Source organism: Phaenicophaeus curvirostris, chromosome 6 (genome assembly GCF_032191515.1).
Source record: "Phaenicophaeus curvirostris isolate KB17595 chromosome 6, BPBGC_Pcur_1.0, whole genome shotgun sequence".
Taxonomy (NCBI): Eukaryota; Metazoa; Chordata; class Aves; order Cuculiformes; family Cuculidae; genus Phaenicophaeus; species Phaenicophaeus curvirostris.
Genome location: NC_091397.1, coordinates 56,960,307 through 57,032,395, shown reverse-complemented (window position 1 = coordinate 57,032,395; position 72,089 = coordinate 56,960,307). Strand labels below are relative to the sequence as shown.

The 72,089-nt window shown below is 39.6% G+C and overlaps 1 protein-coding gene across 1 annotated transcript; it reads left to right on the top strand.

Moving 5' to 3' along the window:
• Positions 1-27,595: 27,595 nt before the first annotated feature.
• Positions 27,596-48,050, top strand: SP4 (Sp4 transcription factor). Its single transcript, XM_069860311.1, has 6 exons — positions 27,596-27,867; positions 28,538-28,638; positions 29,106-30,663; positions 42,621-42,849; positions 43,086-43,285; positions 44,354-48,050. The coding sequence occupies exons 1-6, from the start codon at positions 27,861-27,863 to the stop codon at positions 44,599-44,601; spliced, it is 2,343 nt and encodes a 780-aa protein (XP_069716412.1). The 5' UTR covers positions 27,596-27,860; the 3' UTR covers positions 44,602-48,050.
• The last annotated feature ends 24,039 nt before the right edge of the window (positions 48,051-72,089 follow it).

Below are 72,089 nucleotides of genomic sequence, written 5' to 3'. Positions count from 1 at the left end.
TGTTATATACACAACTACACTTTCCTTTTAGTAAAGATTTTCCAGTATCACAGATTATGTTATCTTTAAGACACTTCAGCAAGACTCCCTGGAACTGTCTCCCAGTCAGGTCTTCCACTAAATCTGAGATGGATCCCAAAGATCAGTTTCAGGCTGGGTATACACTAAATACAAAAGATTCCAGGTGATACAAATGAGATTTTACCATTTTAAAACCTCCCATAGTTGTATTTCTAGAGTTAAAGATTTGAGTTGTGATCTGTACAACACATAAAATACTTAATACATGCTCTGGGGTTTTTTTAAGGCAGCTCATAAATTTATTGCAGTCTTATGGCATACCATTCAGATTGATTTATGGGGTACAGCTCAGACTTCTTATAGCTGAATTACCAAGCACAAACCAGGTACACCATCCCATTAAAAATGAATTTACTAAGGGAACGGCACACTGGAAGTTAAATAATGGCTTGATTTTCAAGCTGAAACTGAAATATTTGCTTTTCTGCCAACTAATCCAAAACAGTCTATGAATAATTGTGTTACCTTTGCATTCAAAATGTTATTTGTTTTCTCTGAAGGTTATAGCCTTTGCAGAAAAATTACAGAATAATGACCATTACTTTATATACTCTGACCTGTAGTGTCACCACTGTCACACCTTAGCACTGAAGAGCATGCCTATCTTGGCAAAAGAACTGTGTTATTCTGTTGGGATTTTTCAAGATTTTTTTTTTTTATTTTAAAGAAAATTTTACATATGTATACATATACTTGAACAGTTGCAATTCACGTGAACTGCAAATTCATGAATGAGTTCCAGATCAACGAAATCTAGAACAGAAAAGTTCTTAATCCCAGAGCACATCACTACAAGTTATGTTCAGCTCACACCTCATAGAAAGTAAAATGTTAGTAAGTATCCTAAAGAATAAGGAAAAACCAAAAATGTGAGCTTCACTTCTTCATAAACTTTCTCCCACTAGTCTGACTTATTATCAAAAATTCAGCTTTACAGATCTTTAAAGGAAAGATTAATCATAACAGAATGTAAAATGTTATAAGAATGGCCCACTGTAGGTATTTATCAATATTTTTATCCTGAAATCTACAAGGTTAAAAGCAAATTCCTTATAATGATGAAAATAAGGCTCCCAGCCTGTCCAGAAGATACAGTTCTCATTTTTATTTCTAAAATTTTCTGAATGTTAACTTCATGATGTGCTTAGTATTGAATAGAACTGTTACTTTGAAAAGAAATCCTATACAGAATTCTTCTTCACATCATATGGAAATGTTGCTTAACATCCCAGAAGTGATAAAATAAGAAATCATCACGTTTATAGGCATAGTATCCCCTAAAATAAAATAAAATCTAAAAAAAACCCCGAAACTCAACCAACCCAATATCCTAAACAAAAAACCACGACCAATCCCTAAAATTTTTTTTTTAAAAAAAAGGAAGGGGAGAGTAGGGAGAGTAAAGGCAAATAACTTCCCCTTCTTGTCATTTTCAGTTATTAGCAGTTCTCTATCTTGAGACTAATTGAACTTGAAACAAGTTATGAGAGTAGCAGACCATTTGAACTGCTGTCCATGCTGCTAGATTAGGTGACCAGTGATCTTGGGTCAACTGAGTTAAATCTTGCCCCATATACTTATTCATCACAGATTCCCTTGTGAACTGAAAAGGAGTCTCTGGTCTTCATCTAGAACTTAATTTTGTTCACGGTTCTGAAGCCTTGGAAGACCAGAGGAATTTGTTATGTGGCTATACTTAAACACACAGGTAGTAAATATTACGTTTTGTAGGCTGTCTCCTCTATTCCATTTCTTCAGCATGGGGGATCAGTTTTCTGCATGTGACCTGAAGTCCTCTACCCTAAACTCCTCGTACTCCATTTTATCACACACAGCACCTGTCGACAGGTTGGACTCGATGATCCTGTGGGTCTTTTCCAATCTAGTGATTCTGTGACAGAATGTGCTGACTGAATGCTAAAAAACAAGTTGCCTTCACAGCATGATTATACTGAATTAAACTGCACCATGCCCATAATCTGGTGAGTGACATCCTTACATACTCTTGTTGTGCAGGGCTGAGCTTTGGAGGAATTACTTGTTCGATTCCACTTTTCCTCTATTTGGCATATATCCTTGCAAGATCTAAGGCCAGGGTGGATGGGAACTTGAGCAGCCTGGTCTGGTGGGAGGTGGTCCTGTCCATGGCAGGTGGGTTTGAAATGAGTGATCTTATAAAGGTCCCTTCCAATCCAAACCATTCTATGATTCTATGATTCTACGGTGTAAATTTATACGTCATGTGTAGAGCATAATGTGTAGAACATGTTATATGCAGAAAGAACCACTAGTTTCTGTGGGGTTTGTCTCATTTGAGAGAATCATAGTGAAAATATGAAGAATCAGCATTGCCTGATTAAGCCATGATTCTCCATCATCCAAGTTTTCCACACTTTGGTCTAGAGTGGTTCCGTTCAGCTGTGCATTCAGAAAGCATCCTGGATTACCCTGTGTTCACGGCAAATGCTCTGCAGTCCTGCTGCCAAGCAATGTTTTGCCAGAAAGGAACTTGGTCAGATCTTCCTAATGCAGAGCATGGAATATAATTCGTACTGGGCAATCTGCACATTACGTTGCAAGGCGACCATGAAAACAAGGACCAAAAGATGAAAGATTTTTGTGATGAAAGACTAGGAGAGAGGGAGCCACCAAACAATAAACTCCATAAAGCGGCACATCTGTATTTATCTACAAGTCATACAGTGTATAGAAGAACATTTTTAAAAGTGCAAGTGTGATGTGCATGCAGAGCACTGAGTATTTCTAGCCTGTTGATTTATTATACCGTTTGACAGTAGTTTTCCAGAAATGGATCACAGCTGCTAATGATGATTTTAAAGTGCAATTGGAATGAAAATAGGACTTCTTCTGTTTAATCTGCTATGTGTGACACACTGTAGTAGATGTGATTTACTACTTGTGCTGTGAAACATCATGATTGGCCAGTGGTATGGAATCTGCTGTAAAAAGATGGCATGGACCTAAGTTATTTCTTACCCTGATTTCTAGCCTTCCAGCTGTGTTGGCAAACCTTATTTTTATGTGTACATTTTCCTTTTAGAGATACTAATTGTTTGATTTTTATTTCTTGAGAAATTAACGACATTAAATAAATGTAAAAAACTTTACACAACAGAGTATGTCAGCAATTATAATTTAAGGCAGTACAGACTTTAAAAATGTTGCCTCACATTCTCCTCTAGTTATAAAACAACTCACACAGACAGAAATTTTAAATTACTCTTTCACAATGTTTAACAATAGGCATCTATATTACCTACTTGGTGAACCTGATGCAGTTCTCGGGGAACTGAGGGTCCGCAGAACCAAGTGTACTGAAAAGGCTGCCTGTTAGTGGGCTCAGGCAAGTAATGTTGGGTAATTGGTGACAAAGGTCAGGGACCACACCAACCTTACTGGAAACTAAGGGCTAATTTATGCTCTATTTTCTCAACTTCCCTCTGCAAGACTTGCACGAAGTTCAAAGTTCCTTGATGTAGCATGAGTTTGTATGTCTAGAGCTACAAAGGGATTTCAGGTATTTCATTTTGTCCTTCTACCATTGTTCTCACAAACACTACCCTGGAAGAAGCTGGAAAACTCACCTGGTATGCTCAAAAATGAGGAGCATAAGTCCTATGAAGAGCTGCTGAGGAAACTGGGTCTGTTTAGTCTGGTGAAAATGAGGATGAGAGCAGACCTTATAGTTCTTTGTAAAGAACTGCTTTGTAAAGAACTACTTGAAAGGAGGTTATACTGAGGCAGGTGTTGGTCTCTTCTCTGAAGTAACATGTGATAGGATAAGAGGAAATGGCCTCAGGCTGCACCAGAGGCGATTTAGATTGGATATTAGGAAATATTACTTCACTGAAAGGGTTGTCAAGCACTGGAACAAGCTGCCTAGAAGGCTGAGTCCCCATCCCCAAAGGCATTTAAAAGATGTGTAAATGTGGTGCTCAGGGACATGGTTTATTGGTGACCTTGGCACTGTTAGGGTCACAGTTAGACTTGATGATTTTAAAGGTCTTTTCCAACTTAAACAGTTTTGTGATTCTGTGAAAAAAGGTAGCAAGCTCATTTCAAAATTATATATATAAATATTAATCACAAATCCCAGTATCATCTTGTACCTATACTAGTCTTCCTTTACAAATTTTTCTTGCCCTGAGAACAAAGGTCAGTGTAAGCAAAGTTGATGATAGAGGAGATCAGTAAAAGAGGAGGCTGGAGAAAGTATTCTGGACACAGAACTTATATTCAGAAAATGAAAAAGAGACTGTCTTTAGAGAATTTAAATATCACAATACCAAGTTGCATAAAAAGGAGCATTTCATCCACTCACTTTCTTTCCTAGTATCATTTTGGTAGCTATTCTCCTAAATGGGTCCATGTTTTTTGTAGGTTTCAGCTCATTTTCAGAGCAGCAGCCAATGATTTCTCCACAACTCAATTTTATATCCACAGCCACCAGTCATGTGAAAGAGCTCACCTACCTTGGGGTATGCCAAGTATCAGTTCTTCTAGGTATACATATATTTTTTTTTTTGTTGGATAGAGTAAATACAGTGACAGTCTCCAATACGGGGTGTTGAGGAGAAAATTAGTACATTACTGCCCAATCTTCTGCTTACTTCTTCAATTAGAGGGAAAGGGTGACCTTGTGTTCTCTGTTAAGTTGTCCAATGTTAGTTTGAACTCCCATTTCACACACTTGCAGAGCAGATCAAATGCTTTGCCTTTCTCATTTGTTACAGCCTCTTTGGCTAGTTTTCATTATGTGCAATTCATATTGATGGAGCATTTCTTTTTATTTGGTTTTGTGGGGAGAGAATCTATTTACAACAGAGCCAATGTACAACTGATAAGAACCGAGCCATATGCTACCCTAAATTACTAAGTCTGCTTACTAACTAGACAAGCTGAAATAGGTTGAAGACTATTTGCATGAAAGCCTCTTACTTTCTAGTATAATTTACTTAAAAGTCAGAGCAACGTTTTTTTCCAGTAATGCTGACCCAGCCATGAGTGTGGCAGTGCTTTCTCTCCAGGACCATGGAGAGTGCCTCGATTGACTCCCAGGGACATCCCTCTGCTCCCAGCAGTTAGTGGAACACATTTCAGCTAAATAAGTATTTCCAGAGCGAAGGGAGGGAATTGTGTGTGGGTTGGGGGGGTCCTATCAAGCTGGGGACAAGGCATATATATGTGCTGACGTGCTAGTGATTTATGGGTGAAATTCTTCTCAGGCAATGTTTTATATTTCTCAGTTCATTATATACCCCATGGTTCATGCACGTTATTTTTTGTCTGCAATAGGAAAGTAGTTTGCTTAAAGATATTTTGAAAGACAGTCCAGTTTCTACAGATTTTTGAAGTCATATCCTGAAATAGGACTTTTAAATCTTTTTCTAGCACAGAAAGGTCTTTGAGTCCTCCTTTCCTCCCACTGAGAATTGCGTAGAGACACTTTACCTGTCATTTACCTTTGCTTGAATTGTTTACATCTCTCAGTCATGGTCACGTAACATTCTTGTGGCAACAACAGCAACTGCACACATGAGCAGTGTTTTACAGAAAGGCTAATGCCTTTTTACCAGGAAGATACACCAGACAAGCCTCCTCTCTGAGGACTGTAAGCAACACCCTGTGGATGCCAGAGTGAAAACTTTTGTTTTAAATATTAATGAATGTAATATTCATTAAATATTAATGAATGTAATTGACTCTGAAAATGGGCTCTGGAATCTCTTCCATTTTTGGAGATTCTTTCCCCAAACAATTTTCCCGTTAGCGGTTTTACCAAAAATCTCTATACTGGAATTATTTGAAAAAGTCCTAAAAACTGGGCAGTGGGTGTGTGCTAGCATACGTATCAGCTATCTGTAGTCAGTGTTAAATTGAAAAGTAGAATTCAGATCCCTTTGCATCTCGCAGTTTCATTGGAATGATCAGCTAGGGGAGATAAAGCGTCCACTGCTTTTGAATGACTTAGAAGAATAAACTATGGAGAGCCAAGAATGCACAATGGGAATCCTCTTAATACTTAATTAGAAAACAAACCTTATTAGAAAACTATACCTTATGGAAGGTGTTATTCTTCAGCAACACATAGCACTGAAATTGATTTTGGCTTTCTCATAAAAGTGATTGTTGTTATAAAGAGAAACGCGAGGTAAGGAAAAAATGTTCAAGAGCTGATGTTTTCTCTTCTTTAATGGACAGATCTCCTGAATACTTAGCTGGCTTTTTATCTCATACCTGCCAGACAACTTACATTCCAGCAGATAAAATTCCTGAAGAAAAAGAACTCTGAGCAGAATATAATCAGTTTACTAATTGTGTGTCAAATGGCTAACTATTTACAAAATACTGACTCTGAAAAAAGACCCCTACAAAAAAGTGAGCAGAAAAATGGCAAATATGGGGGGATAAAACCCCAAGTTCTTGTCCGTGGCTAACACACACAAATAGAGTGTACATGAAAACACACAAACTATGCAGATCAATCAGCATGTGGATGGAGGACGGACCAGATGATCACTTTACATCTGTTCCATCATTCCTCCTCCATGATTCTCCGTGTGAGAGAGTGCACACATCCATGCATAAAACATTCTTGTCAAGTAAGGCTAGGACATGACAGGCATTTAGTTACAGGTTATTAGTGATTCTAAACAGAAGATGTTATACTGGACTACAGATTTTTTTTTATTATTTTTCTAGAGAAAAAAGACAACACTTCACAGGACTAAAAAACAACAGATTTGAAAAAGTTCCAACAGAATACCTGAAATTCCAGATCTTTTTCTAAAGTCTTGAGCAAAAACCTCTTTGTAGTTGCTGGCATTAAAGAAATGCTATACAGCTTGAGCAAACCTAATGCTTCTATTCAAGACTGTCTCAAAGGAATGAAACCAACTAAAAGATTAGATGGAATCTGAGTTTTAGACCCGAAATTCATTTGTAACAGGATTCCCTTTAATAACAAAAGCTATTTAATATTATTGATGTGGGCGTTACGGTATCCCAAAGCATGTCACCTCTTCGAAGAGCTCTGTAATTCCTTTACTAAGATGACTGTAAAGAAGTCCCCTTCCTCTTTGATAACTGACCCAGAGGGCATTTACTGAGTTCAAAGAGAAGTTACAGATATAATTTTTTCCCCGCGTTAAGGCAATCTACATAGAAGACAGAGCACAAAGAATCTCACTTTATTCCCTCATATAGACACTGGATTTAATATGTATATGCATGAATAATATTTCTTTTTCTAAGCTGTTAACTCAGCCTTATTTAAGTGTATATTATCACACATAATTCTGAGAAATTCTAAAGGAATAACCTTGTAATTCATATAGTCTTATCCCAAAATACACTCTTTTAGTCTGCTGACCCAGAAAACAAAAATAATTACGTATTAAAAGCTACAGAAGATGTTGACAGTGACCTGAAGGGGTAAACATAACTGTACAAGTTAATAAGACAATGAATTTTACGCAGCGTAGCCATTTAGCTCACAGACAACCACAAGTCTAAGACCTTCAAAAATCAAAATTAATCAGTGAATCTTTTTTTTTCTTTTTCTGGATTTCTGCATATTGGTTAGGTCTGGGATACGTTCAGACTATCAGGAAAATGATTGTTCTGGGATGCATGAAACATAATAGGAAAATGTGTCCCTCGTGTTCTTGGTGATATTGTGATATTTTGTGTATGGTGAACAGGTGCATACTTCTATTTATTTTTGTAGTTATTCTGCTGTTATTACACCTTCTATGCTTCTGGAACCAGTGGCTTCCTAATGAGTAATATATTTAACTCCTTTTTTCCCACCACTTTTTAAGAAATACAAAATCTCCTGTCAAATCTTGTTGGACTTTACTCTGAAATATCTACAAAATCAATCTGATTCTTCTTTGACATACTAAGACCTATATTTAGAATATAACTGTTCTTCTTCCTAGCAGTTGTAAGTTTTCTCTCAAAGTACTACTTTGTACTTCCTTTTTATACTGAGCAAACAGTATTTGCAAGCTGTCTGTGCTGCCTACAGTACCTCCCACATTTTTTTTTTCTCAAATATTTCGATATGATAGTTATGCATCTGAGAAAAACAACACCTGTTGCCAAAGCACAGTACAGGCCAGGTTTACGGCTTCCACCATACGCACGTGTACACAGGTACACGTACATATGGACAGGTACAGTTTGTATCTGTGCTTTGCAAACAAAACCACAGAAAGGACTTCCCATTCTGAGCATCTGGTTACCCACAAATACTGGCTCTCCTGCCTGTGAAATGCAGACAGAGCAAAAGGCTTCGGAGAATCCTTTCAATTGCTTCAAAATACCACTTTCTCCTGGAACTGTAAGAGGTGAAATGTCTTAGAAACAAAATGTATCTTTACCTTTGAACCAGGTACAACACAGTGTGAAGACTAGTCTTTGGTAGAAAACTTTCTGAAAATGTTTGGCTCTGTAACCTGGCTGGGGTTTGGACCAGACCTCGTGCACTTTAAGATAGACAACGTCTCAATTACCTTTACAAAAGCAGTTTCTAAGCCAGCAAGCAAGGCAGAAGCCCAGTCTCACTTGCTAAAAGGAGTCTGATGCCCTATTTCTGATCTCCACTTAAGCATCTCCTGAAATGGATCAAGATGCTCCTATCTGTGTAGAATTTCAAGGGGTGTGATAACCTCCCTCTAGAGCTGTTTAGTTAGTCTGTACAAGTCTATAGCGGTATTTTCCCTAGTGATGCAGAGTAACCGAGTGTTAAGGCCAGACAGCTATAGAATTACCGTAAGTACTTATTGCTGGTCTATCCATAGGTGGAGACATAGATCTTCCAGCGACCTGTAAGACTTTCATGCTACAACTTGTATTTCGAAAAGGAGAGGTAACACAGACTTTCAGTAAACCTCATCTTCTCCACCCACTGCTCATCGCCCTGTAGGAATGACAGATCAGGTAAAATGGGTAGCGTTGACCAACTCCCTGTTTCTTCACAGAATTCACCCCATGGGCTGCTAAGGAAAGGGTCAGTACTCAAACACATCTATCACTGTCCTGGTCCTGTTTCCCATTCACCTTCATAATTTTCTGGAAAAAAAGCAGTGATAGATTTTTACCACATCCATCACATACCTTCTCTTTGCAAGGCCTTTTTATGTTTTTTCCAGCCTTAATTCATTCTCCTACACCTTTTCTACTGCCCTGCACAGTCAGGTGTCACAGGTCACCTTGACATTAGCTGAATGATTTTCAGCAAGATGATGATATTTACAATTATATTGGAGGCAAATGCTTTAATAACATTAAATTATGCAATTACAGTAAAGTTAAAGTCTAAGACACGTGCTGAAGACTCAGAATAATTCAGATGTCTCAACAGAAGCTAATGCATGTGGGCTGTTAACCAGTAACATGACCTCTAAGTCTATAAGGAATCGTTGCTATAAAGAGCTGCCATTCTCTCCTGCTAGAGCCTGAAGGAAGCCATCTCCTCTATTTGTCTTCAGAGCTTGATAATGACTGGTATGTTGCAGAAAAAGGAAGGAGTATGAGATTCAGTGAAGAAACCAATAGCTTTTCTTTGCTTCCTACAATAGGGATTGCTGAATTTAACATCCATTTACTAACAACCCACTATTACCAGTCCTTCTGCGTGTGTAGTTGAACTGCTTCATAATCTACCTACGTTAATTCTGACCCAGAACTGGTTGGTTTGCTCAATGCAGTTTCTGAAAAGGTCAGTCACCCAAATTTAAGAAAATAAATGTTTAAATGTATTCATGTCTTCACCACAGAGGCAGCACAATAACTGCACGTATTTGCAGTTCCCTCACTTGAATAGCAATTCAAACATAGAGAAGCACTCAATGGAGAAATGTAAATGCATTTAAGACAATTGTCCAGTTTTGCCCAAGACAGGTATCACATCCCCTTCTCAGTATTTGTGCTGGAATAGTGCTCTGCTATGCCAGTCTTCAGTAGGTGAAATTGCTGCTGGCGTGTATGACTTAGAGCAAGTACAAACTATTTCTAGAGCCAAGGTTAGGAGGAAAATTCAGAAGCCATAAGTGATAGTTACTGCTCATTGTCTTCTACTGAGTCACTGTCACAGATGCACTAGAAAATGATTTCTAGATACTATAATGTCATCTTTCTCCAGAACAGCCTTCCTTTTGCCTTAAATTTCCTTCTCCAGACTGACTCACTCTCTGTACTTAGTGTCTGTACACAGAAGATATTTTCACTCTGGCTTTAGGCTGGTCTCCATTTTTGCAATTTTTTGCCAAGAGTTATTTTTTGCCAGAAGTCACGTGTATGTGGGATTCTGCCACAAAACCAACCTATTTAAAACCACTAGTACCAATAATAAGCTCTGAAATCAAAATGGTGAGGAAGACTGAATGTAAAAACGTGGCCTATTCTAGGGAATGGATTGATGTTTTTATTTTGAAGTAAATTATCTTCCAAACGTGATTCTGTTTGTCAGCATAAGAGCATAATAGCAAATAGAGTCGATCATTTCTAAATAAAGGACAAGATATGCATATGAGTTTTGGTGACTGCCTATCACAAATTTACAATCAGATGCAGAAACCTTGATCCAGACTACAAGAAGACTATAACTCCTTTAAGAAGACATTAGAAATGTGTGATGTATCTCATGGATTTGATGGCAAACAACAGATAACATTTATGCAGCAAACTTAAGACAAATTTTTTTTTATTTCTTTACAAACTTCCTATAGAAATTAACCCCATTGCTACTAATTTTTTTTAAAGAATGTTTGAATAGCTTTTGTAAGTTAAATCAATCAATCACAGCTATAGAGTCAACCTCTTTGTGTATCAATCTTTTCATATCTTAGTCAGGGTCTTATTCCAAATATTTATCACATATTAAGTATTAGCAATAAAAGGCTCGAATATCTAAACCTTTATATACAGTTGTGCTGTGTAGAAAAAAGTACAGACCCGAGGCTGATAGAAAACAGCATTTTAATATCTTTTATTAGCCAAATTTGCTCTATGTGGATGAAAACAGTGATGGCATCTATTCCACCCCTTAAAAAAGAAAAAAAAACCCCACAGATCTTTCTTTTACCTAAATAAATGGAAACTTTATTTTGCATAGAGGGGTAAAAATAGAAAAAATTGAGGTAAGACCTAGTGAAGTTCATGCAGAGGGGCCTGTGGTGGACTGTCAAGCATACAACAGCATGCAAACTGGCATGCTTAATAATTCTAATAATTTTAGAACAAAATTCCTGCTTTGTTTATGCTGCCAATGCACAAGAAAAATATAGACAATTACAAGATTGCTGCTGCAGAAGCAACAAACATTTGCAGTATTGTTATCCATCTTCGTTCACATTTACACCATCTTTTTGTGACATACAGTTTTTCAGAATGCATTCATGCTACAATGATATATTTATGTAGACCAATTGATTCTTGCTTTGCTATCAGCTTATTAGCTCCTTTTTCAGCTGAGACAATTTTGTTGCAGAATTTGGTTGAGGAGTTATTTTCATCTGCGACCACATGGTGCCTGTGACCATGGAAATTTCAAATAGTTCCTGATATTTCTCTGCTACCACACAGTTAAAGGAGAATAAACCATTTTTTACCTGTCTTTGATTGCTTTTCCTCATCTTCCTGGAAGTTCCTACAGGAGATACTTGTTTTCACTCTTTAATAGGTGGAAATGTTCGGGCACCTCCTCCCGAGGGGGTGACCGTCCTGGTTCTAGGCACTTAAAGTGGTAGGTTGCACTTCTGCTGTCTCTGACAGATTTTTATTTATGCAGCAAAACAGAGCCTATCCCAATATCTGGTCTATGATCAGAACTTGGTACTAATCTAAGCCTAGGCTACTTTGGAGACTATGTCCTAGCTTGAGTAAAGCAGAGGACACTACAACATTAAGAACTTCTTTAAATTAAGTAAAAAGTCTTCATATTTGCCTTTTGCAAACAGTGCAATCTGAAACCGAATGCAGCTCAAGGGATTAGGGCTTGTGGTTTTTTTTAACACGGTTATGTCATTCTGTCCATGATTAGACGTTGGTTTTATAGACATCAAAGAACAAAGCAAAAGTGTTTGCTTCTCTGGAAGCACCTGCCTCATAAAATAAAGCATGTTTCCAGAAAACATGGGTAAGTTGGCTTTGCTATCTGTCATTAGAAAATTATCTTTTGTGTTGTTTGCAGTTTGATATGCTTGCAACTTACCTCTTGATCATAACAATTGTTCTCCTTTTTTCCACGTCAGTAAGCTAACAGAAGGATTTGAGTTCTGAGCTCGTCATTCCCTCTGCATTTACTCTTCCTTTCCACAAGGCACAGGGAAAAATAACTCTTGTTAAATGCCAAATTACTGGATCCTATCTTTTCAGTGTTGAAAAGAAAAGCCTTTGGTTTAAAAGGCCACACTTGTTACTCTTCCCCTTCCAGCCTAATCACACATATTTAAGGTGTCTGACAGCCACAAGTGACATCACTTAGAGGCTCTTGAAACCTGCACTTCTTGATAATAACTGTTCTTCTTGTAACTTCTTTTAAATAACTGTTACTTGTTAATTTTCCTTAAAAGAGAAAACTGTTGATTTTTTTAGCAGTACTTCACCAGTGCAAAAATAATCATTGTCAATCTATAAACCTTCTCTGAAGTCGGCAGAAAAGTTAGCTGGAAGGGGCCATCAGGCTAACCTGAGCACGTCCCCTTTACACAGACCTTTGTGCAAGAGTGGACCCAACATGCTTTGCATTGTCAGCTGCTCTGAATTAAAACTTTGTTTTATTTATTTTCTATTTCTTTGTTCAGCTGGAAGGGACCTACAACAATCACCTAGTTCAACCACCTGATCAATTCAGGGATGGACAAAAGTTAAAGCATGTTATTAAAGTTATTGGCCAAATGCCTTTAGAGCACGGACAGGTTTGGGGCATCAACCACCTCTCAGAAAGCCTTTGGCTCTGCTTTAACTTGTTTTCATGCCTTCACTGATGCTTGCCTGACCTTTATCACTGCCTGCAGTTCCACAAGCCTTCATCCTGAATGGCAATGAAAGGTTAGCTCAGGAGGGGATATAGGAGCTGCAGTTTCTAGCACGCTTGTGGAAGGAAAAAGCCACGTCAGTCAGTGTAGAACAGACACTAGGGAAACTGAAAAATAGCTCTGCTTTCTTGTAATTTCACTTTCCCAGTTGCTCTGAACACCAGCTATGTAATTACCCCAGTAGTAACCGGAGACTAGAGATACAGCCTGGTAGGTGCTCCCTCTGCTTTGAGCCATACCCTCAGCAGGGAGTGAGGCTGCTGGCAGAAGACTTCCTTAGTCCTCAAACCCTTGTTAGGCTCCTGTGGAGAGCTGATGCCGCTAGTGTGTACATCGACAGGATCTGGAGAACTACAAATCACCTGTGTTAGGCAATGTATGAAAGCTTAACTACTTCTCCCCAGAGGAATGTCTCCACTCTCCTGACTTCAGTCCCACAGGGCTTCAGCATAATCCCGTATTCCTTAATTTAAGCTTGGTTTTGATGTCATGGATTTATTTGGCTTTTTTTTTTTCAAAATTTACACCTTTCATTTTCCTTCATCATAAAAGGCATCGGATGCATCAGCAGTTATTTAACACCCTTTCTGCCTTCCTATGAATTATATCCAAAACTACCCTTACATGAAATTTTCCTACACACAGAACAAAGTACTCTAACCCCAGCTTTAAATGAACGCTTTGCTGCAATCTTAGTAAGACAACAAAGTCCAGCAGTAAAGAAGATCCTCTTTGATTTGTCAGATTTAAAGTCACTGCCTGTTCCACAAAGGTTTTTCTTACCACCTTGGCAAGCCACCTGGTGGGATCCATGCACTTAAATATATGTCCTCAAATACAAACTTTAATGTATTTGTGCTTTGATATCCCAGCCATACTGGGAGTGATAAACCTCCCTGATTTTACCAGAGTGTTGTGAGCATAAGAATATAAAAAATCAGAGTTGTCTCGCACATCCTGAAGTAAGCACTTGAGGATAAGTTCCCCTTTATGTGTCTTGTGGGGCTCTGACAGATTACAATGTGTAAAGTCTCAAGCAATTTTTCAGAATGTATGTAGGTAGGTATATACGCATTTTTATGAACTTGATCTTGATTAAATTCTGATGTGAAATGGGAATTATGCAAAAATCATGCTATACAAAAATAAGCTATTTGATTAGTAATTAAGAAACAGAAGTAACAATTAGATTAAATAGGAAAATTAATATTACTAGCAGTGCAAGTTTAACTATTAAATTAATTATTAAATGCTATAAAAAGCTTAAGCTTTCTTCAGTGTTCTAATTATGTTTCAACCATGTACTACTCTATTATCAGCGGTGTATCTACAGTGAATGAAGAATTGAATAACATTACCTTCCAGTTTTTGCTTACATTAGTAATTGTAGCAACACTGTTAACCACAGTTTATAGAAATTTATTTTCAGGTATTTTCACTGCCTTTGCTTGCAAGACAGACTGTTCAGCTTTGAGGGATGGTTTCACAACTCTAGCAGGCTGAATTAAGAGCACACCACAGCGGGCGCACACACTGCTCTCTGCCATTCCCACCTTTCCTTTCTGCCCCAGCACTTGACCCTCCTGCTGCTCCCAGCACGCCAGCTCCGGAGCTAACAAAGTATTTCTGGGAGCCAGTTTCAGTCTGCAGTGGGTTAGATCAACTTCCAGCAAAGGCTGCCTGCTGTCAGAGCTGTCACAAAGGGGTCTTGAGGGGTCAGGAACACGTGGATGAGGAAGAGCAGGAGCAAGGGGCTGGGAGTAAGGCTTTCTTGGCCACTGAGGTCACTTTCACTCACTGCCAAATCTTGTCCTTAGCGTATTCCTTCACTAATAGTAAATAGAGGCAAAAAAGATCAGAAGGCAGGACAGGTTTGCTCATGCTGGTGATAATTTTGGTGGTTCTTTCCTGGAGTGCGTTCAGTACCTGCTGATGAGTCACATTCCAGGCACAGTCCTCGTATTTTGTGGTCTTCTTCGGGTGAACTAGAAGATCAGACACTTGGGCTAACAGCAACTTTGGCAGGTTCTCCCCAAACGGCAGACACAGCTAATGGCACAACTATCCTCTCCCCAGAAGCCAAATACCAGGATGCGGCAATGATGTTCCATAACCTGTGTGTGTGGTTGGGAGGTACTGGACTGATAAAGAACATACTTTTCTTGAAAATAAATAATAAAATGTCTTTATAACAAGAAAAGCTGACAGACTTTAAACCTAAAGTTCTTAAACAATATGAAATATCCAAGCAAGCAACTTCCCCAAATAACAGAATACATAGAGACTTGTAAAATCAGTGGAATAGCAGTGCTTGATCACTCAGTTTAGCTTCTGGCACAAAATATATGGCTGGAAGCAAGGCCAGAAGAGTGTACTAGAACAGCTAGTCTCACATGCCATAGCAGCTCTCCAGGGAGTGGAACCGTGTTGTACCAGTTAAAGCAGCGTTATCCTCTCCTTGTAAATATCTATATCAGCAACACGGTAGACAGAGGATCAACTTACAAAAATGTTTTGAAAAGTAAAAATAATTGTTTCATCCTTATTGCTTATTTATAGGCTCATCCACATATTGTATGAAATTCAAATTATATCCTTTAAAATTCCTATGAGGCCGTGCAGAGTCCTTGTAAGACTGATGGGCTAGGAGGGAAAACTCAAGCAGGAAGCGTGGTCAGGAGAAATGAATCTGATGTGCTCTTCATAGACTGAATAAGGTAGAGTTAAAGCTTAAGTTAGACATAATAAAGAATTAAGCCAAAACAAGGGATGTCTCACAAGCCTATTATGAAGAAGGGAGAGAAGAAAAGCCCTCACAATAGCAAGGAAGACAGGTGCAGCGGTATTCTGCTGATCCCATGGTGAAGGAGCAGTTTCAAGCCTCTTTGTAGATATCTCCACTGCTGCTAAAAGGTGCAATTCTAGTTTCTGCATGGCCACATCTTCTCACCTTCATTTTGTGTTGAGGCGTTGCTGTTTCATCAATACAGGCAGCTGAAACAGCTTGCTGAGCTAGATGAGAAAACACCTCTTTTGTGATTCTTTTTTTTTTCCATTTGGGTTAAGTGAGCTTCTCTGAGTCACCGCATGGCCACAAAAGCACCGGTACTACCCCAAGGGAGTCAACGGTGATGCACACCAGGGCAAGAAGCAGAATCGTTCTTTTTTGGAACAGCACCTTCTCAAACTGGGTAAACACCCTTGTGAAACCACACAGTTGAATATGAACTCGGCACAGGTAAGTATGTGGCTACAAACTGACACATAGAACTAAATGCTGAACCCAGACGACTTTAATTAGGCTGTTGTTAATATAGCTTGCACTTGTTAAAGACAAGTGCTGTGATAACCGGTGAGATTAGTATAGACCACTATAATGTGCGATATGATGGTTTTCCTGACTATGAGAGGAGTATGGTCAAGAACAAACTGAGAGAAAGCATAAATGTTAAACGTTTGTTAAGTCTATCTGTTACTAGCAACAGGAGATGTTAAACTCAGGCAAAACAAGAATAATCTTTAAAGAACTGTTGAAACTATCGATTCCCAAATACATCCGCTGATGCAGGACAGCAGAAGGGATCAAACTGGCATAAGCTCCAGTGTGCTAGTTTTCTGTTTCTAGAGGTATTTCCTGCTTTGTCGTGTTCATAGCCACCCATCTCAGCTTTAAAGAGAGAGTCTGCAGGAACTTTGCAAGAAGCATCTGCTGGTCATACAAAAGAGAAGGTGTCAGGTTTGACTTTGGTTATCCCTGCCATTCGCCTTCTCCCTCTCTCTTTAAAACAGGAAAAATAGGTAGTGTCAGTGTAGGGATGGTGACTAGGGAATTCTAACTATGGTATAATTTGTTGTCAAACTGACAAAATAGTTCCGCCACTCAGAGCCAAATCTTCCATCTGCGCCACTGCGTGATTATGGACCCACTGCCCAGCTGTTTCCTGCCCTTATCTCTCCCTAGCGACGGAATACACACATTCCCACAGAGAGAGACCTAATGGCACCCAAAGAGTTTGGTTCTCTATGCACGCGTGCTCTTCAGTCATCTCACCCAGGCAGCAAAGCAGTGCTTATTCCAGAACTGTGAGGTGCCCTTGTGAAGCCTGAGGGCAGACTTCATTCTGCTGAGAGAATCTTCATTTTTTAATATGTAAGATATACACATTAAATCAGAAAGCGTATATAACTTTCTCTTAAGCACCTTTTAATTATTATTTTTTAAGTAGGTGAAGAAAACATTTTCCATATTACATTTTATGTTGACCTTAGTCACTTCTCTGTCAAGTTTAATGTTTCATTGTAGGAAAAAAACTCCAAAATATGAAATATATCTTTCACTATTTAGCAACTGAATTTCGCAGTGCTCATATATTTGTCATTGCAAATATCTATTTCAGCAGGAAACCACATGAGATTAATTAGATTTCCTGTTCAGCTTAGAGAGTAGCGGAAGGTTATTGATGTACCTAGCTAGTTCAGAGCTGTTATCTATCGTTACAGAAGATGTAACTCTGGCGTGAAAACTCTTTACTTGGTCTTCATCTGCATGGTCTACCTGGTGTCAGATTAGTTATTTGCACTTCTGTGAGCTGCTTGTTGCAGGGTGCAGCTACTGACACAGCAAAGTACAATAAATTTCCAGCCCAGGAAAGTTAACTTTAATGCCAGGCAACTGTGTCTGTGTTGTAAAATAAAAATTTAAACACATAGCTATAAATTAAGCTGTTTAACTAAATCAGATGGAGAGCTGTTCATGGCCACGTTCTTTTGCCATCAGAAAAGGCTGAACTCTCCTATTTCTTAGCAACAGCTTAACATATCACCACATAATTCCAAGGAACCAGAACCAATTTTGTTTTTTCTCTCACATAACTAAAACTTGATGAAAAGACTTTTGTTATGATTTAGAATGCGACTTTCAACACTTCAGAGATGAATCTCAGTAATCTGCATGAAGCTCCTTATAAAACAGAAAGCACTTTTTACATTTCTGTCATAATTCAACTCAAAAACAAGATAAAAAAATACAAAACCTAAATGTGACCAGTGTAAACAACTGTAGTCACTTTCTTCACTGGTATGTTGATGGTTTTTCCTTAAAACAGAAGAAAGAACAGACTCAAATATTCATTTGACCTTCCACAACCCATAGCATCAATTAGGGACAGCTTGGCTTACAAGGCAATAGGTGCTTTCCAGAGAGGTTTAAATTTCACTAACAGCAATCAGTTACATTTGAAAGGTTCCAACTGTATTTTTATTTCTATTTTTTTTAGAATCTGTGGCAGAATCATAGAATCATAGAATAACCAGGTTGGAAGAGACCCACCAGATCATCGAGTCCAACCGTTCTGTGTCTTTGGGCTCTGTCTTACATGGCATTCTTATACATGTACAGAAATATTTTGATCAGGGCTAAACTGCTACGCAGTAGGTACACAGTTGCTTGCAGAAAACACTCCAAGACTTATCAATATTGTGTTTTCAAACAAAGAAGAAATATAATGTTGAATTCTGCTGCGGTCTAGCCAAGATCTAATAACACGCAATATCCTCATCCATGACGTGGATGATGGGACAGAGAGCACACTTACTACATTTGCACATGATGTCAAAGCAGAAGGGGCTGCAAGGGAGCTGAAGGAGTAGAATTCAAAATTACTTTGATAAGTGGGAGAAGTGGTCTGTAGTCAATAAGATGAAACTTAATAAAAAAGAGTAGCAAGTACTATATTGAGGCAAGAAAAATCAAATGCATAAACACAAAGTGGAAAATAGTAACAGCACTGTAGAAATGAGACCTGGGTGTTACAGTAAACCGCATATTGAATATGAGTCAACAATATGATGCAGATGCAAAACCAGAAAAAATCATCCTGGGACGTTTTAATAGATGTGTCATATGCAAGACAGGGTTAGTAACAGTTTTTCTTAACTCACCTCTCAGAAGTCTTAGTTTGGTGTTCAATAGGATAGTACAAAAAGATGTTAAAAAGTAGGTTTAAAAGATGGAGAACGATTGAAAGAGGAGAAAGATGTATTCCTATTAAAAAATAAAGGCTGATGGCTAGTGTGGAGGTGATATAAAAACTACCTTCCAATTTATAAGCAGGGATCTTGTCAATTTTCACGACACTGAGGACAGGATAAAACCTAACTGCCTTCAGTTGCAGCAGGAAAGGTTTAGCTGAAGACAGGAAAAACTTCTAACTCTAAGGAGAGCTATGGACAGAAATAGGTCACCTAAAGATGTGGTATAATCTCCGCCATTCAGTTTTCTAAGAACAGGTTAGAAAAATACTCGTCAGATATTCTCCATTCCTTGGAGCAAAAGACAATCAGAATGAGTTCCTGCCGCTTTTTTTTATGCCAGCTACTGTTGTTTCAGTATCAGAGTAACTCGTAACTTAAATTAGCTTTTTTATTTTAATAGTAAGTATTTCCATGGCAGTTTCTGAGAGTGACTTGCCTTTCTAGTCTGCAAAAAGAAATTCATGCCCTGATGGTCATCTTTTATGCAGTAACATCTACAGAGAGGTTAGATCTGCTGCCAACTTTGATCCATTCTCTCAAGACAGCTTAATGTGTCTCTTGAAGCCCGTAGGTCTTTGATTCCAAGTATTCATCTTCTTTTGAATTTATTTCTGGCCACTTGAATCTTAACGTTTCCCCACAGAGCCCCTTTGATAGATACATCAGCTACACAATTCACCTGTTCATGACACTTCCTTCTAGTGTCACTGGTACTGCTGGTAATTCTAGGTAGACTTATTTATTACTGGAATAAATTATCTAATGAAACATGTTTGCTCTTTTTTACCATCCTACAGTGTTGTATTTAAATAGTTACCAAGTTCATTTTAAGGATTTTATTTTCTTAAATATTTTGCCTTTGGTTCCATGGTTTTATGCCTTGGAAACACTGTAGTTAAGATCACTACAGTAATCTTCACTATCTTGCAGAGGGAGTCAGCTGTAATTACTTCTGAAAAAAAGATCTCATTTGTTACTTAGGACTAAATCTCTTATGCACAGCAAAGCTACCTACTGCTTAAAGGAGTCATTTGCGGTAACAAGAATCTGTTACTCTTAGCTATATCCTTCAGTGGCATTTGAGCCACTAACGCTGGGTACTTGAAGTTATCTATTACTACTACTTTACTTCCTCTTGTACCCTTCTTTGTGCATTTATTTTACAGGGGTCATTTTTCTACTGAGACTTGGATCTAGACAAAAATTTATTCTACGGCTCACATTTTCAGTTCTCTCATCTCAGAAACTTCATTAAAATAAAACTGTATCATATTGAAGAGTTGACATTAGAAAATATATTTGAGACTATGCGATGTGCTTGTTTTGTCAGTTTTCTTTTCTATTACAGTTTAGGGGTAAAAACAATCTACCTTGCATTCTCCCATATACCTGCTGTACTTGTAGGCTTGAATTTCCAGGTACATTCGCTGATTTTCTCAAAGAACAACTGGCATTGTTATTGACATGTCTTTCGTGCAGAATTGTTTATCAATACAAGTTTAGTGCAGAACTGTGTCACTGGTAACATGTACCAAATTTGGATCACAAATTGCAGACTACATAGAGCATAGATACCCTGCTTATGCTCATGTGTATTATATGCATGTTAACTAGTACTCGTAGATTGTACTGCATCCCGCTTTCCCATCCTCCGGTACTCTGTAAGCTGCCAGCCCTGGTTCACTGCAGGGAATAAGGAAGAAAGATTATGCTTCTTACCGAACAGCTTCAAAAAACTCATAGAAAATACCACAGACCCGTCACCATACTCACCATCAGAGCCTCTCCATTTCTGCAAAATGACCAGAGCAAGAAGCACATATCTGTGCACGGCAGCAGTGCTTTCAGTGGCAGTGCAGATGCACTCAGACTTCCTGAGCCAGAAGTGCTGTTTCCTGCACACAACAGGCCACATAAAACAAGACAGCAAAGTTAAAAGTTACATCAGACATGACCTTCTGCGTGCTCATTGCCTCTGATGACAAAGACAGGATCCCTTTGAGCATCATGTCTGGCTCTGTGAGAAGACCTGCACATGCAGGTGAGTCGTCTCAGCAGCAAAATATGGTTTCTAAAGTGGGAAGTACAATATTGACTGTAAATCTGTCATAAGTTGAGTCCTTATTTGGTGAAGTAATGACTAGCGTTAGCATGCTGTTGAACAAGCAGAGGAGGATAATTAGTCATGTGGAGACCCAAAGCATAATCCCACTATATGAGTGCTCTGGCACCATGTTGGGACTGGAAAATCAACAGCGAGCAAGGTTATTTAGGAAACAAAAACAACTACTTTGGTAAGAAGTGGTAGCAGACTTTTCTTGGATGCTTCCTCAGCTGCATCAGGGTCATGGAAGTAGAAAAAGTACTCTCCGCATATTCGTGCCTACATGCTCTAGATCAAAAGGAAAGAGTAATTGTATTGCAAGCTATTGTAGATAACAGTGGAAGACAAAGCCAGCATTGGGTGATTTAGCAAGATGCATAACGTCTGGGTGTCCCACAGCTCCCTCCTGGACATGCTGACAGAAGCAGGCTATGATCCTCCAACTTCCCAGCACGCTGACATCAACAGACTGACCCATCAAGAGCTGCTGGTGACTGTACCTGCACCCCGACATCCAAGCTCATGAGCTCATCCATTGACAATATCCACTGAGATCTTTTCAATTACTGCTTAAGTCGCTGCCTAATGGTAGCTGCATGTGTGTGCTTGTCCAGCTCAAAGCAAAATCATTGATCCTCTGTCAGACTCGGTTTTACCCATAGTTTCCCTGCAATGTTTTTACATATTTAACATTATCTGTCTTAATTATGAGGATGAGCATCCCAAGGTTTTTCATTCCCTACCTAATTTAGTACTGATGATGGTAGGCTATGTCACATATTTGGTAATGGGGTGCTTTGGCTTGGGAGAAAGGAAAAGGTAAAATGCTTGCAGAGACTAAGATCTGTCAGAAGTTACAGGTAGGAAGAGAGATGCCAAAGACACTTCATAACAATGACAAGTAGAGTCAAGTACCTCCTGGAGCTCAAAAAGACTTTCATAGAATCATAGAATAACCAGGTTGGAAGAGACCCACTGGATCATCGAGTCCAACCATTCCTATCAAACACTAAACCATGCCCCTTAGCACCTCGTCCACCTGTGCCTTAAACACCTCCAGGGAAGGGGACTCAACCCCCTCCCTGGGCAGCCTCTGCCAGTGCCCAATGACCCTTTCTGTGAAAATTTTTTCCTAATGTCCAGCCTGAACCTCCCCTGGCGGAGCTTGAGGCCATTCCCTCTTGTCCTGTCCCCTGTCCCTTGGGAGAAGAGCCCAGCTCCCTCCTCTCCACAACCTCCTTTCAGGGAGTTGTAGAGAGCAATGAGGTCTCCCCTCAGCCTCCTCTTCTCCAGGCTAAACACCCCCAGCTCTCTCAGCCGCTCCTCATAAGGCCTGCTCTCCAGCCCCTTCACCAGCTTTGTTGCTCTTCTCTGGACTCGCTCCAGAGCCTCAACATCCTTCTCATGGTGAGGGGCCCAGAGACTCTATTATAGTTTTCAAATTTGCAATAGATCAAACACAGTCAAGTGTACAGAAGACTATGATCACTCCCTTAAGGTATGCACGTCACCTTCATGCTGGGTAATGTAGTTCTGTGTGGTGAAAAAGCACATTTTTGACTAAGTTAGGGCAAGTCCATCAACGAATGGCCAGAGATTGATGTTCATGCTGTGTCCTTGGACATGCTTAAGTCCTGGATCACAGCTGTGACCTGTTACTGTGACAAGCCAATGGTCAGAGTTGATACAGTGACAGGATGAGGAGTACATGGGCCCCGTCTAGACTCATTTTATTGCATAGACATTGTTTGAAACAAATAAGTGCCTGATTCTGTATCTGAGACATGCACGTTTTCTCATAATTACTGCCACATAGTTATGACGTAAGAAAATCCTAGGAGAACATCAGGTAAGAGAGAAGCAGCTGCAAGAGGTACAGATGCATGGAAGGGAAGGGGAACTTTCTGTTGCAGTCTTGAACAAGTCAGAGCCATGGCAGGCAGAACTGGAGCATTAATTTTTACCATTGGTTTTCCAGGAGGCAGGATTCTTAACCCAGTCCTACACTGCTTGAGGTCCCTCAGGCTGATGCATTTGCAAAGAAATGGCACTACAGAAGAACTCATGCCTTGAGTTCCCACTGCACTGCTGATAGGTGTTTTCTGTAGAATTCAAGCAGGTCAAATATCTTTTATTTGGTATCATGTGGAACAATGCCCAAGAAGTGTGCTTGCCAAGTACATGATTTTCACCGTGGCTCTGGCCAGGCTCTGTCAGATCAGTAATGCTGTGCCATCACCAAATTCTTCAAAGCTATTATTGTTGGAGTCAAGAAAGTTTACAACAAAACACCAGATTCCAGCAAGGACCCAAACAAAAGAGGAAAAATATGTACACAAACCAGCATGTTCATAGGGGAAGCGATTTCTTGGAAATACTTGAATTCCATGATAAAGCAGCATCAAGAGCAGAAAGGGAGCATGAAAGAACTAGCAAAAGAGTCAAGCTCTTTGGACTAGCAAAGAAGGTTCATTCAGAAATGTGGATATCTGGTACCTGATCTTGCATAATCCTGTCAAATAAAAATTGTTTCTTCATTTATTTATTTACGTATTCCCACCCCAAACTTTCAGTCAAATAGTGGTCTCACACTAGTCCAAAATTTTGTGTTTATAGACTGTAGCATTTTTAATCTAACAGTAGCTACCCTACAGCCGGATTTACAGTTTTGCAAAGCCACCATCTCATTACTGTCTCTGCTGTTTACAGCTGCTCTCGGCTCTCTGTCCAAATGCAGACTATGTGAGTGCTGGCAGATAGCAGAGAGGGTAACCAATGAAACTGGAGCATGGAGCCAGCTGTCTCTTCCTCCCCCTTCACGCCCCCCTCTTTTTTTTTTTTCTTTATTTTTTCTTTATATTTAGGTGTTGCTCTGTTCTGTATTACAAGCCTCACTGTGCTCAGTAGAGCAATGCCTAAATATGTTAGAAAATATCAGCCCGCATGTTAGATGAAAAATCAGTGAAAGCTAAGGATAATTTAGAGAGCAAGCTAGAAGTTACAGAAAAAGAATATACGAGGTAGTTTGGGAGCTTAAAAAAAACGCAAAACACAGGTGGGGAATTTGGGTGGAAACACACTTTTGAAGTTGAGAAAAGAGAGAGTATTAGAACCAAGAACGAAAGAAGCAAAAAATAATGAGTAAAGCAAGATCCACGGAAGTAACTTCACAGAGGAAAAAGTTGGACCAAATACAGCAAAGGAAAACAGGGTACTAACAGACATCAAAAGATTAGAAATCTATAAACAGTGTAGAATAACTCATAGACAAAAGACAGAAAAGTGCACATATGGATACAGAGAAAGGGTACTTAAAATATTAAAAACAATGAGCTTAACTATTTGTAATTAAACAAAATGCATATACGCTATGAGACATGTCAAGCAGTAGAAACCCAGCACAAAGTTGATTTTCTTAGTTTGGGCTGTTGTGCATATTAGCCACCCTTATGTGATACTACACCTGAGATATATCTTGCCAGGAACCCTGCATTTTCATGGAACTATGTCCACCCACATATTTCCATGCTGTGCTCTCTTCCTGGGTGTCAACACACTTTCAAAGTTTTGAGCCTGAAAGGAAGTGGTGATGAAAAATTTTTGCTTAACTTTTCCCTATTTCTGATATTTTTCTTTCATCCATTCCAATAGCAGTTGGGACTCCTATGTCACCAAATATTCATCCTTGGACCTAATCCTACATCCATACAACTCAACAGGTGACTTCTGCTGAGTTCTAAGAAAGCCTGCAAAGAACAATGAGTGTCAGGGTGCAGAGGGCAGGTACTGGGTCATGTGGGAACAATGCTGAAAAAGACAGGCTCAAAAGCTTAAGCTGGCAGAAAGAATTTGAACAAGAGTGACATTTGGAATTCAGGAAAGAGTAGGAGGTATAGGAGTAACTGTGGATGTAAAAATATATAAAAATCATGAAAAAATCACTGAAACCACCTACACCACCACCATCTTTTATCTGTCGCTTCAATCACTCACTGAGTTGAGACAGTGCTTTTACTTGTTGCACCCTAGAGTCACATTTTCAAAAGCACTGTACCTACAGCTGCAGATCCACAGGAATCCAGCGGAAGTCTAAAAGCTTCCAGAGGACTTAGTACATCAATCTCTCACTCACAGAAGAGTGTCCTTGCTAATACATTTACCCATTCCTCACGCAATCTCTCATTCAGGAGGCGCTCCGTATCCTGCCTCTTAGGCCACTGAGCGCCTGGCAAGGCTGTGGTGCCCTAACAACCCTCACTTAGGACAACAGTTCAGTGGCTGGAGCTTCACCAGAGCTCAGCCTTGGCCCCAGACCCAGCCCTGTGACAGAGGTAGCCCCGTCTGCTGCTCATCTGACAACCACGGGACAATCAGCAGATCCTGTTACCACTGCTCCAAACTGCGGGACAGCATCACTGCCATGTCAGGTTAGGATCTCCTTGGCAGCTGAATCCCTTCTGGGGCAGCCCTGCTCTTCCAGCTCCCCAGCACCGCTTAGCAGAAGGCACTGAAAATTGGTTAAGCTGTAAACTAGGAGTCATTACCATTTGCTTATCTCAAAACAATTTATTCAGCATTTGTAGGGTCATTTCCTGATGCAACTACTTGTGTGTTTTGATCATAGAATCATAGAACCACCAAGTTGGAAGAGACCCCCCGGATCATCGAGTCCAACCATTCCTATCAAACACTAAACCATTCCCCTTAGCACCTCGTCCACCTGTGCCTTAAACCCCTCCAGGGAAGGCGACCCAACCACCTCTCTGGGCAGCCCGTTCCAGTGCCCAATGACCCTTTCCGTGAAAAATTTTTTCCTAATGTCGTTGATGCAACGACTTGTGTGTTTTGACTGTCTACAATGACTAATAAAACTTTGCACCACATTTATTTCTTATCATTTTCTTACTCTACGGTGAACAAGCTGGATATTTATAGATTTCCTTTACTCCAGAGGTAGTGCTGGAGACCTGCGATGGAGATTGAAGGTGTCCTCATCCCTTTTGAGGAGGAAACAGTTGAATAGCCGGTAAATAGGTAAATAGCCGGTTTGATAGGAATGGTTGGACTCGATGATCCGGTGGGTCTCTTCCAACCTGGTGATTCTATGATTCTAAAGAAATTCTTCGGCACTTTTGTTGACGACTTGTGGTTAGCAGGCGCTCTGTATTACTCGATGAAGCATCTGGGCATGGAGTGCAGAAAATTTAAACTGATAGATCAGCATGTGTGCCAGCACAGCCAAGTTTCTTCCAAATTCAAAAGGGGGTAGCAGGTTTTGCCACGCAGCCGGCGTTTGCAGAGCTCTCGCACCTCACCGCAGCCACAAACCAGCTCGGCCTCACCCGGCCGCCTTCCCAGCCCGCCAGGGAGCGCGGGCAACGCCGGGGGCCCGCTTGCACACTCAACCTGAGGAAACCAACAGCGCAAACACAACCGATGCGTCTTTAACCCAAGGACGAGCCGCCGGGGCCACCGCACGCCGCCCGCACCGGGTTCCCGCCCCGCGAGGCTGCGAGAGGCCCCGCCCGGCCGCGCCAGGCCCTCCCCCGCGGCCTTCTCTGCGCATGCGCCACCCTCCCCCCGCAGGACTACATATCCCGGCATGCCTCGCGCGCCCGCCGCCACAACCACCACCACCACCACCGAGGAGGCCCTTCCCCCGCCTCCCTCCGAGCCTGGCGCGCGGGCAGGCTACGAAGGCCGAGTGAAACGGGGGAACAGGCCCCGGTTTCCCTACGGAAAGCCGGAGGGGTCTCTTCTCCGAGCCGGTGGGGCGTGGAGGGGGGGGGTGTTCGCGGCCCGGGGCAGCGGCGGCGCGGCTTCCCGCGCGCTGTCAGTTACCCGCGCTGGGGGGGGGGACAGGCCCCGCCCGCCCCTACCCCGGATTGGCGCCCGCTGCGCCAATGGGCGCCGGGCCTCGAGCGGCCCCGCCGGTTAACCGCGGCCCCGCGGCCCGCCCCGCCGGGCCCCGCCTTCCGCCCGCCCTCCCTCCCCTTCGCGCTGTCAAGAGCGGCGGGAGCCCGGCCCGCCCGCCCCGCCGGGAGCAGCCGCCGCCCCCGCCCCGCCTCGCCCGGCCAGACGACGACGAGGAGGAGGAGAAGGAGGAGGAGGAAGACGAAGAGGAGCGCCTGCCCCCCCCCCCGCCCTCCACGCCCACCCTCCTTCGCCTGCCCCGCTGCCCGCCGGGGCCGGGCTCGCAGGGCGCCGCGTCCCGCCCCCGCCCCGCCTCCTCGGCCTCGGGCGCGGGGCTGAGGCGGAGAGGGGCGGCCGGGGGGCCGGCGGCTGGGCTCGGTTTGGTGCTCGGTGGGCGGCGGTTGGGCCCCGGTGGGCCCCGCCCCGGCGCCCGCCCCCCTCGCGCCCGCGGCTGCCACTCAAGGCGGCGGCGGCGGCGGGCGGAGAGAAAGGCAGCTACGCCACAGCCCAGCGGCGGCCATTCGTGGAAAAATAGGCCGTCCCGCTCCTCCCAGCTCCGGCTGCGACCGGCCTTCTCCCCGCTACCCCCACCCCACCCTCCGCCTCCTCCTCCTCCTTCTCCTCCCCCCTAGAGCGGCGCCTCAGCGGGGCATTAATGCGGGATGAGCGGTATGTAACCCCCTCCCTCTCTCCCTCCCGTGCACACCCCTCCCTCCCTCCGCTCCTCCCTCCACCCTTCATCCCCCCCTCCATCCCGCCCTCCCGGGTTCCCCCTTTTCTCCCCTGCTTCCCCCCCTTCTTACCCCACTCCCCTCTTGCTGCCCCTCCGCCCATCCGCGCCGCTTCCTCTCGTACCCCCTCTCCTCCTCCCCTGCTTGCCCCTCCGACTCGCCTCCTCCGTACCTCCCTCCTCCATTCCTCCTTTCTTCGCTACCGCTCCCTCCTGTGCGCATCCCTCCCTCTTTCATTCCTCTTTTCCTCCCTTTTTCCCTCCCATGCACAGCCCTCCTCCTGCCCCCTAAAGCATCGACGGCCAGTCAGTGGCCGTCGATGCTTTAGGGGGCAGGAGGAGGAGGAGGGTTGTGGGTGGTTTTTTCCTGCTGTCGCTGGGAGAGGAAACTAAACCTCCCCTTTCTGGGTGTTAACTCTCCAGCCCCAATGGGTTGGGTTTCAAACCACGTTTCTTAGGACTCGTTCTTTTGTAATAATGGTTTGCGCTCTTGTTTTTATGAAGAGGTAAAGGCGACGAGCTGAGAACCAAAAAAGGATGTGCTTGTAGGTTTTGTTATTGTATAAATGAAGGTGAATAATTAACTTGTTACGCTTGATATTTTTGCAGATCAAAAGAAGGAAGAAACTATGCCCACAGAGGGAGAGAAATCTCCCGAGGCAGAGAATAACAACAATAATAATAAAAAAGGGAAAACTGGAGGCTCACAGGTAAAGCACACACACCTGAATAGGGAAGTGCCAAAACTATTAGCATTTTAAATTAAATGTTCAGCTACCAGCGTTTCCTGCTCAGGGCATCTTTCTTTGTGTTGGATGAAACATAGTTCGTTGGGTGCAATATTTTTACTGCCTGGACTTGTTTTTTTGGTTGCATTTTGCAGTGATCAGCTGCTTTCTGTGCAATAGCAGCACTTTAAAATTTTTTCTCTATTTTAGCCGGTGGGAAAGGATGTGGTTGAGGTCCTGGCTGTCACATAGTCATTGATAATCGGGGGCTTTATGTTTAAGGATTATTTACAGAATTACATACTTCCTTATTCAGAGCTATAGCATTGGTCTCCATGCAGAGACGCTATTTTTTTTCTGCTTCCTGTGTAAACCTTGATGCTTACTTCTAATGGTTCATACTCATGCTTTTCTCCTGAGCCTGTTCTGTTTTCTGTCTTTACGGATAGGATTCTCAGCCTTCACCTCTTGCTTTGCTAGCAGCTACTTGCAGCAAAATAGGAACCCCTGGTGAGAATCAAGGAACTGGACAGCAGCAGATTATTATAGATCCAAATCAAGGTTTGGTGCAGCTTCAGAATCAGCCACAGCAGTTAGAATTGGTAACAACTCAGCTTGCTGGAAATGCTTGGCAGCTTGTTGCTGCTGCTCCTTCTACTTCAAAAGAAAATAATGTTACTCAACAAGGATCTTCTGTTGCCTCAAGTGCAGCAAGTCCCTCCAGCAGTAACAATGGGAATACATCTCCTTCAAAAACCAAATCAAGCAATTCTTCTGCCACAACCCCTGGACAATTCCAAGTTATTCAAGTACAAAATCCAAGTGGTAGTGTCCAATACCAAGTGATCCCACAGATTCAGACAACAGAAGGTCAACAACTCCAAGTCAATCCATCTAATGCTACTGGTCTACAAGACCTGCAGAATCAAATTCAGCTTATTCCTGCAGGGAATAATCAAGCTATCCTCACAACAGCAAATAGGACAGCTTCGGGGAATGTGATTGCTCAAAATCTAGCAAATCAGACCGTTCCGGTGCAAATTAGGCCTGGTGTTTCCATACCACTGCAACTGCAAACTATTCCTGGTACTCAGGCACAGGTTGTAACAACATTACCTATAAACATTGGTGGGGTAACCCTAGCATTACCTGTGATAAACAGTGTGGCAGCTGGAGGAAGTGCAGGTCAAGGTGGCCAGTCTGCTGAGAGTGGAGCTTCCAATGGAAATCAGGCAGCGTCTACACCTGTCACTTCTGCCTCTGTTACTACAATGCCAGAGTCTCCTTCCTCATCTTCCACCACTACAACTACTGCCTCAACATCTCTAACTAGCAGTGACACTCTCGTAAGCACTGCAGAAACAGGGCAGTTCACGAGCACAACAAGCAGCAGTTCAGAGCAGACGACTGAAGAACCACAAACAACTGCTACAGACTCTGAATCCCAGAGCTCAAGTCAGCTGCAGTCCAATGGAGTACAGAACACCCAGGATCAGTCGGGTTCTCTTCAGCAGGTCCAAATCGTAGGTCAGCCTATTCTACAGCAGATACAGATCCAGCAGCCTCAACAGCAGATTATTCAGGCCATTCCTCCACAGTCATTTCAGCTGCAGTCAGGGCAGACTATACAGACCATCCAGCAGCAGCCTTTGCAGAATGTGCAGCTGCAGGCAGTGAGTCCAACTCAGGTGCTCATCAGGGCTCCAACTTTAACACCATCAGGGCAGATCAGCTGGCAAACTGTACAGGTTCAAAACCTGCAAAGTCTTTCAAATCTTCAAGTTCAAAATACTGGGTTATCCCAACAACTAACCATCACCCCTGTGTCTTCAAGTGGTGGCACAACCATTGCCCAGATTGCACCAGTGGCTGTTGCTGGAACTCCCATCACTCTGAATGCTGCCCAGCTTGCTTCGGTACCTAATCTTCAAACAGTAAGTGTTGCCAACCTGAGTGCTGCAGGTGTTCAAGTTCAAGGAGTTCCTGTTACCATTACCAGTGTTGCAGGTGAGTGGTCTGACGGAAGTTTGGGGTTTGTTTTGGGTTGGTTGGTTGGTGGGTGTTTTTTTTTTGTTTTTTTTTTTTTTTTTGCTATTACAAGAATACCAGACAGTTCTGAATTAATACTTTTTTTCAGGATTTTTTGTAATGTTAAAGCCTTACTTGTTAGGAACTACCCAATACTTATCATTAAAATTAAAATTTTAAAATAGCTGACGCTTCTGACCAGTGAGCTAATATCACCAGTTGTGTCAATTGAAATGGAATTGTTTGTATTTGATAAACTTATCTTTAAATGACCCTGTTTATCTTATTTAAAGGTTTGTAGGCTTTGGGAGTGAATGCAGGACTTTGCTGTTAAAGCTTTGAAATATTTAAAAACAACAACAATAAGCTTTTTCAAACCAGGCAATATTCCTAATCCCTGCATGGAGGATGTAGGATGAGAAAAGTGACGGTACATGGACCAAGCTATCTTGTGTCATGACATACATTAGTATGGAATATTTGTTGCTTTCTGGACTAACTGCTAAAGTTGTTTCCTTAAAAGTTTGAGTTCTGCAAAGAAATTGAGTGGAATAAGGTATAGTTATGCACAGCCTAGTTCCTGTGACTTGTCTTTTTTAAAAAAATAAAAACAACTGGTAACTGCCTCAGCACTTGCTGATGAGCTTTTGATATATATTATGAAATGCCTGTTTAGTTATGGTGGTCTAACAGCTGGGAAACAAAGCAGCTATTAAAAGACTCTGGACTGGATAACAACTAGTTCTAAGGTAAATTCTACGCAAAGTCTCTTGTCTTTAACAGCAACCTGATGATAGACACAGCTTCTTAGTGTAAAACGGTAAGAGAAAAAATCATGTTTAATTACTGTCTGCTCTGTATTATGTTAGTATAATGAGTCTTAATCTGTTGTTTGGTTGGTTTGTTTTTTTAATAATCATATACTAAGATGAGAAATGCTTAACTGGGAAAAGGATTGTTCCCTTTAGTTGTAAGTTTTTTGAGGAGACTCTAAACATAGTTTAATAATAAGAAATAGAATTTCACCTGCTCTTTGGCACTTGATGGCATGTTGAAATACTAAGAGCTGGGTTGGATGCACTAAACCTGGCTTAGGGAGTGTTACAGAAATGTCAATTTTGGGTAACCAAAATTAAAATCTTGACTTTGTGTTTAGCTGTGGTGGTTTGAAAGGAAGTTTCAGTTAGCCGGAGCTGACCAGCTGCTACAACATTTTGCAGTCCACTTTGACTTAGAAAATTTTTTTCTTGATGGGAAGATAGTGGTTCACTGTTGTTAGATGTACCTACTCTAGCAGGGACTCTTCATAGGAAGCCTGCCTTGGGAGCAACCTAGATTTGAGGGTGCAGGGAGAAACTTCCTCTGTGCAGGTTTTTTCCTGCTTACTGATGGTGTACAACTGTTTAGTACATACTAAAAGATGTTAGAAAGAGAGGTTCTGAATATCATCTTGCTCGGTTACCTTGACTGCCCTTCTCGCATGCAACGTCTTTTGGAAAATAAAAGGATTAAGATTTGTAATTAAGGATGAAAGAAGAGGAATGAGTCACAAGTATGGTCTTGGAGAAGGCAAGCCTTAGTCATACAGGGTTTATATGCTAACTAAAGATTTGTGACTGCTGAGTTCCCCTGCACTGCCAGGTAGGCCTCATGGTTGTTTCCATAGTACTTTTAATTTTATGCTATCAGTAGTGAATCCTCTGACTTGTTCTCCATTCCTGTGAATATAAGGTATCATTTCTGTTCTCCAGGCTTGAGGTTATGGAAAAAGAATAAGCTTGGAGAATGTGAGAGATTAGTTAAAATTTCTTATTTGTCTCTGCTTGTCTCCTGTGAAACTTATTTATGCTATGCTTTGGGAATGGGAGACACTGTAGCATGGGAAGGAGGATGAAGAGTGTGGCGTATAGTCCTTAACGCTATATTATTATTCAAGGAAAGAATGGTTAGGAAATAGGAAGTTACAAGCATGCTAAGAAAGTTTGCTTGCCACTTATAAGGAATAAGCTATCTTGATCAGGCCTCTTAACTTCCTCAGATTTGCTGTTTTTTATATAAAATGTTTTTTGCTGTTATTTTTACAGGAAACTTTTTGAAAAAAAATAAACTGCTGAGTTACCTCAACATCTGCAGACTGGTATTTCCATTCTTTTCCTGCAGTACCTACATGTGTCAGTGTGAACTCTTTTACACATTGATCACACTCTCCAGAAGTTAAGCACTTGCTATAAATGAGCAGTAGAAGTAATGTTAGAAATGAGCCATAAGGAGGATGTCCAGAAAGTGTCAGGGAAAAGACTGAGTGAAGGACTCATCCCATGCATTGATTCTGGTGCTCTGACTTTGTTTTATGTTTTCCTTCAAACATAAACAACTGTTGAAGCCAAACGAGTTTCCGGGGGTGGGCAATAAAACAAAACACTGAGTATTTTTCTGAAATGACTGTTCATTTGTTTGTGAAGTATTTCTGTTCCATGAGCAGTGTTTTTCCTAGTTATTTCTACGATAGGGTAATCTAGGTACCTTTTTCTTACCTCTACAGTCATAAATGGAAAAAGTAAAGCAAAAGGACTCTTCTCTGCAAATAACAAAAATTCTTAGCTTAAAACTATTACAGAAATAATAAGCCATAATATGTAATAAGCTATGGAGCAATTTGGGGAAAGTTTGGGTGTTTTTATATTATTTTTTTGTCAAACAGATCACAGTCTGTGGAGATACTCAAAATCTGTCTGGGGCAAACCAGACCAGGTGGCCCTGGTTGAGCAGGGTGGTTGGACCAGATGACCTCTAGAGGTCCCTTCCAGTCTACACCACTCTTAATTCTGTAAATATTTGCTGGGAATGCGTACAAAGCATGAGTCAAAGAAGTAATTAAATGTACAAAACTAAGCTGGATGAGAAGATAGAAGCTAAGTAGGCCTTAAAAACAGGCTTTCCCTTCCCTTTTCTTCTTCAATAACTCTTCTGTGTGACAGTCACTAGTCATGGCTAGCTCTTCAAGGACTGCAGACACTTTAGATATTACTGTCATTCTGGCTCAAACTTTGCAGAGGATTTTGAAACATTAAATGCAGATAAAGTCGTACATAAGCTTAAATGCATGTAATTTGGGAATAGTGACTGGAAAAGGGTGTGATTTTTCCCCATTTTTAAAAAGGAGGACCCTGGGAACTATCAACCAGTCAGCATCACCTATATGCCTGACAAGATCCTGGAGCAGATCCTTCTGGAAGCTATGTCAAGGCATATGGGTGACAGAGAGATGAGACAGCCAACATAGCTTCACAAAGGACAAATCATACCTGATTAATCTGGTGGCTGTCTACAATGGAGTGACTGGTGGTGGATAAGGGAGGAACAGCTAATATCTACCGTGACTTATGTGAGGCCATTGACACAGTCCCACACAATAACCTTGAGGAGATACGGGTTTCATGAATGGATTGTTTGATGGATGAGGAATTGGCTGTATGGCCGCAATCAGAGAGTTGCTATCATTATATGAGTCTCCAAAAGGAGATCAGTAGTCAATGGTGCCCCTCAAAGGTCTGTGTTGGGAGCAGTACTGTTCAGTATCTTTATTAATGACATAATGGGATTGAGCACACCCTCAGCAAGTCTGCAGATGATGTTTGCTGAGTGGTGTAGTTGATGTACTTCAGAGAGGGGATGCTATCCAGAGGGACCTAGACAAGCAGGAGAAGTTGGCCTATGTGTGCCTTGTATGGTTCAGCAAGGCCAAGTGCGAGGTCCTGCACAGACTGGTGAAGAGAAGGCTCTGTGGAGGCTCTGTTGCACCCCTTCAGTATCCCTTAAAGAGGGCTTATCAGAAAGACTTTTCGCCAAGGCCTGCCTATAGCCACCGGCTAAAGCAGTGGTTTTAAACTGCAAAAGGGTTGATTTAGATTGGACACGAGGAAGAAATTCTTTGCTATGAAGGTGGTGAGATGCTGGAGCAGGTTTCCCTGAGGAGTTGTGGATGCCTCATAGCTGGGAATGTTCAAGGCCAGGGTGGGTGGATCTTTGAGTAACGTATCTAATGGAAGATGTCCCTGCATGGGGATTGGAACTAGTTGATCTTTAAAGCTCCTTTCTGACCTATATCAGATGATGCACACAAGAATAATCTGATCAGATGCTCTTTCCACCAGTCACTCATCTGCAGCTCAGGTCTTCCTGAAGCAGAAGTGGGCCTTTTTTTTTTTTTTTTTTTTTTTAATAATCCTTGATGGATTTCTCTTCTTCCGTGATTTTGTCTTACTTTTAATTTGTGTAAATTATTTTATATGTTTAATACTTGTCTGCAGTGAACTGTATTAGTTGTTGTGTAAGACACATTTTTATTTAATGCTCTTAAACTCCTGTATTATGAGAAATTAAATTATCTGATTCACCTTTATACCACTCATGGTATTATATTATCGCCATCATGTATGCTAGTTATTGAGAGAGGGGTGTCTTTAGTCTGAAGTCCTAGAACATTACACATACATTGAACAAAAGAAAATGGCATTTTTATGACAACATGTAGCCTGTTTGGTTCACTTGCTTTTGTTAATGTAGTGTTTGAGCATGTGTGGAAGCAGAACTCCAAGTTGTGTAGCTAACCAAGGAGGGATGCCTGTAAGTGGTAACACAGTGAATAGGGTTTAAGATAGCCACGGTATATACAAGCAAACTAGCACATATAAATTCCACGGGTGGAAGTTAAAGGAGCTGAAGGATGGTGGTTGCATGATCTTTTTTTTTAATAATATCCGGTGTTTCCCTTGATGTTCATTGGCAAGCAACCAGCAGCAAACACCTTGAAAGAAACAAGCCTGCAAGCTATGGAATCTGCAATGAAAAGATAAGTACAAAGAACTGAGCTTTTCTCCACAAAAAAAAAAAAGAGGAAAAAAGTGCAGTTTTTCTTAGTTTTTTTACTTCATAGTATATTCCTTGGAATTCTGAGGGTGTATTTGGGAGAAGAATAGAAGTTCAGCATACTGTTTCCAGAGTCATGAAAGGTTGTTTGAAACTGTTTTCAGGTTGCCTTGGGCTGAGAGTTGTTGCAGAACCACAGTGTTCTATAATGTTATAGCACTGGTATCCTGTTCAAACGCTTTAGAGTAATTATAAGAGAAGCATTTAGTCTTCTGAGGACAAAGTGGTTTTGACTGTAGGATTTTTTTAAACTGAAACTCAAGATAGTGGTAGAAACAGTTTAACAACAAAATACACTGATGAAAACAAGCATTTGCCTTGGCAATGGTAGCTTCAAAATACAGTGTCAATACACTGTTCTGAACTTGGTTACCCGCAGGCTATTAAAAAAAACAAAGCTTGAGCCTCATGTTTTGTCTTACTGTAAAAGGTCTTTAAAAATGTTTATGAATATTGGTTTTCCTAATAATGACTTTTAATCACCTTGCCAGTGGTTTTTTTATTCTGAATACATTACCACCTGCTATACAACTTAACATAGTTCAGCTATCGCCCTTTCTTGAAAAGGTTTTCAATTTTCTATGTATGTACCTGTCAAGTAATCCCTTCTCTGCATAGAGATGTGTTTGGTTTTATCTTGATCAATATAAAGATAACATTTCACATAGCCAAAATGTTTACTTCAAGAACATTCATGAACTTTCTAGTCAAGCTTAAAATAATTAAGCTAGCAAAACTATAGTCAAAACCCCAGCAAAAGCCAACCCACCTCTGCCCACAAAAAACTACTGGAAATTTAGCTTGCATTTTTTCCTGTCAAACTCCTTCTGTCCTTTCAAGATAAAGCTATTATTGTTTACATGGTAATATACAGAAATTGATCTGGGATGCTAAAAATCACACTTCCTGAGACTGGTACTTTAGTTATGGTAAAAGTGTGCAAGATCTGCTTTTTTTTTTTTGCTTTTTCTGTTACAATTTGTCAGGTGTTGAGCTACCCTAGTCAGACTGTAGAAAGTAACAGTCAAACAGGTTTCATTTTTGTCCTCTCTCTATTTCAGAGTTAAGGGGAAGAGATGGAAAGAAGAACTGGGCCACATTCTGTTGTGGCTGTAAGCTGTAGAATAAGCTGAGAGTTGGGGCAGTGTGATGGAGTAGAGGGAGATGTTATATAAAAGTAAACTTAAACCCCCCCAATTTCTTAGATCTACTACTGGTTTCCATGCAGTGCATCTGACATTCTGCAGCACAGTTACTTGGTTTTCAGTTATCTAACATTCAGTATGAAGGGAACTACTTACGTTCATCTGCAGATAAGTGTTCTTGAACAGTCACCATAAACACGCTTTTCTTTCTCACTTTTTTTGAATGACAGTGGAAGGTTTTTCTTTGAAGGGTCTTTTGCTGTAGCAGTACTGTAACAATTTAACAAGGTGCTTTGGTTGTTTTTTTTCTGATTCTGACTCCTTTAGAACACCTAATTGACTATAATTTCATTCCATTTGAAGCCACAGCATCCAGAACAACCAGAGACATAGCCTTGCTTTGACTGAAACAGGACTAAATTTTGTGCAATTGCAGCTCCATGTTTGATTTTGTATAGGTCTTTCTATGTTGCATTTGTGGTAGCTGTTTCCTATGTTTTATAAAGTAATAAAAAGAAAACAGGGTTTCAGTTTCCTGGAAAATGCTACCAGCTGGGAAAAATTCTTTTGTGTCTCAAAGTACAGAAGTGACTTCAACTTGTCCTAAAGCACGTGGGTAAAGTCTTGTGTTTTTGAAGTCATTAAAGTACCTTCTTGAAACTGCTTAGACGTTGTTTTTTATATTTGTTGCCAATAAGATTCTTGCCCAAAAGGAAAAAGTCTTCAGGTTTTTAAGGTATTTAAAACTGTCAAACTTAATTTTTACTGCCTTGAATCTCATACTTGTAAGTGATATTTTTCACAGAAGTTAAGCTTAATTATAATGCTGCTCAGTAATTTTTGAATACACTGAACCATTTTATGTAGGAGGTTCTTGGAGGAGAGAGTAGCAGTTTTTTACAAATCTTGTCAAAGTTGGCAACATGCAAAAAATCAAAAGAGAGACACTTGCTGCATTGCCCCTGTAGGAGGTAGAAAAGACAGAGATATCTAGTTGATGGTGCCGTTTGCACCAGAAACTTTCTGCTTGTAGTAGCATCTGGATACGACGCTGTGCTATAACAACAGAAATTTCTTGTAGTAGTTGGGAGGGTCCAATACCTTCCTCTACTCCAAATTGTTCTCTACGGAATGTGTGCATCCATTGCATCAGCCCTTGCACAGTTTCTGTTCTAGAGAATCCTTCCTCTGTCACACGTATTGCTACTTCATCAATCTTTATAAACTACTGCTTCAGGGCAGTAGAGAGGGCGGAATTGTCTGTGCACCATTTAAGTAGCAATGAAGCACACAGTCTTCTGTGTAAATATGTGTTTAATTTTAAGATACAATTTGCATTTCTTTCTTCAGCATGAAATGTCCTTCCTAGTAGATTTTGTTTGGGAGGAAAAAAACCCCAACTTCTGACTATAAACTCTTGCCACAGACTTTTAACTTCTAAAATCTTGGTTACGTCTTAAGAAAAGTGTTCTCTTTTATTATATTATATGTAAAATATGTTATTGTAAAAACACGTATTATTAAAACATACATGTAAATACATATTAATATTATCTTATAAATTTATGTCATTGTGGAGAAAGAGTTTTAGAGTACAGGATGTTTGCAAGAAGGGAAAAGGAGGAACCTCTTTTTCCTTATTTCTTTTCATTGGTAAGTTGTTGAAAGGGTGAGTTGCTGCATCAGCTCTGATGCTTGTAGAGCTTTGGAACTCTGCAGACTGTCGTTAACTTGACTTAGCCATCCTACAGTAAGACACATTGACTTATGAATGTCAGTTGCAACCTTCTTTTTCATTTTCAAAATATGCATTTGAACAAATTTTGAGTTTCTGCAACATTAGCCACTCTGGCTCTAGATACACTTTGCAAAGTGTTCCACAGATTTTGCAGTTAATTGCATGCTACTGAGATAAGTCTTTGTCATAGTGCTGTCATCTTCTTGACTGCTGAATGCTGATTGCATAACAGCAAGAGGAAATCTATACAGATTGTTCTGGAGAACTAAGTACCATAAACTAGAAGTGTCCTTTTCTTATATTTCTCTACCTTCCGAGATCAATCTTTCTAAAGCTTGATTCTCATGATTTCTTTGGATCATTGAAGTTAGGGCAGAAAGGGAAGAAAAGGACCTATTTGCCGCAAAGAGTGTTTTTTCATTCCAGCTACTTCAGGTGAATAAGAATAGAAACATAGGTGCACGACGTAGTGAAAGGATACTTGCTTTGACTTTTTATGGTTGGGCAAGACTAATGACCATGATCTTCATCAATCAGTCACTCTATAGGAAAGTATTCCCAAGGTACTATGAATTAACTTTCTTTAATCATGCAGGTGGTGTTATGGGAATCATTATTTTGCAAATTAGATTTGAAGACTAAAATTGTTTGTGATAAATATTATTTGGCTTCATAGTGATTACTTAAAATTGTTACATTTTCTTGCGTTAATATGTGAGGTTCATATACAGCAAAGTGTATGTGAGTTGTAACTGCTAAGGTGCAGGTTTCCTGCAAAATTGGAAAGCTGAGTAAGTGATGCTAAGGAATAAAGGACGTGCTATTCTTTATCTTGAGAATCCTGTATCTTTTGATAATAAGTAATGCATTTAGTTAACTGCTTAAATGGGCAGGATTAGTGACTAAAGTTAAGCAGATGTTTCTATTTGAGAAACTTTACAAATTTCTGTAGTGTTATTCTTAATTACATTGTCATAATCATATATGTAATATCGAAATGAGTGAGGGTCATTGCACTTGATTTGCAAAATAGAATAAATGCCATATCAGGTTGCCTTGTTGTTTGCGTGTTGTCCTGCAGCCAAGTAAATGGTTACTGTCCAAAGGAAGGAGAGAACTTGGACCTAAGGGAAATGAAACCCGATGGAGGAGTTGGTATCAGTTTTACAACAAAATGTTAGTGTACAAAGTAACTTAATTTAACCTGATGGGGTGTACAATGAAGTTCATAGGAAAGTGGCCAAGATGATGAAAAGTCTCAAGGGCTAGGCTTAGAAGGAGCAGCTTAGGTCACTTGGCTTGTTCAGCTTGGAGCAGGGAAGTCCAAGGGGGATACATCATCACAGGCTGCAACTTCCTTAAGGAGGGCAGCAGAGGAGGAGGTGCTGATCCCCCCTGTCCAGTGACCAGTGACGGGACACATGGACATAGAAAAGAGGCTGCAGTAGGTGTAGCTGTAGTATCTGTTACATTTTTAACTTTTAACTTGTCATTTATAGTGCTGCTCTTTAAACTAAAGGAGTTTGTCTTAGAGTATGTTTAACAGACAGGAGAATTTGTGCTCTGTGAAGGACTACAAGTGTTAATTTACTTACCTTTGGCTAACCAAAACCTGCGACTGGCTTCAACACAGGTAATCACATTATCATCTTAAGATGAGCATTAGATATAACAAAAATTACCTGCTGCTTTTAACTCTGGCTATTCATAGCACTTGGTTGACACTTCAGCAGTTTAACAGCATAAGAAATTGCCTCTGGACTAGCACTTTATTTGGAAGCTCTTGTGTCATCTTCTGCCACTTAGACCCAAGTAGATTTTATTTGCTTTTATACCACAGTGTTCTCCTTGCCCTATCATATTCTCCCTAAAGGATTTTTATTAATGCTTTTCTTTCTCATTAGAATATGAGAAACAAATTTATTTCCAGTATGTAGTGATTCTGAAAAGAAAGACTTTGTTCTATCCTAGATATATGGAGGCTCTCCATGCAAGATTAAGCCTGTGATTTTTTTTTTCCTATGGTTTGTTTGCAAACCAGACTTTTATTGGAATTTATTTTTGTTTTAATATTTGTCCAACAGCAAGAGGGATTCAAACATTATCGCTTCTACATTTATCTTTGTTCTTTTCAGAGAAGGAAAAATAGTTAGCATCTGTCAGTATTTGTGGCCTGGTTAAAAAAACCAAGGAATTCGTGTTTATTCATATATAGGCAGCTCAGGTGCAAGTTCCAGATAGAAGTGAGTGATAACTGGGAACATTTGGTCAGTGCTTCTCATGAAAATAACGAGGTACTCCTGGGCACGAGACAGATTTATTTTGTTCTGTTACTTTTTTCTATATTTCTGTGGCCTGTTAAGAGGACAGTGGAGTTGCTTGGGAGGTGATTTCTATACCATCTTGTTTAGTCCTAATTTATCTGTATGTATGTGGTGGTGGTAGGTGGTGTATGATAGGTTTCATTTATGGCTGTTATTGTAGTGTTATGCAAGACAGCATATATTGCTCCTCAGCAATGATGTAAATGAAGTAGTCATTATCCTATGCTATGTTGCATGTGAACTCACTTGGTAGCTTAGTCAGAGAGAGAACTTTCTTCTCAGTTTTATCCCCATTGATGATGTCTGTTATGGATGCTTGAGAAGTAAATTGGAGTACCTGTTTGAATCTCTCTGATTCATGTTACCTCCAAGTGATTTTTAAGTTTTAATTTAATGCTTCAGTACTGAAGACTTTCTAGTCTTAAAATGTTACGCTCTATTCTAAGGAATTGTGGTTGGTCATTAAACTCTCTCAATTAGTAAGTAGCATTTCCTCTTATTTCCTACTTGTATGAAGGCACTGGATTTTTGAAAATGGTATTTTTGTGTCAAATTTAGTTTGTCACATTATTTTCTTAGACTGTATAGTGATAACTCTTTAAGCAAACATGATATTATGTGGCTGCTCAAGAAACTACACTTCTTATCTGTCTTGGAATAGTCTTTATTTTCCTTTAATATCAAAACAGTAATCCTGATTTCCTTTGATCAAGAAAGCCAATGAGATCAATGAACTTATGTGATGAAACTAAATTCTTAATTCATCAGGTCAGTCTTTAGAATTCCATTAATTCAGTCAAGCTGCTTTTCCACTCTTCTTGAAAACGTATTCCCTTCTGCAAAACAACATCATAGAATATCTCATGTTGGAAAGGATCCACAAGGATCATTGAGTCCAACTCCCTGCTCCTCTCAGGACTACCTAAAACTAAGTCATGATTAAGAGCGTTGTCCAGATGTTCGTGGAACTCTCAACAGGCCTAGTGCTGTGAACACTCCTCCAGGGAGCCTGTCCCAGTGACCAACCACCCTCTTACTGAAGAACTTTCTCCTAATGTCCAGTCTGAGCTTCCCTTGGTGAAGCTTCCTACTATTTCCATGTGTCCCGTCACTGCTCACTGGACTAGGGGGACCAAACCAAAACCAAAAAACCCAACGAGGCTCTTGTATGCCAGCTTGTTCAAGTCCAGTCTTTTTTGTGAAAGTTCCTTTGTGGCGCAGTGTTGGTTCAGGACAAAACATAGGAGAAGTGAGTATTCTGTATGTGCCATAAAGCAACTTTTAAAATTAGCTAATTGTAATTTTTCTGAACATAGATAAGTTTTCAAATGTTATTAGAGAGATATTAGTTGGTAATAGATTTAACAGGCTTCCTGTGTAAGATTTTGTTAAAGGATTTCTCAAGAAAACACTTGTTAAAAGCAGTTTACATTTCTTAGTATCAGTCAGTAATTTCAGCCTTGTACTGTTCTAATTTTCTTAATTTTTTTAAGGCACGGGTGGATGAGGTGCTGAGGGATATGGTTTAGTGTTTGATGGGAACGGTTGGACTCGATGATCCAGTGGGTCTCTTCCAACCTGGTTATTCTGTGATTCTGTGATTCTGTAATAACAAACAGGACTAAGCTAGCAGGTAAGTCCTCTGGCAGTGCTTCAGGAAAATGGCTGAATTTAATATTTGGGTTGTGGCTTGCCTTAAATGGAGGTGGATTTTTGTTCTAGAAAACATATAAAGTTTATTTGTGCATTTCGCTTATTGAAATGACTAATAAAGGATACAAACACTTTCATATTTTACAGGTCAACAACAAGGACAGGATGGAGTAAAAGTACAGCAAGCCACAATAGCTCCTGTTACTGTAGCAGTAGGTGGCATTGCTAATGCAGCAATTGGTGCTGTTAGTCCTGATCAGATAACACAAGTGCAGCTGCAACAAGCTCAACAAAGTTCTGACCAGGAAACACAACCTGGAAAGAGGCTGAGAAGAGTTGCCTGCTCATGTCCTAATTGCAGAGAGGGAGAAGGAAGGTAAATGTAAACTTTGTCAATATGTATTTAGACTTCTTATCAGAGTTTATCTCATTCGGGCATGAGATTTTCTTGTATTGCCTACAATTTTTAATACTTTCTAATAGAAAGTATGTTTATATATTTCTTTTTAGACAGGGGATTATAATTGTCTCTATTAGAATGAAATATTTTTCCAAACTGTTAATACTATTTCAGAATATAATTACTTACCCATTTAAATTTGATCTTTTTAGAGGCAGCAATGAGCCAGGCAAAAAGAAACAACATATCTGCCATATTGAAGGATGTGGAAAAGTTTATGGCAAGACATCTCATCTTCGAGCACATCTCCGCTGGCATACTGGTGAAAGACCATTTGTATGCAACTGGTTTTATTGTGGCAAGCGATTTACAAGGAGTGATGAGTTACAAAGGCATAGAAGAACCCACACAGGTTGGTCAGCCCTCTCTGTATGCGTGTCACACTGAGTCTCAATCATAGTGGCCATGGTTAAACAGTGGTATCCAAGATCTCACTTGTTAGGATCTCTGAAAACTATTTTTAAATGTAAATAAAGTAACTTTAAAGCAGAGGAACTGGTGGATTTCACTTTTCATCAAAGCAAGCTGACTGTGAAATCATATAAGTAAAATGAGATCTGTTCAAGCTGTTCTGTACATGTGCTAGAAAAAGATCACCATTCCATCACAGAGAGCTGATGTATGTTAGCTAATGCCTGATGTAAAATTGTCAAGTTTTCTTGAGAATGTATGATTAGTCATGGACCAGGGTTGTCATTTCCTCACCTGGACTAGCTCAATCCTTCAGAAATTTTTTAACCTAGTCCATACATCAGATCTGGTCTTCTTGAGAAGTTTCTTGAAGTTTCAAGTGAGAATTGGTAAAGCAAGTTCTCCTTACAGTTCAGATTGGAAAGATGGACCTTGATAAAATCTTCAGTTTCTAAGACTTTGTATTTCTGTCCCCGAGAAGGTCCCTCTCCCCTCCAGCTTATAGCATCAGAAGATAGCATTCAAAGAGCTAACTGCCTTTGAACAGTGACAGGACTTCTTAGTATGATGAATTTATCTCTCTTGACATAGATTTCGTACATCCTCATGTTGCTTTGGGATTCGTGTTTCCAAATTCCCTTCTTGTCACTGTAATCCTATCAACAAAATTATTCTTTAAAAAATGCTATCCAGTAGTTCTTTCAGAGCTTTTACCTCTCCCATTCTGTCAGGTTCGTAGAAGTTTATGGAAATTCTCTGGTGTCCTGGAATTCAAACTTACCACCTGATAATCACAGCGTAGCAAATGTTTGTTGAGAATGTTTTAGTAGTGAAGAGTGGATTGCTAAAAGCTTGTGACCTGGAGCTCAGACAGGTAGAGAAGAAATATTCTATCCTTATAAAGAAACTTCAGATGTTGACTAGAACAGGGTCAGATTCAAATGACCAGGCTGAACTGTTCAGTGTTCTCTCTCAATAACATTTTGGTTTTGTTCTTCTTTTAAAAAAGGTGAAAAGAGATTTGAATGTCCAGAATGTTCTAAACGATTTATGCGAAGTGACCATCTCTCAAAACATGTCAAAACTCATCAGAACAAGAAGGGTGGTGGAACGGCCCTTGCTATTGTTACTTCAGGAGAACTGGACTCGTCAGTTACTGAGGTTCTTGGTTCTCCAAGAATTGTCACTGTTGCTGCCATTTCTCAAGATTCAAACCCAGCAACCCCTAATGTTTCAACAAACATGGAAGAATTCTGAAAGGATCATTTATATGGACGCCTAGTGCTGCACTTAAGTTTACATACCTTTCAGGATATGGAAGTGGGCTGGTAAAGTGGATTAAAGAGCAGAAAATCATGTTTTCAGTCATGACTTCTGTAATTGTTCCAGGTTGGAGGGTCAACATGGGAAGTGTACACCGGTGCAACAAGACAAAAATTTCAAAAATACAAACAGCGCAAATTGATGTACTGGATAAACCGATGGGGGAATATTATTTCCATACTGTACTTTTTTAGTTATATGTCTGTATATCATGCAGTGATTTTAAATGAACTTTCCTCCCCTATTTTAGCATTGTATGTTGATGTGTTTATAAAATCAGATATCAGTATAAAACAGGGTGGACCTTGAGTAGGAGTAATATCATTTGATGAAAGTACTTAGTTTTTAAAATAAATTTGTAATATTTTCATAGGAACATCTTTTTCCCACAAGGCACAGCAAAACTGAATAGAAATTGAATGATAATAGATATATTTTAGGTTATTTTTTGTCCATAGAACACTTCACTTAATTTTGGCCGTCTTTTCTCAAGTTTTGGAATAACTCAGATAGCAGCTGGATGACGCATGCTGCAAGGTGGTTCTGAGGTGGACCTCATTAATTTTGACCACTACATTATAGTAGTGTGTGTAAATGACAATCAGTGAGTTCTAACTCCTCTCTTTATTTGGAGAGCTACGATTATGTAGGGTTAGTGTATACAGTATGAAAGATAAAACCATAGAAAATATTAACATAAGATTTTACAAAAGTAATGATGTCTTTATGTAGGGTGAAAAATTAGTACAGCAATTTTGTGTCAATTTTTGCTATTTCATTTCATTATATTTTAAAACATCTGTGGTCCATTTCTAACTTGTAGGTAACATATATCACAAAAACTCGAGTACTAAAATGTTTTAATTTTATTAGAAGTCATGGAAATCAGCCAGACACTTCAGCATTGTAGCTCATTCTCCAACATCTTCTCCCTGTAAATACTAGTTATTATATTGTGGTTAATGTGCCGAGTTCTTTATGCTTTGACTTAATAGCCAAAGAAAAGAATTAATTATCACATTTTAACCAAAAAACATGTTGAAAGTAAACATTTTCTCTCTTTCCCTCTAAATATGACTGTCTTTATTTTCTCTTCAAGAACCATCTCTGGGCTGCTAATAAATATCTGTTACCTATCAAATCTTACGTTGAGCATCCAAATACAAGCAAACTGGGGAGAGAGGAGTATAGTTGTCTTTTTACTACACAATTTTTTATTTCAAAGGTTTGGTTAAATTTTCAGATGTGCCAGTTTAATAGGAATACAGAGGAAATGAGAAACAACAACAAAACCAAACAGCATTTTGTGTTTGACAGCTCCAGTAGTACAAGGAGGAAAGATGGCCAAATAGTTTATACTCAGACTTTTTAGTTACTTCCCATAGGCATCTGTGTAACCTTTTACACATACAGTGATTTGGTAATAATTCTCATGACCTGTTTTTAAAAAAAAAATTATACAGCAAAATATTTTTGATGTAACTAAAGGAAGTACAGTGCAAGAAAGATACTGCTTTTTTTTTTTTTTTCCCTGCAAATTACAGAAGGAAGAATGCATCTGGTAACTGTTGGTTTGAGAGACATAACAGATACCTTGTGCATTCCTTCACAAAACATATACTTCTCATCTGAATACTTTATCAATCTTGTGGTGTTTTCTGTATTTTTGAAGCAAGAGAAATACCAATCATTGTTTACACTGTGTACACTTTAGGCCAGCCCTTTGTAGCAAAATACTAAGCTGAAGGTATTTTATACTTTCAGTTTACATAAAAAGCTTTGAGATTAAAGAAAAACAATTTTACACTGTGGTTATGAATTTCAAGTTTCTTAAAGCTTTTGTAGACTTGTAACAGAGTCTTTAAATTTTAGTTGGGTTTTGTACATTATTTTGTATATTTTATTTAAAGTACTCTTAACTGATGTATCTGGATTTAAAACATCAGGTTCAATTAGATGTTACATTTAATACAAATGAACATTAGGTAGTATTAACTGTTAATTTTATTATATAGGAGATGAAACATCAAATATATATTTTATCATTATGCTTCACAATCAGTGCTATACATTTCTTTATGCAAAGAAAAACTTTCCTAATGTTAATACCATGTTTCCTAGAAGTTAACAACTTTTGTAAACTGAAGTTACAAGCGTTCTGCAGAACCATTTCATTTATAGTTTTTTTCATGCATACTTATATATGCAGATAGGAAACTGAAGTCATTTTTTAATCTGCAATGAATCCCTATTATAGATGTATTAAAAATCTAAATCTGGTTGGCTTCATAGCATCTCAAGTACATTAACTTGTGTTAGCAGGTGCACATTTTACCACTGGAATTAGAAACATTTGGAGAGTCTGTTCTGCATACCATTCTGAATCCACTTTTCTGTCTTAAAAGGATCGTAAATTTCAATGTCCTTTATTTGACTCAGTGGGTTATAGCTGTTGTAAGTAATAGGGCACAGATGTGCAGTAGTATCTTGTTTAATGGCATTTCACTGTTCATTCCCTTTGCCACCGTTAAAAATTTTGCTTTATTGTAATTATCAGTGCAAAGTGTATTTACCATGGTAGAACTCCAGTGTTAGAATAGTTTTTTTCTTACAATATACTTTCTTTGGTTAGGTTTGTGTATGTGTTGCTGATTACATTAGGAGTTGGTGTTAAGTCATTATTTATCACATTCTTTCACGAGAGCAGTAATAAAAGTGTGTAATCTAGGAGAAAAAGTTAATTTGTCAAAGTTAGGTAAGCATGATGTTTAGGTCCTATTTTTCAATTTTATAACTGTTTTATTGCAACAATATTTGTATTTAAGTCTTCATTTTAATGCCTTGTGGTGTTTTTTTTATGCATGTCACTGAATTGTCATCCCGCAAGAATTGATGTGCAGCATAGGGTATTAAATCTACATAATGATTTTGAAACAGAAAAATAGTTGATGGTAAAAATGTAAATGTTTTGCAAAAATTCCTTATAAAAAAGTTTTGTAGTAATATTTCACTTGTAAATTTTTCTAAAAAAATGGAAAAGGAAAAAAATGAGAGTAACATAACCCCACATCTAGAATTTAGAAATTAATTCTGCCAGCAAAGCCTGTAAGGCATTGATTTGACACTTTTGCAATGCTGATTTGTATAATTTTTTGGTGGGTTTGGAACTAAAACCATGTACAAGTTGTTGCCTGCAATAACGTTTTGCAAGTAACCTATTAAAATTCCCTTGAGTTTAAAAGGTTTCTTCATTTAATTACTTACAATAGAAAGCAGCAATAAATTATGTTTGAGTGATAATCTGTTCATCAAGATCACCACTAGAAAGCAAATGCTTCTCAATGGGGAAAGGTTGGCAGCAGCTTCTGGATTTGTGTAATTAAGACCTGTACTTGGTGGTCAGCATTTCCCAACTGGCAGACTCCCAGCAGGGAATTAAACCAGCAGATTCTAGCTCAGCACGAATTCTGTGGTTTGTTCAGTTCCTGTGAATGGGGTTTACGGTTATTCCTGAACATACCAAAGGAAAATCTCTTCTAAGGTAAGGAGTATGAACACATGCACACAGATAAATAATTAAAATTGAAAAAACTAGTTCAGTTTGACAGAGAGATAAATAGAAGTGTCATGACTGTGTTACAGATTGAATGAGTAGAACGAATAAATGGAGATGTGAAAATACTGACTTTCAAGTACAAGAAAATATGTTGAGCTTTTCTTAGTGAAATGTAAACAGGCTTCTGTATTGTGTTACACTAAAATACCTTTGATCATATGCTAAATTGCTGATTATAATGGTATACTGATTTATTTTTTAATAACTAAAAAAACTGTTGATGGTAAGCCTTGCAGTACTTCTGCAGATAGTATTATTTCACAATGGAAGAAATAAATAGCAAGAAGATCACTTGTTTGTTCCATCTTCCAGGAGAAAATGGAACTTAAAGTTTGTGGCTTCTAGCCATGCATTGCAAGAGAATATCATCTTTTCTCTTTCCTAATTGTGACCCAAAATCAGTTATCTTTTTTGTATGTTTGATGAACTACTGTTTAAGTTTCATTAACCTCTGTTTGAATGCAGTGATTCTAATGTTAGACAAACTTATTAACTGAGGTTAAACTATGCTGTAATTCAAAGTAACTGCATCTGACCAACTAGTAGCATCTTTATTGCTCAATTCTTTAGTATTAAGGCACCGGCATTTTTATTGGGAATTACAAATTGTGTGGAGTTTCAAACCAGTTTCTAGATTATTGATAAGAGAGTAGCCCTTCACTAACACAGCCACCATTGTGGTACAGTATCTGAAAAGGCAACCACATTTAAAATAGGGACATCAAAGATGAATATGATATTCCATTTCAAACTTCTAGTCCTGTAAATGTGGTCATTCTACTCTGTGAAACAAAGTATTGTACCAAATTTAGTCAATTTTTATTACAACTTTACACTCGGTACAATTGTTATTTATTTAATTATGTAATTTCCCTATATATCGAGACTTGCCAATGCACATGAAAACGTGGGAAAACAGCTAGAGTACACTATTGTTGCCTGATAGAGTAGCTTTTGTAGGGAGGGGACAGCAAGACACCTCTTCTAGCAGAACTGCTTCACTCTAGAAATGGCTGGACATTATTACTGACGATTAGATTGGTGATATAATCAAACGACATGCATGTTGCTAAAGATACTTTCTTCAATGAAGCTAAACCTTAAACCACAGTGAGTGAGGGATTTGGCTTAATGAGCACATTCCATAAATCAAGTCATTTGCCATTAACAGAAATGGAAGTTCTCTCATTTGGCCATGGAACTGTCTTTCTTAAGTAGCATTTGGGATTGAATATTTATAGCTTGCAATGGATTTTTAACGTGATTTGATACTTGGGGATTGTTCAAGTGAAATATTTCTTCAAGTCATTCCACTAGCATTATTGAGGTGTTTTGTTGTTTAATTTTAGTTTGTTGCATGTTTTCTTTTTAGCAAGGATCAAAACTTACGTACTTCTATATTTCCAGATCAAGAAACAGGCATTTCTTTGACTTACATGAACAGCAGCGTTCGAAGCTTTGCCTATCATTTATATTTTTATGTATGAAAAAGGCCTAGCCTTGAACCTTTTTATAATTTCTTATATAGTAACATTCTTAGCGCAAAATTTTCATTTAAAAAATGACTCAAAAAACACCGAAATAACGTCAACCTTTAGAGTTTCCCCTAAGAAACCCTTTCTGTTCTGAAATGGAGTTTATTTGAGACCATAAATATTCAGAAGTGTCTTTACCAGCAGTACATTTTAGGGCATTTCTAGAGTTTTTCATTTTATCTCTCGCATTTGTCCCCTATGCTGTATCCTAGCCTAGGTTTCCATTAACACCTCTCTTCTGCATTCTCAATGCTAAAGCTTTTTTTCTTAATAATCTGTTTCGTGTGAAAACCATTGCAGAAACATAGACTGGACAAAATAAGTACTCTGTCTTAAATATTTGTATTGAAAAACTCTTTTGGAAAGCGTTTGCGTTGAATGAGGCTTCTGTTCCACCCCGACATATTAGGGAAGCATAGTCCAGGGTAGTTTAAAACTGAGTATAAATTTGCAGGGCTAGTGATGTATCTCAAAAAACATTTGTACTGCTGGTTTGAAATTCTGTTAAGTGTTAATTTTTAAGCTCTTTTAAATTCAATGCATAGGTTTGTGTCACGTGTATTTTAAAAGAAAGTTTGGGATAAATCTGAAAGCTGGCTGACCTTGTGGTGACAAAGTTTTAGAAGATTTTGAAACAATTAAAAAAATGCATTAAGAGAAGTGAGCTGCTGATTGATAAGGTGCATGTCTGCTCAGTGACGTGTGTGCATCTTTCAGGAGTTACTTGAAAGATTTCTGAATTTGTCTATCAACAAATATATTTAACACTATCCACTTTCTAATTCCTTTTAGTCCGTACTGCCGCTGTGTTACAAGTACACATCCTCTGCCTGCAGTTCTAGAAATCTAAGGAATTAATATGCAAAATTACACAGGTAGGTGGAACAGAGCCAAGAATGTGAATGCCAAACCAAGTGAATTAATTTTTTTTCTAGGTATATGTTTTACTTTTAGCCTGTTATATTTTTTATTATGCGTGCCAGATTTTCATCGCCTTCCTTCATCAATGCCTAACCGGAAACTTCCGTAACTAGATGCGGAAGAAGTGTTTATTTAAAGGAAAAAAGATAGCTAAAAACATAAAACATAAATAGAATAGCTATTATAGCTATATATTAGCTATATATTATAATAATAGCTATATATTATAATAATAGCTATATATTATATATAGCTATATATTATATAGTAATATATAATAGTATAGTGGTAATAATAGTAATAATAATAGTATAATAATAGCTATATATTGTATATATTATAATAATAGCTATATATTATATATAAAAATAGCTAAAACATAAATAGAATTCTGGTTGGTGTACCTTTTCCCCCTAAAGTCTTAGTTTTTTATTGATAGCTGACATTAGAGCTTACTGCTGCTGGTAAAGGGAAAAGAAGTCAAAATAATTGTAGGAGGCAAGAATTAACTTGAGAAGGGGATGAAAGAGATGATAAAATACTTAATTAGCAGGAAAAGCAGGTGCTATAAAAGAATACATTGTACATTACACATATGAGACTAAAGAACAGGAACAAACCTGAATGGGATCTAAAATGCTAATGGAGTAGGAAAAGGAGTAGTTCCCATTTTGAGCTAGAAGAAGGCTGAGAATAGATAAAATTGCAACTTAGAAAATACACATTTTATTATGCTTTTGACACCAACTGGGTATGCACATGATGCGGACAGCTTCTTTCCGTCTTGATGAGCAGCAGAAGTCACTGAGTACTTAGTACATTCGGTACTGAGAGTCTTTTGAAAGTGGAAATCCTTGTTAGCATTTATTTTTCTAAACTATTGGATTTGCAGGCACTGTGGTACAGATTAAAAGTAGAGTCCCCTGGGAGCTGTGCGTGGACATAGTAAGTGTCAGTCACCCTGGATCTGCTACCATCTGTTTACATTAAGGCAAGTAATCAATTTTTACAGACTGTTATAAAATACAAAGGTTTTTCTACTTGCATAGAAAAAAAATTCAATTTCCATCAGCTTTTTTTTTTACTTTCTCTTTTATAGAATTGTGAATCTACCAGAAGTCAATTTGGTAACCTTGATGGAATAAAAATAGTCCAGATTAAATTATAAAAACTTAAGCCACAAATAGTAATAACTTTAAGATCCTGGTCTTAAATATGGGCAGAACCAATTTCACTGTCTTCCAATGCCGCTTACTGAAAAAGTTTAAGTGGTCTTATTCACATGTATTATGGTCAATATTGCTTTTGCCTTAAAAACGGTCCACGCTTCTTCATTAAAATTCATAAATTTCACTTTTGTTGCATTAAAGTGTCTGAAGCCTCTTCTGAGACAAACATTGAAAACTTTGAGTTTCCTTCTTTTTTTTTTTTTTTCACTGATTGCTATTTATTATTGTTATTTAGCTGGCAACAATGAGTGATTTGACCTTTGTTCTTCCTTTAGTTATGCCTGTTCAGTAGCCTGCATCTTCTGTTTGTTAACAACACTTTAGAATAAAATGTCTCAGTCTTTTAAGAACTCCAGTCTATATTGGATTGTTAGCTAGTTAGTTGGTGGTAGCTAATCACCCAGTAGCATGCATGTAAAGTCTACAGAGCTGGAAAGCAATGGAGTGCATAGCAAGCCAGTACGTAAAGAGGCACTGCCTGCAAAAATGTAAAATTTAATCTTGTTTTTGTCTGATCTCTTCCACGCTTTAAAGTTCTGCATGTGGCCGACAGGAAAAAAAGTTATCCTTGGTCTTGAGGAGGCGTCTTAAGAGATATACAGGAGCCCAAGCAATGAAAAAGGTTGGCTGAGGCAGATATTTATTACAGCCAACCCCTGCCAACTGAACAGCAATCATATGCTTAGGAAAATCAAAAGTGGAATGTATTACGGAAAATGATAACAGATTTCAAATGTCACAGGTTCAGAGAAGAAATTTGGGGGGATTTATTTGCTGTCGTATTGAAGAAATTAAAATTCATGTATCTCAATAATCAGTATAAATCTTTTCATTTAAATGACTTCATATCATGTCCCATGTAATCCCTCAGCTGAACCAGGTAGCCAAAGCTTTCCACAAAGATTCTACAAACAGGAGCTTATAACAAGGATCAGAAAATGACTTCTTGAAGGTGCTAACCCTTTTCATTTCAGAGAATGAAAGATTCTATTCAACAACTTCACTGGCATCTTAGGGATTGATACATATTTCATGCTAAGTCCCACCTTATGTCCCTCAAGATTTAAGATTATGATTTCAAATTACTGCTGAATTTATCTGTTAATCATCTGTTAATTGATCTGACTGATCAACTAAGAGATTAAAATATCCGCTGCACGTACCTTGTTGTATCTGTCTATTCATTTGTGCTACAGCTGCGACAGCCAACTACAAAAATTACGTTGAAGCTTTCAACCAAACTCTTGCTGAATTATGTTGCTAGAAGACCACCTTCTTTGCTAAGTATTTGAGGCAAGATTTAAAGAAACAAAAGGATTATCAGAAAAGAATAAGGCAAGCAAAACTTGAAGGCAATTTGTGTTAGGCACCAAGGTTACAGAAGTCAGTAAGGTACTTGGAGTCAACCTTTAGGAATTTCAGCCTTTGTTTAACAGAATTTTTTTATTTCCTTTAAAGAATATGCATTTCATTTACCCGCAAGATGTACATGGGAAATTTATTTGCCTTCAGTGGATGGATTGTCGAATGGATGATGGATGGATGAGACTTTTTTACTGATGCCCAATTAAGTTTGTAGACTGCTCGGGAAGTGACACAAGACACACAATTGTTTTTCTGTAGGGAAGCCTTGAAAAAAACCCTGCACTTGTACCAGGACAGCTATTTTCTCTGTCGCTCTGTGATCTCAGAAATGAGAAGTACATCAAGCCTGGCAGTGAGGTGCAGTCAGGGCTCTGCTTGTCTACAGGTACTGGTTTCTAGGACATGTTAATAGTAGAGCTCAACTTGTAGTGTTTTTTCTAGATGCAATCTGGGTTTTGTTTTGTTTTTTTTTACAAAGACCTCCATGATCACAGAGGTCTAGATTCCCCTGCCAAGAGCATGCTATATTTTATAAAGCTGTTGTTGCATTAGTCACATGGAGAAAACAACTTTTTCTGTGAAATGAGTAGCCACCTTATACAGGAATGAGCAGCCTGTAAGTGTCAAACTGAAGAATCCTCAGAGAGAAAACATTGTCACCCACCAAAAAAACTGGTTTTCTTTGCAGCTGACATAATGGATGTTTTTCTCAAACATCTACACTTTTTTTTGTTTGTTTTCACTGGGTTTGAAACATTCTGCAACTATCTGGTTTTTGTTTGTCCTTAATTGGATACAGTTAGCAGCTCTAGCAGCTGTGAAGTTGTGAAAGCAAACACTATTGACTTGTTTCTCCTTCCTGCTACAAAAAGCAAAATGAGAAGCAGTTTTAAATAGCGATGGGAAATATTTACTAAGCAGCAAGCGTATCTTCAGCAAGCAGCTGTCCTCACAGGGCAGTCGCTTTTCCCCTGACCTGAAGATCATAGAATCATAGAATCACCAGGTTGGAAAAGACCCATCGGATCATCGAGTCCAACCATAAGTTTAATAGGAACTGCTCCAATAAGGTCACAATACCTACGATGATCCGGTGGGTCTCTTCCAACCTGGTGACTCTGTGATTCTGTGATTCTATGATGCTTCCTTCCACGTGTGGGAGTGGGACCCAGCAGCAGGTTTCCCGAGGGATGCGGTGGAGCCGAGACCCGAGTGGGAACCAGATATTTTTTTGATAGGAATGGTTGGACTCGATGATCCGGTGGGTCTCTTCCAACCTGGTTATTCTGTGATTCTATATTCGTGGCATCCCCGGGGCGTGTAGGGGCAGACAGGGAAGAGTAAATTTACGAGGGAGGATGCTGAGATGGGGACCCGTATTTCGTACATTCCCGGAGGAGGCGGCAGGGAGGTGCGGGAGTGGGGGGAAACGGTATAGAAGTGTCGCTCGCGATGCTATAAAGGACCACGGATTCCTTCATCTCCGCCCGCGCCCTCCTCCCCGCCTCTCCCGGGCTCCGCCGCCCGCCCCGGGGCTGCAGCTGCCGGAGAGACCGGGGGGGACCGCGGGGGGAGCGGAGCGGCCGCGGGAGCCGCCCCGGGAGACACAGGTGAGCGGGGATGGGGATGGGGATGGGGATGGGGAGAGGGACTAGGATGGGAATGGATGGGGATGGGGATGGGGATGGGGACCGGGATGGGGACGGGGACGAGGACCGGGATGGAGACGGGAACAGGGATGGGGATAGGGACCGGGATGGAGATGGGGATGGGGACCGGGATAGGAACGGGAATAGGGATGGGGACCGGGATGGGGACAGGGACTAGGATGGGAATGGATGGGGATGGGGACCGGGATGGGGATGGGCACCGGGACCGGGATGGGGCTGGGGACAGAGACCGGGACGGAGATGGGGACCAATGTGGGCACCGGACTGTGATGGGAATGGGGACCAGAACGGGAATGGAGATGGGGCTGGAGACCGGGATGGGGATGGGGATGAGGACAGGGACCGGGATGAGTACCGGAATGGGGGCGAGGATGGGGACCGAGACGGGGATGGGGATGAGAACCGGACCAGGATGGGAATGGGGACCGGGATGGTGATGAGGACCGGGATGGGAATGGGAACAGGGACAGAGATGGGGATGAGGACCAGGAGGGGCAGGAGGACGGGGACAGGGAAGAGGACTGGGACAAGGATAGGGACTGGGATCGGGACCGGGAAGGGTACTGAGACTGGGATCGGTATGGGGACTGGGAAGGGGACTGGGACGGGGAAGGGAACTGGGACTGTGATGGGTATGAGGAGCGGGACCAGGACCGGGACCGGGCAGCCGAGCGGCCGCGGTGCCTCCTGCCAGCCCGGGGGACCGCGGCAGGGTCCTGGTGGCCTTTTTCCAGGGAGTTTCGGAGTTTTTTGTTGTTCCCCTGAACAGTGTGACTTGTGGGAGAAAGCAGGGTATTTGTGTTTCTTTTCTTCGGTTTCAAGGGTTGTGTTATTTTGAAAGTCTGAAGAACATAGTGACCGGTAGTGAAGACGATGAGGCTGTCGTCTATCAGTGACATTTAGTTTCAGCCCGAAATAAAAAAGTTGTTCTCTTTTTTTTGGGAAGATGGAGGGGTGGACAAACCTCAAGCTGATTCCAAATTCTTGGTTTGACCAGCAGACTCAAAAATTAACTGTTCATATAACTCTCCTTGGAATCACCATGAGGCTGCACTTGTATCTCTTCTCAAATAAGCCGAATACACTTTGGAAATAGTTTAACTTTGTGATACAAACCAAGAGGTAGAAATGCTGTTGCTTTACAGTGGCAGTATTCTTGCTGCCTTCCCTTCCTTCTCTTTCCTTGGACGTATGCTGTTTTGAAGATCCGTGCCGTTTACTTAGACAAAAGTCATTGATTTCTCCCCTGCTGTACCGGCTCTGTGGCATCTGTGTTGAGAACTAGAAATGTGAGAACTGTGTAAAGCTTGGTCCCAATTAAAATGCTTTGTGGCAAATGAGTTGTTTTCTGGAATGTAGTGTCCCACTGGAAAAATCAGGAAAAATTTTACCTGCGCATAACACAGCTGCCCTTCTCCTTCCCCTCCTTCTAGCAATGCAATTATGCTTGTGCCAAGGCCAGGACTCTTGCTGTTTCTTATCTTTAGTTGCTTATCTATGCCAGGAGCATACTAAGGGGATTATTCTTCTGCTGAGGAGCTACCTCAGTCCCTTTTAGCCCTCTGATGGCATTTGTTGGGCTGCAACCAGCCATCGGGGTCATTTAATGCTCTGTGTGCTTGTTGGTGTGAAGGGGTAAATCGATGGTCGGTCAGCGTTGTCCTGTGCTGCACCCAGTTCAGCCTGTACTCACTTATGGCTTTTCAGTTTTTCACGTAGGTTTAAGGTAATTTACTTCCATGAAAATTCAGATTCTATATTTCTGAGCAAGCAGTGAAATTCACAGTAACTTGCAAAGCTACCAAGTCATGAAATAAAGAGCTCTAGCAAGCAAGATTTTGAAGAGTTAGTTTATTTCTGGACATGAATACATAACTTTGGGTGCAATTACACTTTTGGAAATACTCCTTTGGTTCCCACTAACTGAAGAAGCAGTCGTGTATAGAGTTGAACAGTTAGGTCTGTGGCAGTCTCATCTCATCTCATGTCCTAAAATGCAACCTTACTGGTGTCTGGAAGTGTGACCCTGATTCTGTATCTCTTACCAGAAAACAGGCTTTCTGGAAGATAAGAATTTCGCAGAGAGAGTGTAGGTAACTAAATGTAAGTATGTGTAATATATCAAAATATGGTACTGATTAAAGGTGGTATGAGTGTCTGGGGATAATGTTCAAAAAGTGGTTTGCATAGTCGTATTTCCAAGCCCAAATGCTTGGAAAAGGTCAAGAGAAGCTGGAAAAGCAGGAAGACTAAAGTGCATGTGTATGTTCACTTAGTGTAAGTATTCTGGAAAACATTCTTTGGATTTGCAACTCACTTGTTTATATATCTTGCTTTCTCCACTCACACTCAAAAAACATGCTGAGATTTTGACTTCTATGATGCATCAGTTGTTGGGAAGCTCTGATGGGTAGCTGAGACTGTCCTCATCTGCTTTATTCTGTCTAAGCTGTAGTACAGCAGTGACACTGTCAAACCGATATCCTGCATCTTAGTTAGTTCAGGTGCCACATGAGGTTATGCAGAAAGTTGCTAGTGCTAGTTTGAAGACTACAAAGTGCCTTGGAGTGCAGAAAAAAATGAAAGGACCTCCAGTTTGGGGAGCTGACTCAATCACCACTTGAGCATATGATAGAGTTCATAGAAGAATTATTTATAGCAGAATATGAGGATGAGGTTTTGATGCACTAGAGGTGACTGATGCAAAATAAATTCTATGAAAGGAAGAAAGTGCCTCTTTAAGAAAAGTAGCTACTCCACTCCATAAACTCATCAGAGATGTCTTTCTGCTGGAGTCTTAGTTGTGTAGCACATGGCTCTTTTCATTTTCTTGGTTTTCATACAATGGATGTGACTGCTGCCATTTGAATTGTTTACAGCAGGAAATATATATTATTTCCTATGCTCAGATCTCTCTAGAGCCATCGTTGATGCAGTGATAGGTATTGTACTTCTTGTCCAGTAGATGTCATTGGGAAAGAGGAGGGATAAGTCTCTTCTCCTGTGGGCAGCAGTGACGAGCTGCCTCTCTTTTGGAAGCTGTGACATGATGAAGCTACCACACCAGCAGTTAGACACGCAGGGAATCGTCACCTTCAATTGGCTCTCTGCTGGCTGTAGGATGTAAGAAGTTTATTGTTGTGTGACTAAAGGTGTTTACAGCTCATCAGGGAGCAGTAAGAAACAGAAGTATTATTTCGTTTTCTACCAGTTCTCCCAGAACTGTGCTGCTTCTGAAATGTAAATCATGAGATTCATATACAGGGTTTCCAAACTGGTCTTACAAGAGTTATTAGAATTAAGCTATAAAACCAAGTACTTATATGCAATATTCTTAAAGAATAAAGCATCTGTAACTGAATTCATATATGCGCAATTTCTTTTAGTATACGTGTCTTAAAGCTGCATAGAAACCTCTTGCTCTATTAGCAACACTGCTAATAAGGGCTGGATACAAAATGTCTTGGGTGTTTTTGCCTTGTAAAAGTTCTGGGAATAACATGAAATAGCTGAGTCCCCCTGAATATCTTAAAGAAAAAATACAGGGACTCTAATGTCAGACAGACAATAAAAAATTGCAATAAAAATTTCCTTAAAATCGCATTTGAAGCTCTGCTTTAAACCGGCGGTGGATCTACACTTGGTAAAAAAGGCAACATGACAAACATAAAAGTGTTGTACTGCTTTTTCCAGGTCCTGAGTCACACCTGGGTTCCTGACTCTGATTACCTGGAACTATTTCCCAAGATTTTGAAGAGCACTGACTGAACAAAATAACATGTTTTTTAAAAGGAAATAGTCTAGGTCCAAGTAAATTTTTTTAATTACAGATACAGGATCAGATTTTGGCTTGAGGTAGAGATCAATATTCAGTGGTCCATGTCGGTAGCTGGGATGCAGGAAACAAATTTAAGACCAAGACAGCCAAACAGGTTTCTCAGCACAGTTCTAGTTGTTGCTTCTGCATTTCTGTGAAAAATTGATGTTTCAAGAAGGGAATAAATTTGTGCCTTTTATGCCACTGTATTACAGACACTGTTTATAAATAGTGATGACAATGACAGAGAGAACAGTTTTCATCTTCCTGTCTTTTAGTACTTTGTTAACAGCATTCAGATTTCAGGCTGGTCATTATCTCAGTGGTTTGATCTTGAGAGGCAGCGATTATGAATAGGAGCAGGGATAGAATTGCAACTCTCCTGCTGAGAAGGAAATCTCTTCCTGCCTGAAGCCCATGACAAAACTCCCCTCAACTTCAAAGGAGAAGGATTTGGAGCGCAGCAACCTGAATGCATCTGAAATCCACTACTGGGCAGTTTGGAAAGGTCAAGGGTTTTTTTAAAAAGATTAGTAAGGAGGAGAAAAAGAATGGGAGCAATTCATGACTAACATAATGAAAAGAGAAGAGGAAGGTGACAACTAAGTTCACAGTTCATTGCTGAATCTGTGTTTCTTAAGGAAGGAAACCTTTGTGAAAGCTAATGTAGGCATTCAGCTGGCTTAGATATTTCTGCTTAAAATGAGAATGGCATTATTTCCCCTTTGGTTTGATGTTATGGAAATAAATGTCTACAGTTTGGCTGTCACAAATGATATCTGTAGCACTTTTTTTGGCTGTTTGCTTAACCACATATTGTGCAGAAAGAAGCCAAAATTTCCCAGCAGTAGCATCTTGCTAGAAGTTTTTAACTTAAATATCTCATAACTTTCAATCTCCATGTGTTGCTCATCTGTGTTACTAAAAAAATAGCCTTCTGCAAAAAGTATCTAAAATGCATGTTAAAATTAAAATATTTTAAAACCTTTTGCAAAGGAGAGACTAAATGAGAAATTAAAGTTTAGAGATTTTTATATGAATTTAGTGCTTGCTCGGTATATACAGAAGGAGTTTTACTGCACTGATATTTAAATTAAGTCTCTAAACTCCAATATCAAGTGAGAGATATCAGGAAGGCTTTTAGGAGGGGAAGAAAATCTGCCATGGGAGCAGAGCTCAATGGCTCTGAAGCAGCTAGTGGTGCTCAGGTGCAGGCTTGGGTGGAGTGTGAGCTTCAAAGTGGTGAAGAAACTGTTCGTTACTCCTTCCAGGGGCCCATGAATTAGATTTCAGGAGAGGGACGATGGTTAAAATGGATAAACAGCACTCTGCTGCTCATCCTAGCTTCTCTAGCTTATATTTTGCCAGCCTGCTTAGACATCAGACTTGAGTAATAGTTGCAAAGCAACAGGCGTGTTGAGGCTGCTCTAATGCTCTTATCTTCAGTGTCAAAACAAGAAAAAAACGAACCCTAAAAGCAAACCTCAAGTTTGTGCAAGAGCAGACTTGCACCACTTTTCCCTCATTGCTTCCCTTTCTGTTTATTTCTGTTATTTTTCAGGTTCTTGTTTGTAAATTACTTTGGCATAGAGGGGAATAAATGAAACGTGGTTTGGAGGAGCCACACAGCTTTTACTGCACTAGGCTCTGAAATTCACCAGCAGGGAATCCATTTCCTTGTAGTCTGTAACTCAAAGGTTACTTACGGATTTTGATGATTGGCAGTAAAATACATTAGAATCATAGAATCATAGAACCACCAGGTTGGAAGAGACCCACTGGATCATCGAGTCCAACCATTCCTATCAAACACTAAACCATTCCCCTTAGCACCATTGAGCCTTATGAGGACCCAAAGCATCTGAGGTCCATATGCAGGTGAAGATGTTCCTCCAGAAAGTTCACTTGTGATGCTGGTGTGAAGTTTTAGTTAATCTGTCTATGACTTGGACCTGATTTGAAAAAGTACCTCAATTTGAGCAAGTGCTTCATTGTGTTGTGACAAACAGTAACACACTTCAAGTTCCTACACGCTGTCTTGAGCAGAACTCTGTACTGGCATGGTTTAAGAAGCAACGAAGAGAAGTTTGGAAATGTTTATGTAGTGAAAGAAGATGGAGGATTTAAAATAAATGTGTGAACTGGAACAAAATTCGTAATCAGTGTTAGGCATTTGCATCACAGAAAAAATATCTTTCCAAAGGATATCACAGGTATCTATTTATAGGAAATAATTTAAAATGTGAGCTTGTGGCCTGCAAGTAAACTAGATTTAAATGGTAATATTCGTAGCTATTAAATCATGGAAATGAGGGTTTGTAATAATAATCGGATTTGTTTTTCTTGATAGGAAGATACTAACTTTAGGGGATATAGAACTATGCCTGCTCTCTTCTCACTTTATTTGCAATGTATTTATATTTTCTGAGGAAAGGAGGAGAGAGATAATGAAAGTAATGTAAACTTTTTCTGAGTTTCTGAAGCTGCTTGGTATTTATTTTCAGCTGACTGAGAAGTAATGCTGTGGCAAAACATAATTTCCATCTACAGTAAAATTTGAAGGAGGTTCAAGTACATACTTACAGTGATAGAAAAGGAAAACATAAAGCTGATTTTGATTCAAATAGTCATGATTTTGAGAAGAGCGGCTTGGGTTAGCTTGTTCTTCTTACATTTAAAGAAGCAATTTGAAGCGTGTCACTAATAGCCAAGTTACTGTTATTACTGATTTGTAATGTTACTTCTCTTGCTTCACCACCAAGTGTTAGTGCCTATTCTAAACAATAAGGAAAACCAAACATCCTGGCCATGTTGTGTTTCCCAAGATATGGAGCATCATGTGGAAATCATAAAAAATATAACACCAATTATGAAAGGACTGATGTCAGAAAGAACTCATCTTCCCATTCCCACAGCTGCAGCCAAGACTGATTTGCATCAAATATATACTGAAAATATGTGAGAAAAGACTATTGTGTGACCTGTGCAACACAGGAGGGTGAAAAGAAAATGGCAAAAAATTGTGTGCTGCTTCTGGTAGTTTTTAATCTCAGATGTAAACTGGTAGTAAGTAAGTAAATACTTAGTGTTCCAAACATAATATTTTTATTACTTTATTTTTCTAAGCATTAAAAGGTGTTTTAAAGTATTTTGCTTTAAAAACTGTAATTACTCTGCCATATGAAAACATGAAATTCCAGGAATTTATATTTGGGGTTTATTAATTTTGAAGGCAAGACTTAAGCTGTCGGTGGAGTTACCTGAATTTTGAATCACATGAGCCTGTGCTTCCAGAGTACAAAGTTTAACCTGAACTGAACTCTTATCATAAAATGCATGTACTTGTTTTCAATTAGATTAGGACTAATCTCAAAAGGACAGCATCCAAGAGGAGTGTGGCACTAATCATTGGGATGGGCACCTATAGAAACAGTGATAATATGAACTATGTCTTAGAGACATCTTAAGTAAACCAAGGCTTGATTTCAGTTTAGAACTGATTTGATGAAGTAGCCTAAGTGAAAGGACTAAAGGGGAAAAAATAGACCATGAAAAGGGTAACATAAGCTTTAATAACCTATTAAAATATTGTTAAAATTCTTTGCTTTATATTGTTAGTTCATCTTTTTGTAAACACTGGCCAAATGTAATTAAAATACATGAAATAAAATCAATTTAATATTTACATTAACTATCAGTGTTTATTCAAACATCAAATTACCATGTAATTAATTAGATAATTAAGTAGTAAATGCAGATTGTTCACATCTGGAATAATTGCAAGGAATTCAAAGGATCTGTTGCCAATAATTTCAGAGACTGTGTTTAGCCATGGTTTTGATTAGTAAATACACCTGGAAGTGTGGTCTGTGTCTTCATAAACAACCTTTTCAGCCCTGCCTTCAGTTTTTTTTTTCTTCTGATCAGAGCTTAACTCCAAATTCCTGTGTTGTTCATCCTTAAATATAAAGGGGGCTGGGGGGAGAGGGACTTTGTAGTATCACAGTACAGTAGTTGCTTTGAAATTCAGGGGCTTTTTTTTTTGTGTTTTGCAGACAAGTTCCTAATTCTAGGGCAGTGCTACACGCCATTGAATCAATGGTTATTAGATGGTCACATCAGCTATATGACACTGTGAACGGGGATTCTGCTGAACCTCTTCTGCGTGGCCTTCATCCACGTTCCTCAAACTGAGCTGAACTCCGGGAGAGTAAGAAAAGATGAACTTCTATATATAAATAAGCAAGTAAGTGTTTTGTAAACATCAAAGAGATCTTTCTTTTGGTTTGCTTTTCCTCATGCACTCTGAAGTGAGACATCAAACCGATTTTTCTGTTGTTTTATTTTTGAAAATAGCTTATAGTAATTTCCCAAAGTAATGAGATGTTGCATAAGTTACCAAAGAGAGACAAAGTTAAACATTAGAGGATGATCTGGTGGGTCTTTTCCAACCTGGTGATTCTACGATTCTATGAATTTGTTGTGAATGCTTTGGCTATAGGTAGACAGGCTAAGGTTCTCTGGCTGGGGGTAGGTGTAGGTGCTTAGGTCCATCCTGTGCCATCATTTTTGCAAGTGTGGCTGCTTATGCCTGTCAGAAGTGTCGAATACAGCCACTGTGCATGAACTAACTCTTGTAGACAGCCTTGGTTCTCGACAACAATGTGGTCCCACAGGAAGCCCAGTCCTGAGCAAGCAGCTCCCTTCAGAGTGAGGTGGCAGCTAGGTCTTTGTACCTTCCCTGGAGGGGTTTAAGGGACGAGTGGACAAGGTGCTGAGGGACATGGGTTAGGGATTGATGGGAATGGTTGGACTCGATGATCCGATGGGTCTCTTCCAACCTGGTGATTGTATGATAATGCTGAGCCTGGGGATCTGCAGTCCACCAAGATTCTGCTTGAGAAATTGTGACTGGTTTGCTCCTGAAAAGGTGTTTCTTAAACACAGAAGTAACTGTTTATTTTCAACCCTTATGGGCATAAAAAAATTACTTTGCTCAAGTGAAAACAGAGACCATAGACATTAATTCAGCACGTGTTACAAAGGAGGTTAAAGTAGGTTCAGTTTTACTCATCTGAGAAAGATGTATATTTATCTTTCAGAGCAACATTTCAGGTTATGATAATAAGTCATGTGATTGTACATGTAATTGTGTTTAGTAGTGCTTGCTCTGTTTTAGCTAGGCCTTCTTTTAACTCAATCTGATAAAATTAAAATGCAGTTAAATTTGTATGTTCTATGGGAAGATTTATTTCTGCTTGTGTTTTAATCCTATAAGTGACCCAATCAGGATAAAATCTTGCTGGAATTACCTGTTGTTCCTCCAATTTTTAAAATATTAATTAAGATGGCACAGGTTTTAACTTCTCATTCTGTCAAACTAGAAGAGAGGGGGTCAAATGAGGAAAAAAACATCTCAAACATCAGGCTTGTTACTGCTTTTGTAGAAGTATACGATTAATTATTTTTTATTAATCTGATTTAAGGACATTTTCATTAACATGTTGGAATTTCAAAAGCTGGAATTTTGTGAAATCAAGGGGAGTTTTTTAAGTGAGCAGGTCTGCAGGATGTATGATGAGTTTCTAGAAAGCTGGGAAATGTTCAGAGAGAGAATACAGTCCTTCAGATCACAGAAACGATGATTTTTCACCCTGCATATAGGAGTTTGTGCCTTTATTTCTTTATTTATTCAAAGTTATCTGTGAAATTGGAGGCTGTGAAACTGGTAATGAGATAGGCTTCCAACACAGCTGGGTTCTGTGTCTACCACTTCTTCTTAAACTAGAAATTCATTTTCTTAATAAAAGATTTCTGGATGCTTTCTCCTGATCAGGTGACTCTATTATTTACAAGTGCCACATGTGGAGAGGCACTCATATGACTTGCCAAAGGATATGAGTGAATAAAATAAATTTGGATCAAGTGAAACAAAATCCCCCACCGACATTGCCCAAAATTTAAAAAAAAAAAAGTTAATTATTGATATACAATACACAGAACTGGCAGTCAGCTCTGTAAGATTTTTTTCCCTCAGTATTAGGGTATAATTTATATACTGTTCTGGTGTAAATAATAAATCACTTGATTTTACTCAAAAAATAGAGAAGGCGCTTAAAATGCTGGTGTATAGTAATGTCTTGTAGTAATAGCAAAAGTAATTAATAACACTATGTTCACTCACAGTGAACAGAAAGAATGTTAATTATTGTTCTTTTCATAGATGCCTTTTTTTGTAATTTTCAAGTTTTAGGTGTTAATTTATAGCTATAAGTATCTGTAAACTTGGAAAATGGTGTTTTCTGAAGAATTCAATCCACTTTTAACATAAATTGAAATAAAGAAGTACCCTATCATGTTATGTAGTTTGCTTTGCTGCCTGCTGGCTAGAGCACTTGGCTGCTTTCAGAGCAGGCTCTGGTCCCAGGGCACAGGTTGCTTTCAGCATTTGCACTGGGCAGGCACACGTGGGGATGCAAGCGGAGCAGCTCGGTGTCCCAGCCCCTGGGCTGCTCCTCTGGCTGCTTGCTGCTGCTCCTGGGATGGCTGCAGCCAAATTTGCTCTCCCTTTGTACCCTGCAGGTTTGTGGAGAAGGGCACGCACTCTCTTCGAGACTGGTGAGTTATTATTAAATCCCTCTTGAAGTCTGTCCCCTGGCAGGTGTGTGCCCCAGCCAGGGCAGGTAAGGCAGCTGCAAAGAGGGGTGAGGCAGCCCCAGCCCCAGCTGCAGATTTAATGACACTTTGCTATCTTGTAGAATAGAATCATAGAATAACCAGGTTGGAAGAGACCCACCGGATCATTGAGTCCAACCGTTCCTATCAAACACTAAACCATGCCCCTTAGCACCTCATCCACCTGTGCCTTAAACCCCTCCAGGGAAGGTGAATCAACCCCCTCCCTGGGCAGCCTCTGTCAGGGACCAATGACCCTTTCTGTGAAACATTTTTTCCTAATGTCCAGCCTGAACCTCCCCTGGTGGAGCTTGAGGCCATTCCCTCTCGTCCTGTCCCCTGTCCCTTGGGAGAAGAGCCCAGCTCCCTCCTCTCCACAACCTCCTCTCAGGGAGTTGTAGAGAGCAATGAGGTCTCCCCTCAGCCTCCTCTTCTCCAGGCTAAACACCCCCAGCTCTTGCTGTCATAAACAAGATTCATTCATCCCAAATAACCTACATTAAAACCAATCTTTTTCTAAACTGTTTGTTGACTAAGCATCATTTAAATGAAATATTTCTTCTCTATTGGTTGACCAACTGTAATTTTTTATTTTTTTTTACACTTAACACCCACCCATCTCTCCCCTGCCCCAAATCCTTAGGCCAGATAATTCTCCTAGCTGTGCCCCTGCTGTTTCCCCCTGCTCCTGACACATGTGTAACCATAAGCCTTAGTGGATTTACACAGGTGTAGACAACCCGATAAGCAACGCTATCCACAACAACCCTATGCAGTGCTACAGACTAGGAGAAGTCTATCTAGAAAGCTGCCTGGAGGAGAGGGACCTGGGGGTGTTGGTTGACAGCGACTGAACATGAGCCAGCAGGGGCCCAGGTGGCCAAGAAGGCCAATGGCGTCTTGGCTTGTATCAGACACGTTGTGGCCAGCAGGTCCAGGGAGGTTCTTCTCCCTCTGTACTCGGCTCTGGTGAGACCGCTCCTCGAATCCTGTGTTCAGTTCTGGGCCCCTCGCCACAAGAAGGATGTTGAGGCTCTGGAGCGAGTCCAGAGAAGAGCAACAAAGCTGGTGAGGGGGCTGGAGAACAGGCCTTATGAGGAGCGGCTGAGAGAGCTGGGGGGGTTTAGCCTGGAGAAGAGGAGGCTGAGGGGAGACCTCATTGCTCTCTACAACTCCCTGAAAGGAGGTTGTGGAGAGGAGGGAGCTGGGCTCTTCTCCCAAGGGAAAAGGGACAGGACGAGAGGGAATGGCCTCAAGCTCCACCAGGGGAGGTTCAGGCTGGACATTAGGAAAAAATGTTTCACAGAAAGGGTGATTGGGCACTGGCAGAGGCTGCCCAGGGAGGGGGTTGATTCACCTTCCCTGGAGGGGTTTAAGGGACGGGTGGACGAGGTGCTGAGGGACATGGGTTAGTGTTTGATGGGAATGGTTGGACTCAATGATCCGGTGGATCTTTTCCAACCTGGTTATTCTGTGATTCTATGACATGAGGTGATGGTCTCAGCCTTCTGGTGAGTGGAAGCTTTGCTGGTGATATAGGAGTTCAGACCTCCTGTAGGGTATTTGTGGCAGCACAGTAAGGACTGAGTATACAGCGTGAGCAATGAACATACCTTTTCAGTAGGCTGTTTTTTAACAGGCAAATTTTCTGAACTAGACCCAGATTGTAAAGTTGTTATTATTAAAACAATATTAATTAATGATAATAACATAATTATTAGTGAAATATAGGAATTTACTCTTCCATTACATGTGGTAGGAAATGTATTTTGTGTGTTTGCACACTAATTTTTCTTGCAAATATGTGGCTTATTCTAGGTAATTAAAAACACAGAATAATGTTCATAAACTAGGTTGAAGTAAATTAATAGCACAGGTTTAATTAATACAGAAGCCTTGTAATGTTGTACGTGTCTTTGGGGTAAAATTCTGGAACTGCTTTAAAATCTGTAGCAAAGCTTCCCGTGCCTTAAGGTCAGGACTCACTATACTTCTAAATTTCATTGCTCCTGATAAAATCCCCTGTGATTCACACTAAATTCCTGTTAATCCCCACACAAAGTTCCTCATAAAGGAGGAGCGACGGCAGACACCTACTGCTGCTGTTGTTATTTTTCTTTTGTGTGTCTTCCAAGACAGTGGGATGCTCTGAAGTGCCCTTGTCTGTTTGGCAATGTGGTTTCAAACCTCCCTTTCTCAGGTCTGTATGTAGTTTGCCTGGTTTTGCCTTTACCTCTAAGAAGCATCCCCTGCATGCTCAGTATATAAATGTAAATTTTGGTGGGAGTGCTTAAGTATCAGTTTTAGGCTGTTACTTCTGAGTTCAGCAATTACTGTATTTGGCCAGACCAAGATTTGAAGGTGGCTTGTGCTGATCTGTTTTTGAGGCAGTGAGTCCTTCAGACAAAAGAAACCTTTGTAGCACATTTCTGAATGACCATTGTGCTTTGCAAGATTGACTTTCCAGCTTTTTGCCAAGGAAAGCAGAGCAAATAGGCGTTAGTTTTCAAGTTTGAGCTGCTCTTATTCATTTAGGCAGGCTCAGTGTTGACAGAAGTACAAGTGGAATACCAAGCACTAATTACTGTGCTGTTTTACTGTCATCACATTACTATTTTTTTTCCTCAGGTTCTTCAGAAACTATTTGCTTTTGGGTTTGACAACACTAGCCAGGAACTTTACCAAACAATAGCTGTCATCTTACAGCTAATTTGTTTGTCAGAAGCTTGAAAGTTCATGCTCTCCGGTGTATGATATATGAATGGTGTCCGCATAATTCCAAGGACAAATTTTACGTGCTTCTAAATAGGCAATGTGCAATGTGTGGTTAATATGTGATAGATTTGCTCAAATTCCAGAGCAGAGCAATTGTCTTTTCATAGAATCATAGAATAACCAGGTTGGAAGAGACCCACCGGATCATTGAGTCCAACCATTCTTATCAACCACTTTTGTGGTGTGACTGAGGGGTCTGACCCCAAAGAGGACCAGAGGATGATTAGCCTTCTGGGCACAGATGTAGAATTCTCAGATTGATTGTCTTATATGGATTCTTAATGTGTTAAATGTATGTATTATTTTTAATACGTATCACACCTAGTTACAGAACTAAATCTGGATTTCTTTATTGGCTTTAAAGAAGTGCATGTAGTTCATCTGTTGTGTTTTGGGTATATAGATGTGGTTTTGTGCAGTGTGTTTAATAAACAAAAAACTCATTAGCTGGTGGGAAGGGAGCTAGAAAGGAAGAAGGTTCTTGAAGAAATAAGTTAATTTTATATGCCTTTCCAAAGAGTCTGGATTTTATTTTAATGTCCAACTTGGCTACTGGTGCTTCTATTTTATTTTTTCCAAGTGACTAGCAACAGAACATAGATTTAGCCAAAAACCTGAAATACAAAAGTCTCAGGAGTTTGTTCAGTGACAGAGGTGAGCTATGTGTTTAGCATAATCATGTGCTGCCCATTAGCTTTTCTTCCCATTAGAAAGACAGACATTTTATACTTTGTTTTTCTTTTTAAACATTACAGGAGTTTGAAGATGATTATAATGAATTTAAATCCCAAACCCTGGATCTAGGCAGACACCTTGCCTCAGTTCTTTGTGTAGGATTTGAAGACTGTTCAGGTTTAGAATACATGTTCAAGGTCAGTACACATTCACATGAATGAGAGTTGAAGTGTGTTTCTGCAGTAATATGTATTGTTCTTAAGCAGGAATAATTTCAATGTAAGATAGGGAATAACTGATTAGAAACAGTTCTTCAAAATATGATGTAGGACTTGTCATATCTAGAACCTGAGTAAGTGATATCATTTTCTTAAGAAAGAGGTAAGTAAGATGTTCAAACGAGTGATTGTCCTGGAAGGCACAAGGAGATATTTCATGCTTTAATCACCCATGATAAAGACTCCAATGGAGAATTGTGCCCAGGTATAAGCATTTCACTTTAAGAAAGATGATCTGCTGATGGTTATTGGGGCTAAAGAAGAAAAGAGAGAAGAGATGTAGAATCATAGCATAGTTTGGATTGGGGGAGGCCTTAAGGGTCACAGCAGGTGGAAGTGTTAGTGTGTGACTTGGAGAGTTCAGCAAGCAAAGGGCAACATTAGATTAATCCAGGGAATTACGAGTACTTGGATGGAACATGCCTTCTATTTCAGGAAAGGTAAAAAAGAAGCTCTATTATGCCTGGGTGACAAAGGAGAAAGACTTGCTAGAATATAAAAGATGCTGCTGGAGGATAGCTGCCAGATCCATCATCTTGTTGAGGTAATAGCCAAGTGAGCTGTATTTTGATGTAGAGATACAAGTGTTAAATATTTGACTATTAGCACTTGATTTCATTCAATTATTTGTGTAATTGCGCAAACTGCACGGAAGTATTTTTTTTTTCCACCTTGATGGATTGGGTGTTTGTTGTGTGTTTTACTGAATGTTTTTTCTAGGTATCTTGGGGAGATTTGTAGAACGACAAAACTATTTCCAGGTCAGAGTTATATATTTGAAAATGTGTTAAAACAACAGGAGTGGAGCTCTCTGTTTTTCTGTGTGGAAGATTCGTGAAGTATTTTTGAATGATGTTTTATATGATTATACATAAAATAACTCAGTTCATTAAATTAAAGTTGTTTATGATTGCCAATGATCCATAAAATTAATTATTTTACAGCTGGCAAAAAATCTAGTAAAAGCTATGACATACACATAGTTTGTGGTTAAATAAATCTCCCACTATAATTTTTTATTCAAAGGCAGGTGTTGGGGTGGTGTCACTGTTAACATACAATGTTACTGATGTTTTTCTACCATATGTGATATTTTTCCTCCAAGAGAATTTTATTCTGTTAAATAGGAATTGCCTGAAAAATGGAATGCCATTAAGAAAAGGGCTGTGTTGGTCAAGTACAAAATAACTCCTCTTCAGCCCTCTGAGGTTGCAGTTACCAGATGAAGATGCACTTTACTTGATGTATGTTGAATTCTGTGATCAGTCTTTTTTATACCTGCTTTTTTTTTTTTTATGAGAGCATGATCAGTGTCATTACCTGCATTTCATTGTGGAAGCAGATGGAATTCAGAGAAAGTTTTCCAAACGGAATCTCCCTTCCAGTTTGATGCAGAAAACGTATTTACTCATCTTGAAAAGGTAATGGGGAATCTCAGAGAAACGTGTTTCTTTGTAGTTCTTTAGTTTTAAACCTAATGATATTTAAAAGTACATATTAAAACATTTGTGGTTTGGGGTTTGTTTGTTTTTTGGGGGGGGTGGTGGGTGTTGAGGGTCTTCTTACCTTGTTTTTTTTGTTTGTTTTTTGTTGGTTGGTTGGTTTTCCAATAGGCTTATATAATTCTAGCACTGGTAAATCTATTTTTCTTCTTGTTTCACTTTCAATGGTGCATATGCTTACTGATAAAATAAAAAAAAAAATCAGAATACTTGCTTATATTGTGTATTCATGTTCCTTTAAAAAGTCAGCATAATGTGCTCTCGAACACAGTAGTCCAAAGTGGAAGTGTAGTGGATCTTTTTAAACATTGTGAAGAGACTTTTTTATCATTTCTTCAAATTTAGTAAGGAGAAATGGTTTAATACTTTAGGAGATTAATTGCAAGAGTATAAATCAACTGTTTTCTATGCTTTTCTTTTTATAATTCAAATGTAGAGCCTTTGTATTCCTTTTGGGTGCTTTCAGAGACAATGCAAAGGCAGCTTTTTGACCTCTTTGCAATAACTGCTTGCAGCTTTTCATCTATTGGATCACATATGCAGGATACATAGATTTCACTGCCAGGTTTAGGTAAGCTCCATATAACTGTACTTTATTGAGTCCTCTTTTCCTTTTCAAGGCAAATCCAGACTTGAGAAGCTGCTAAAAGAAAGGTTACTAATGCAGGAATCTGCAAAAATATTTGAAGTACCCATTCCAGGCTACAAGCAAATGAAAACAGATTGAAAAGAACTGCAGTTGGTAAAGAAAATTTTGAAACATGAGTGTTTATATTAATGTAAGTTTGTGGTTTTTTAATTAATTATAAAGTTAGGATATATTCTTAATGTTATACTTTTTTACTTGATCCTAGAAGAATTTATAGTCTTGATTTTTAAAAGAAGTTTAAAATTACAGACATTTTACAGAGACTAAAAATATCTCTGTTCTCAAGTTAACCAATTTCAAGATCATCCCAAAAGAAAGCAACCTTTATAGTTTCATTTTGAGCTTTTTTAATACCAATAACTTGCTTGAATAATTAAAATCATTGAGTTAAAATTCAGAAAACCAAAGGAGTCCACCTCAGAAATGAGGATCATACATCAGAAAGCTGTAGGCCAGAAGCAAGGATCCAGAAAAGTCAGTGTACGTACACATATAGGAAATCAGTCTTGTTAGGCTCTGTCTATATCAAGAAGTTGGCTTTCATAAAAATATATGTACTAGATTTTCTTTCCTTATTTGTTCAGCTAGTATTTTTATTGCCAGGAGGGGGTGCAGGGCAGTTACTGCCCTGGTGTACATCTCTCTGGTGTATTTGTGTATTATGAATGACTATAGGTGTGTGTTTAGTAGTGCAAGAAAGTTATGCTTACATGCC

Coding starts and splice junctions, on each gene's coding strand:
- SP4 (XM_069860311.1), top strand. Junction 28,639..29,105: donor GGAAAACTGGAGGCTCACAG/GTAAAGCACACA, acceptor CTTTACGGATAG/GATTCTCAGCCTTCACCTCT. Junction 43,286..44,353: donor GCATAGAAGAACCCACACAG/GTTGGTCAGCCC, acceptor CTTTTAAAAAAG/GTGAAAAGAGATTTGAATGT.